Source organism: Phaseolus vulgaris, chromosome 9 (genome assembly GCF_051622355.1).
Source record: "Phaseolus vulgaris cultivar YP4 chromosome 9, ASM5162235v1, whole genome shotgun sequence".
Lineage (NCBI taxonomy): Eukaryota > Viridiplantae > Streptophyta > Magnoliopsida > Fabales > Fabaceae > Phaseolus > Phaseolus vulgaris.
This window is the reverse complement of record NC_143506.1, coordinates 24,719,683-24,791,479: the sequence shown is the minus strand read 5'-3', so window position 1 is coordinate 24,791,479 and position 71,797 is coordinate 24,719,683. Positions and strand designations below refer to the sequence as shown.

The window sequence follows — 71,797 nt, the reverse complement described above, 5'->3', positions numbered from 1 at the left end:
TATGTTTATTTTTAGAACAAATATCTGAGGTCTATTTATATTTGAGTCCCATTTTCCTTTTCCTTCCTTTATGACTTTATAATCTTTGTAAACATAATAAAACGTGTATGCATAAGTGTGTAGAGTAGTGCGTATGTGTGCTAAATAATAGAAAGAGAAATTTCTTTTATTATGAGTGTGTTTTCTTCTTTCCTTGTTTACCTGTAAATCTTCTCTTTTAGTCATGGAAATCATTATGGTATCAGATCAGGCTTGACCCGCTTTAACATGCGTCACTCTGATTTTTCTTCCCTCTTGTCTTCCTCTTCTTGTGTTTCTTGTTTTTCTTTGTTCATCCTCACCATGTCTACTGAGGATCCCTCACAAAATCTGACAAGCCCTTTCTATCTTCACCTTGGAAAGAATTCAAGAATGGTGTTGGTCACACCGCAACTTGATGGTAGCAATTATCACCCTTGGAGTCGAGCAATAAAAAGGGCTCTACTCTCAAAGAATAAATCCAAGTTCATCACTGGGTAGATTCCAGAACTCACACGTAAGAGTCAACAATATGAAGCATGGGAGCACTGTAACGTGATAGTTATAGTGATTTTTTGGATAACGCGAAGCTTAACAACGCAGATAGCGCAAAACACAATTTACATCGACTATGCAAAAGAATTATGAGAAGACCTGCGGGAAAGATTCTCCAAAAGCAACCACTTTCGCATCTCATATTTCCTTTAAGAAATGAATTCGATTAAGCAAGGAGAAAGAAGCATCTCAGACTATTATACTGATTCCAAGATTCTGTGGGAGGAGCTAGATTATCTACGACCTATACCCACTTGTGTTTGCAACGTGAAATGTGGATGCAAATTATCCAAAACCATTCTTGAGTACAGAGAATCAAAATGGGTAATGTGTTTTTTGAAAGGCCTTGGAGAAACCTATAATAATGTGAAAATCCAAATTCTTCTTATGGAACTTTTGCCTGACATAAACATAGTCTTCTCTCTCACTTTACAAAAAGAAAGGCAAGAAAGGCACCTCAACAAGACATCAACCATGGAGTCAAAGATCTTGATAAACAACACAAGTCAATCCAACCAACCCACAAGTCAATTCAACCATAGTACTACAATAGAAATGTTGGTGGATGGAAAGGAACTGGAAGAGGAAAAAGAAAGAATTTTGGGAAGCAATGGTCATACTACAAGATGAATGATACTGCAGATGAATGCTACTCCAAGCATGGACATCCTCCTTGGATAAAGCAGAGAATTAGCCATGCTACAAATGTTGTTGAAAACTTAGAAGATCAAATCAATGAAAGGAGTTCACCTCAAGATAAGTCCTTGAATAATCAAATTGTGAATGCTTTATCCACTGAACAGTTGCAGAAAATAGTTGATATCCTTCAAATGAATAATGACAAAGGAAAACCAATAATGATATGACCGATCAATCGCTTAAGAAAGGTAAAACTCATAAAAAATCTTGGATTTTTTATAGTAGGGCAACTGATCACGTTGCTTGTAATATTTTCATGTTTTTAAGTCATTATGAAATAGAACCTATGAGACTGAGGCTTCCAAATAATGCTCAAATCATTACTAGACATGCAGAAACTATGATCTTAATTGAAGGATTAATCATACATAGAGTTTTATACATTTATGAGTTTTCTTTAAATATTCTGTCAGTCTAGAAACTTGCCCCTTCTCTAAACGATAAATTTGTTTTTCTCGTGATGATAATAAAGTGATAAAGTAGAATATGCAGATAAGCAATGAGGGACATAAAAATGTATATTTTTTGGAGAGCTCTGGTCTGTAGGATGCAACGTTAGTGTTGACATTGGTAGATCCAAGGCCTAGTAAATATCCCTTGACAAGTGTCCTTTACATGTTCAACATTAGTATGATGTGTGTTACTTTCTATCACTTTGTCTCTCACTCTCTTTGTTGTCATTTTGTTTGTCACATTATCATCACTTAATGTTGTTCATCCGAATTTAACATAGTGCATCTTTTAACAAAAAAAATTTCGTGTAGCTCCAAAAACTCAAAAGAGTTTTCCAAATTTGAATCGCTACATTAAAAACCTCTTTTCTTTTGTAGAAACTTTAGAGAGAAAAAAGAAAAAGTGAGTTTGGCCCTTTAAGATTTTATTCTATTAACTCTACTTCCTCCCTGATTATACTTCTATTTAGAGAAAGTTTAAAGAAAATAAAATAATAGAGAAATAAAATTTTCAATAAAATAGAGATTGAAAGTTTATAATTTATATAATTATTTTTGTTCTTTATACTTTTGAAATTTATCTTTACTAAATTTTAGATTTTTCATCAATATTAATATAGTTTATTTTTAATATGAATCAAAAGTTAGTATTAAATTAATTACTACTTATTTATTTATTTTAATATTTATTTAAATTAAGGTTCACGGTGCCAACTCTAATATTATTTATTTTTAATATTTATATTTATTATAGTCGATGTTGCTAACCACTAATTTAATATAGTTTAAATATCTATTTAAGCTATTACCAATAAAAGTATTAATCTAATTTACTTTTTATGTTTATATTTATTTATGTTAAATTTGACTTAAATAATATTAAAAAATTATTTAAATTTATTTAAGTTAATACTAAATATTTATTTTAATTTATTTAGTTTTAGTATTTGTATTTTTTAAATTAGTATAAATTAATCCACGCCAGTTTTATTTATTTTTATTTCTTATTTAAATTAAAATTGAGATTTACAAATTTATTTATACTTACTTTACTAATTTAAGAATCCAAAATAAATAAATTAAATCGATTTATATTTTTTTAATTGAATGAACTTAAATCAAACCATTAAAATCGATCGTTGTGATTTACAAATTTAATTAAACTAAACCAAACAAATTATATATGAATTACGTTATTAGTGGTCGTATATAAATTTTCATGGCGCAAATATATTATTTTATTTATCATTTTTATTATAATTTGTTATGATTTAGTTAATGTAATTAAAAAACAATAGAATAGATTTTTTTTATATAATACAAAAAGTATGAAATACAACAATACGTGCATAGGCTTTTATGCTCCTATGACTTGATTTAGTCGAGTAATTTTGTATGAAAAAAGAAGTTATAGAGTCAATTGATTACAATTTTAGAAAATATCAAAATAAGTTCAAATAAACTTTTATTATTAGTTGTATATTAATTTGCATAAACTTTATCTCAATTATTAGAAGAAATACTATAATTGTGCCAAAATTATTGGTGAAATAATTAATTAAGTGTCAGAAAATGTTGGATCATAAGATGATAACTTTTTATTGTACTTTATTTGATTTAAATGAAGGGAGGGGAGATTTTAATAAAGTGGTAGAGGAAGAAAAGAGAGGGTCACTTCTTCAGAGTATAAAACACTGTCAGAGAAAATAAAAGTCAAGTACCCTCTTAAAACTTAATGGAGATAGGAATAAAAATAAATTTCTGAATAATTAGTAAATTTTATTTTTTACAGTAATTTAATCAATATTATTAAAAAATCATAAAATGTTTTCTTTTTTAATTTCGTTTATCATTTTCTCTCTCTTTATAGATATATATATATATATATTGAAAATAACCAATAAACAAAAATCTATTGAAAATATACATACATATATATATATATAGTATATTTAAAAATTAAATTCAAACATATTTTAAATATACATTTATCTCTTAACCCAATAAAATTATTATTATTCTTATCATATCATCAACACATTTTTTTTTATCATTACTATAGTCAATAATATATACTATTAATTAGTATTACGTAATACTATGTTCAATAATAGTATTAACTAGTATTACCATGTTCAATAATAGTATTAATTAGTATTACTGCCTACAACCACCTAATATATCATATCAATTATCATGCTGATCAGGATTGAAATAAGGTAAAGGTGAGTGAAAGTTAAATTATATTAGTCTCAGTTTTTTAATTAAAATTTTTATACATTCTCTTTCTATCTTTATTTCCATTTCTTTTCATAATTTATATCTTATGATCATCTTTATACGAATACTTTTTTAAATATTATTAAATATATTTTTTCAAAAATAATCACAACAAAAAGAAACATAATATTATTAAGTATTTAAAATTTAAAAATAAAATTATTGATTTTTTCAAAATTTTAAGAAAAAATTATGAATACGTAAATATTAAAATATATCAAATAAAAATTTGTAACACCTCATAAATAATTCTAACTATAACAATACAAGTTCTAGATATTTCTATACAAGCTTAGAGTTTTTAAAATCATTCCTAATATATAGTTAGAGCTTATAAAAATACAAATATTTACCATATAAGTTTCAAAACAACACTGTAAAGCTCTTTAGACTCTTGTGTGTATATTTACATCACTTCACTTCATGTATAAGAGATATATATATACTAGAGTAGGGAGACTTTCTCTCTCCAAATTACAATCTAATTAGGTAGGGATCCACTAATAATGAGATTCTAACATTATTAAATTAATTGTATATAATTTGGTACAATATCATACAATATTGCATACAAAAAGAACCCATCAAACAAATAATTTATAAACATTTCTTTACATGTTGTCATATAAAATTTCAATATCAATTTCATACATTCATATAAACCACACATGTATCTATTTCCAATCACAATCATTGAATTTCATTTCAATCTCACTTCGTCTTCCGAAAAACTCATTAAGTATGTCCCTACCAGAGACTAACATTTGATCCAAAGATCACTGGCGAATCTAATAGAAAGGATCAAGATAAGTTCAAACATTCAATACCGAGTGTTTACCGCGGGACCCGATGTGTATGAACTCCCTCTCAACTTCTCACCACATGATATCTTAAGTCTATATGACTTAGATAGTTAAATGATCTACGTTAAACATAGGCTTTTCATACTTAATGCCATCCAACAATAATTCATATATTATCCAAATGTATGACATCAATTTCATACAATTTTCATCATACATATCATTCAAAACGTGATCCAGAACATTCAAAGGTCTATTTAACATAAAAAAAACACTTAAATACTAAACCATCAAAATCTAATATTTTTAAGTTTAAATAATATATAAACAAACAACATTCCTGCAAGAAAAAATTAATAATGAGACAACGTCCCCTCCACATCCAGATCTTCTAGCTTAGGGTGCTATTAAAAATTAAATTTAGCTCCCTTTACCTTAATTACTTACTTTCCAAATAACTTCTAGAATTTTTCCCCTCAATGTAGATAAACTTCAAGATTTAAGGGCCTAATGCAAGTTATACAAACAGAACAAAAAATTCAGTATATAGTAGAATAAGTTGAGAGGATTATTCTTTTTAACTGACCTCCATCAAGATTGATGACTAAATCCTAAGAAAAAACATAGAATAAAAGATCTTTACAGCAAAAATGAACTTACTTTCTTTAAAAATCTGATTGGATATAAATATTCTTTAACTTCTCAACTATAACGTGGTGCAATCAGATTTTAAAATAAATGAAGATTGAAAGAGAAAATTAAAAGAGAATAAAAAAAATAGATGAAGAGAGAAAGAAATTGGGAGAAGAACCATGGAGGTGAGTGGTTTTTTTTTTTTTTACGCTGTTATAAAATTAATGTCAAGTATTTATTGAAAGTGGAAAACAATTACTCCTAATAAAATTTGATAACAATTCAATATTTATTATTTTTTAAAATGTTGATGTGAGACATATTTTTATGGGAAAAAAATACAAAAATAAAAAAGGAGCATGAATAATAAACAATATTTTCTAAAAATGTATAATTAAAATGTGTTAAGAGAGAAAATACTTTAAAATCTAAATAAAGAACTTAATAATTATCAAACGAGTCAAATAATTATTAAAAGCAAAAATCAAAATAATGAAAATAAATTTTTAAGTTACGTATTATACAAAAATGTTTTACTAATTTAAAATGAGTACTAATGAAATATATTTATATCCATTTCATTCTCATATCCATATCTAAATTAAAAAAAAAATTATTACCCAGATGTAAGAACTTCTTATTAAGATTGGGATAATATTTATACCCAAATTAAAAAATAATAATTATTACCGAAATGTAAGAACTTCTTATCATTGGGATTATATGAATAAAACATAATTTATTTATCATCTCTAATAATTAGTTCTTCTGTTCCTATTTACATGCTTTTAATGTATTTTTAGTCTAGGAAAACATTTAATTGTTTAGTTTCAATACAATTTTAAATGTATTACTATTATAATTTTCTTAATTTATTTGAGTGTACTTATTCTATCTACATATTATCCTAACTAATTTTTGTCTTTCCAAATTAATTAAAAAATGATATCATCTTGAAATTTAAAGAAGACAAATAAGAAGAAAACTTAATTTTGTTGAAAAAACTATAAGAGATAAAGTATTATTAATTATTGCCATCATATAATTGCAATAATAGTTGTTATTCTTATCATTGCTCATTATTAAATAGTTAACTTCATTATGTCACTTTCCTTATTTTCTCAACTAACACTATTGTCATATAACACAACATCATCAACACTAGAGTCTTAGTCATATACAAATCGTTGAGTCTACGCAATAAATAACTTCATCTGCATAAATCACGAGTTAAAAGGTTGACCCACATATTCTGTAAATACAAAAAATATTAATAAAATTGAAATTCTAAAATTTAACCCAATTTAATGAATGCAAAATAATCATGAGAAATAATTACAAAGCAAACAGAAGACTAATTTTCGGGGTATTCTTCTGGTCAAATAAATCTTATTAAAAGGGTACAGATTTATAAATTTAAAGATAAATGGTATTATTATTTTTATATAACTAACCAAAGGAACATTAATTAACCACATGTGACCACTACTAAAAATTTATATTGTACACACTATAGTTATATACACCACAATTATATGTGCCCTGTTGACTAGGCAATTTTGTCTCTATAATCACTGCAAGTTCTAACTACTTTTAACTCATTATTACAAAAGGCCTTCATAATTTCATATCCAATCTTGTCACATCTATAAAATAATTATTTTTCATTTAACACTTTTAGTGATAAGTAGAAGTGTAAATATAAATCGTGTCAAATTGATATAGTGGTCCAACCCTCTTATTTTTACTATAGTTTTATTTATTAAATTTAATTTAATGATGTCCTTTATATGTTGACAGGTCAACAAAATTGTTTAGAAGAATTATATAAGAAAGATTATCGACAACTTTAGAAGGTATTTTTCATGGGAGTACGGAAAAATTTATTAGTGTTTTTTCAGCGTTTTTTTGAAGTTCAGACTGTTTTGGTTGTTGAGTTTTATGAAGTTATATATGCTATGGAGGAAGCTCAAAAAATGGGACTTACTAATGTCTGACTTGAATATGATTCTGATTTGGTTTGTGTTGCGTTTACTGCTAGGACTAATGTTTCGTGTATGCTTCATAATCGATGAAATATTTGTCTTAATTTCTGTGGGACAATCAGGTTTAGGGTTACTCATATTTTTCGTGAAGAGAATGTGTGTGCTGATAAGTTAGCTAATTTAGGATTTATTCATAGAGAATCTTTTTATTGGTATAATAGATTTTCAGCTAGTCTCTTCTTAGAATTCTTTATGAATAGGTATAGTCTACCTATGTATTGTTTTTGTTAACATATGAATTTTGGTCTAGTTCTCCCATATTTTTTTTTGTTAATAATATTTTTTTTCATGTGATGGCAGATGAATGTTGTTACTTGAGGTGTCAGCCTAACTGATATGTCAAGTTGTATAATGATGCCTAACATAAAAACTTTAAAAATAAAAAATACAAGGTGAAAAACTTGTTTCTTTAATTTAGTCCATGCGAACATATATATTTAGCTTCCTAAAAAATTGTCCATTTCAAAAAAGAAATTACACCACTTGGAAACTCTACAACATTGTGTTTTTTTTTTCACCATATTATGAGCTCCCAGTAGTAATTGCATTGCAGCAGCAGCATGATGAATATCATCATCATAATACACTTTAAGTTACAGCAACTACTCTCCCTTACGGAAACTTGATATGTCCCCATCAGCAAAGTTGTTTTAATCTCATGTGCCATTGTACTCATATTTTACACTTACCCTACCAAAGCTATTTGGTTTTACAATTTTTGCAGTAAGAAGAAAAGTAATGGACAGGCTCATGTGATGCAGTGGACCACTATAAATGTAGAAACAACTCATATATTAAATTGCATTAACTTTGGTGGTGCGCCCTACAACGAAAAGTAATAAAATAAAACAAAAAATGGTGGTGGTAACAGAAGGAACCTCGTAGTCACACAGAATGGAGTGGCAGATGAAACAGGTCTCCATCGAATTAGCACCATTTTCAACCTGCACACTCCCTAGTCCCTAGAACCAAAATAAGTACTACTACAATATGGTAAGAAAAATTATGACAAGACATTGACACAATTCGTTTTCTAGATCTGACTAATACTACCATGCTACTATGCTTTAAATTGGTGAAAACAAGTTGAAGCAGATGCTCATTAATTCCTCTTCTAAATCCAATTTATTGCTATCTCTTAGCTTAGCATCCAAAAGTTGACTTATTTATGTCTTTCAAAGTTTCTTTTCTTGTTCTTTTCACCAATGACCTTAATATTTGTTTCTATGTTATTCTATTCATGATATGTTTGGTTTTCTGGTAGAGAGATTTTCAACTCACTTTCTGAGAAATAAATCTTTGTTGCTTTTGCTTTGAACATGTTCTTTTTTGGTATGTAGTTATACACTATAATCTTACTTGATGAGCATTTTTATTCAGGGTAAGTTAGATTATACTTTTATCTTCCAAAAAACCTTATTTAGTTCTTTATCTTTTAAATTTGGACAAAAATTTTCTCTTTAATAAGGATAGTTTTTTTTTACATCATTTTAAACTATCCGGTGACTGATAAAACTTGTTACATTATGTTCACTTGTATGAAAACAACAAAAAATAAAATAAGAAATGATCTCAAACATAGTAAAGATGGCATGAAAATGTGTCTAACAAATAATTTTGATATTCAGTTATTCATTTAACACCACTTTATATACTTAACTATTTTTGGTTTAAACATCAACTGTGTTTTAAATTAAGTTCATCAGAATGTTGGAAGTACTAAACTGATCAAATTTAAAAATTAGAATATTGAAATGAAATCTTTGAAGTAAATGATTAAGATGAATCTTAAAAAAAAAAGAAAAGAAGAAAGAGTATAATTTAGGATATCGAATACTAAGATATAGTCTAAAATGATACTTATAAACAGTGAAAAGATGTAAGGAGAAAGTATATGAAAGACAGAGAGTGTAATTAAACAATAAACATTCTTGCAGTGAAAGTTTGTAAAGTGTGGGTAAGAAAAAAAAAAAAGGCTTATATTGGTATTCCCTACTGTTGGGGTTGAAAATTTCTGAAGTTTTGTTCATGCAAAAGTAGTTGAGCTTTTCACACCAAAGAGACATCAAAACTATTGTGAGGTTTTGTTTTAACTTTATCAGTGTAAATTCTACCATTTCACGCAAACCACTTTGGCTACTAGTTTTCATACCAGATTTTATCCATCAACATGACAGTTAAGAATGCATGGTCAAAAAGCACATCGAACTTCTACCTCATTCCTTTAGTAATCTCCGCCAAATCTTCCTATAACTAGTTATCTACCCTTCTGACATTTTTCTTCAACATCCTTCAGGGGCTAATGGATTTCTTGAAACGTAAGGGTGTGGTTTACAGGCCCGTGAAGGATGTGGACTTAGGCTCCTACAGCACTGAATTCTACCTGCAAGCGAATGTCAAAGGTTCATCATGCACTGTCTTTTCTTTCTTTCTTTCTTTTTTTCTTTCTCTCCTAGCATCATGGTATCTTGATTTGTTGTTCTCCTAGTATGGTTTTCCATTGAGTTCTTGTGAGAATTATAGCATTGACTACTCTCTAGTATGATGTATCACTGTATCAGGTTCAGAAAGGGTCTGCATGTGCTGTGTTTTAAGTTTTAACAATGACATTTGATTTGATATTTGATTCAGAAAGTTAGCTTGTAAGAGTCTTGATAATGATGGATGATATCCATGCACAACCACAAAATACTACTAATGATCTTTACCATCACAGCTCCCCGCATGACTGGACTTTTGGTCAAGATTTTCACTTATCTATTGGAGTTTCCAATACTTGGAACCTTGCTACTGTTCATATTGAAGGGAAACAATCTTATTCACCGGGTATGCTCCATGACCATTTTGTATTCTTCCATTTCAAGAACTTCTTTTCCAGTAAGCATTAAATTCTAAAGAACATCTCTAACCAAGTGCTTTTTATTTTATTTCATTTCCACAGCTTATCACAAATGCCGAGTTCCAAGAACCGCCTCTCTTTGTTCCCTTGCATGATTTTGAAGGTTTGAGAGATTATGGACATGAGCATATTTGATTGCAAAACTTTGGCCTTAGGTTGCCTTAAGAGAAAGTGGTCACCGTTTCTGTTTACTCTTGCAGACATAAAAGAAAGAAAAGTCAAATGCTTAGACTCTTCTTTGCAACCTCCTGAGAAAGTTCATCTTGCACTAGATTGTTTGCCTGTATCTTCACAGGAAACACTTGATGGAACAAATTCTTCATTCTGCCGCTGGACAATAATGGATTATGCCAAAGCTTACCGTTCAGGGGACATAACACCAAGCTTGGTATTTTCATCGTTTGATATTCTTAAGTTTTATTATCTTTTCCTGTCTTTACATTTTTTCAAATTCTGCTTTTAGTTTCTAATTTAAATTTAAATTTTGACAGGTTAAAGTTCTTGAATTTTTCTGCTTTGTCTCTTTCAGTTTTTTACCATCAAGAAACAGTGTTAATTGATGAATAACGTCATTAGGTTGTCAAAGTCATTGTTACTTTTATCCATTAAGGCTGTTACTTGATAACAAGCTCTAAAAGCGATGGCTGTTACTTGATAACAAGCTCTAAAAGCGATGAAGAGAAAAAAAATCAGAAACTTTGACAGCTCAAAATTTAGATGAATGACTAAAAGCATAAACTTGAAAAAGCTTAAGAACTAGAAAGGTAGTATTCTTGTACATTTAATAATCTGCATCTACAAGGACATTCAATATATAGTATTTCTGTTATGCTTACAACCACAAGTCCTTCTCGTTTCTAGTTCGCTCTGACTTCAGAATTTTGATGTACTAATATATTCATTAACTCTCTTTCTTCTTTCATTTTTTGCAGGTTGCTGAACGATTTATTGCAGCTATTGATGAATCCACAAAACCCTCATTCCAAATGGGATTCTTTATTCACTATAGTGTTGATGATATTCTTAGACAAGCAGCTGAATCAACTCATCGATATCGAAGAGGTACTTCACAACAAGTCAAATGTTAATTCAATTCAACATTTAAGTGATCCCTTCCGATGGGATTGTTGCTATTGAAACTCATAATTATGGCTATATGTGATTTCTGCATCCAAAGATAAGATGTATCCTACTTACATTTCCCCCACTCCACTTTCTACTAACATGTGTGGCCATTTGCCAACCGTACAAGTCTAATGAATTATATTCTAAGAGTTCTGAAAACACATTTTCTAACACACTCCTAGCACAATTTTTATTAGTAGTTATTATTAGGAACTACGAAATAAGGAGTAGATCTCATTATATAAGAAGTAGGACCAACACAATTTTGTGTTTTTCACTAATTTTCAATCAACAATAAAGAGTGTGTTAAAAGAATACAGTGTTAGCATTTATATTCATATTCTAATATTTGAAGCTAGAAAACAATAATTTTAACTATTGAAGTAGCCCAGAAATTGCATTGTCATATTTGCAGACTATTAGTACTAATAACTGAGGCACTAATTGCCCTTTCTTCTTTAGGCTTTATCCTCATTTGTGTTTCACATATTATGTGTACTCAACAATGTTCAGATACTTACTTAATGTAATACTATGTGTGCAGGGGAACCAATCTCAGTGTTAGACGGAGTTCCTGTTGCTATCAAGGATGAGATAGACTGTTTGCCCTATCCAACAACAGGTAGTGTAACGTGTTATTGTTTTCCCTAAGGTGTCTTCTATTCAAATGATTATCTGTTGATTTCATGATTCACTTAAGCCTCTAAAAATGTTGTTCTAAAGGAGGTACAACGTGGCTTCACAAAGAAAGGCCGTGTAACGATGATGCTTGCTGCGTTAAGCGTCTACGGTTATGTGGCGCCATACTTGTGGGGAAAACCAATATGCATGAACTTGGTTCTGGAACCAGTGGGATAAATCCACATTATGGGTAAGAGCACCTTGTGTTATACTTCACATTATGTGACATCTTGGGAGGAATTGTCTTGTGAATTAAGTATGAATGAAGGAATGTTCGTGGAACTAGTTGGTTATAAGAGCATGTTTGCTTATTTTCTTTGTAGGCCTGCTAGAAACCCATATGATACCAATAAGATTGCAGGAGGTTCTTCTAGTGGATCTGCTTCTCTGGTGTCTGCTGGACTGTGTCCTGTTGCCCTTGGTGTTGATGGGGGAGGTATTTGCTTTATATCTCTACATGAAAGACCAGAGAAATCAGCATTCATTATTATTGCTTAGTAGGATTCATATATATGAATTTGCTTGTTAAATCTGGCTCAGTAGTGCACGAATATTAAGAGTAGATATAATTGAAAACGTTGATGAACTACTTATGATGTTTGCTCATTCATCGCTTCAGGATCTGTAAGGATGCCAGCAGCTCTTTGCGGTGTTGTTGGTCTAAAACCAACTTTTGCACGTATACCACATGATGGGTAGGTATCTTTGTTTTATCATCATGTTTCAATACTTGAAGGATTGTAATGTAATGACTTAGGAGAATGATCTTCTGCTACATTCAGAGTTCTTCCCCTGAATTGGACAGTTGGAATGGTAGGAATACTAGCAGGCACAGTTGAGGATGCATTGATTGTGTTAGTACTCCTTTCTATGATAAATTTTCTTCAAGGAGGTTTTAACATTTGTTTTACAACATCTACTGTTTCATTGTTTATAGTTATGCAGCTATCAGTGGTGAAATTCCATCTGATCAGATCTTCAGTGTATTGGTAAGATCGTATTTTTCAAATTAATGATTTTTTACTCTGGATTAGTCTTTCCATGTTTCTAATATCACATATAATTCTGATTAGATTTGAACTTTCAAGTTCTAGAGACCGAGTCTAAATTTTATCATGTTCTAATATCTTGAATTTCTTATGTCATTATGTAATCTTCAGACCAACATAAATCTTCCACGGCTGAGTTTAACAAAATCCATATCTGACATCAAATTAGCAAAATACGGCAAGGTTAGAGACCTGTTGCCAGCTACAAATATATGCACTATGATTATCAATTTTTTTGAAATAGGTTAACATCATGTTGTTTAACCACTACTTCCATCAATTAGTGGTTTGATGATTGCAGCAATGATGTCAGAATATGCTGCTCCAAAACTTTGTACCAGCTTCAGGATCATTACAATTGGAAGGTACTGAAAATTATAAAAATGCTAATGGTGACCACTGATATATTATCATGGTTTCTACTTTGCCCACATAATTAAAATCATATCTTATTTGATGTGAATTTGGAAGAAGCCATCTTTTTAAGGCAGAAAATTCTCAAAGCACTTCATCACAGTCATCACTTCCTAACCTGCTAACTTTCTGTCTCAAACATACAAGATCATAGATGTGACCATACCAGAGATAGAAGCAATGCGCCTGGCACACTATACGACAATCGGAACTGAGTCTTCTACTGCACTTGATTCTTTTAAAGAAAAGTATGTCATCTTATAAACTTTTTCCTTTCCTCCGTATTGTCCTCTAGCTTGAGGAGTGTTGCTGACACCACCAAATTACTACCAAAGGAATTTTGCAGAATTAGGATGGGATGTAAGAGTAGCACAAAGCATCTATGGTTCTTTCAGCGGCATGGAGTATCTTAAAGCTCAGAAAATGAGGTAAGATACAACAATTTCGGCCAATAAATCATGCTAATTAATAAAATTACTGTTTTTTGAACACACAATTTAACTAATAGTAGATAGTGTTTTGCTTAAGAAAAAAGTCCATAGAACTGAATTTGGTCACATTAGGAATTTCTACCTACAGCAGCTTTTTTCTTTGAATGAAAGCTTGTTAAAAATATGATCAGGAATCGCCAGCTGCAATTTCACAAGAAAATATTTGCCGAGGCAGATGTCATTGTCTCACCAACAACTGGGTTTGTCCTGTTTCCTCAAACATCAAAGAATGGTGGTTTCTTTTTGTTTTGCACTTTGGTAACACATTTATGATGTTTATCTGTAACAGTGTTACTGCATATCCAATTCAAGATGATGCTATTCAGACCGGTGAACTTGACTACGTGAATGGAGGTACAGCATAAATGAAATTCATCTGATTAAGAATGACATTAAGCACAGCATGTTATTTTGAAGTTATTGGTAGCACTCTACATATGAAGCACCAAAAATTGATTTTTTTTTGCCACAATTTTCAGCTGCACTTGTTCGTTATTCCATAGCAGGAAACTTTCTGGGACTTCCTGCTGTCACTGTTCCGGTAGGATTATACCCACTTTTACTTAGTTTCTTCATATTAAACTAAAATTACTAATACATAAATTATAAATAATATTTCTAAAAAAATGATTTTTTTATTAATTAGTTCATAAAGAAGTTAAATTGTAATCAAACTTCACAGTATTTTTACCTATTTTTGATCTGCTATAATTGTGTGTTTGCCATTTCACAGGTTGGATTCGATAGATTAGGTTTACCTATTGGGCTCCAGTTTATTGGAAGGCCTTGGTCTGAAGCCACACTCATCCATTTGGCATTTGCAGTGCAGGTAAAATTCCTTTTTCTCTAAACAATTTTTTTTAATTATAAAAATACTATTTACAGTATTTTTTATATATTTTTTTAAATAAGAAACAAAATAAAAATAATGTAGTATATATTTTTACAGGTAAAGTTGGTTTTTTTATTGAATAATCAATACTAAGTGATGTAATCAAATAGGAATATATTATTTTGTGTATGTGAGAGACTGAAGACTATGAAAGTTTGCAATATAATAATGAGTGAGTTTGCAAAGTTGATAAGTATTGGTTTGGTTGGCATTGAAAATATGGTGTTCTGTGTTGAATCAGGTTATGTGCATCTCAGAGTACAGAAAGCCAAAGGTTTACTTTGACTTGCTGAGAAAGAAGATTGATAGTGATGCCATGTAGTTTGAAGCTCAATAAATAGTTTGGTTTGTCTCACCAATTTTCTTTTTCTTTCTTTTGGTGAATTTCATGTACTATTATTATTATAATTTTTAGTCCTTTGCTGCTTCTTGTACTATCCTTTGAATTAGATTATTAGATATTAGTTTTTACCTTTTAGTTTTACTTCCCATATAATGGACATAATCCTATAACTCAACCCATGACAAAGTGGACTTTGTAATTAATATGGGTAAACAAAATCCTACCATGTCAAAGTTTGAAAATAAATAGTATCAAACTATTAAAAAAAATAACTTCTCTGTTGATTTTTAAAAAAAATCAACTGCAAACATCAATAACAACAAAATCATGATAGATGTCTTTTAAAAGGTTAACTTACATCTGTAAAAAAAAAAAAATACTCTTTTCAACATTGGTCGAGAAGACTTCAATAGTAGTCTATAACAACACCATAAATCACACAAAAATTTCTCTTAACATCAAATGAAAAGTTACCATCTTAACAATGTTTCAATCTTAATCAAGTTGATGACATTTTAACCAAAATCAAATTAAAGGAAAACTATGAAAAACAAAACATGAATTTGAGAATATAAATAATTTTAAATTCTTACTTTTTAGAGAGATATTGAAATTCTCTAACTTTAAACAATTCAATTTCTCTAATGAAATTCTAGAATTTCAATTTCTTTTAAAATTATCTATTTAAACACACTATTTATGTTTATCTTTTTAATCTGTGTGGGAGCATAGGTTAGAGGTGATGGGTCTCAATAATAAGGAGTTGAAGAGTTTAGTAGAGAAAATAAAGAAAATATTTTGTTTCATGATGTATATATTTAAAAATATTTATAAAATGAATAATATTTTGTAATACAATATTATGAGTATTATGAGTATGTAAATTATAAGTACACACTAAATTTCATGATATAATTTTGGGCAAGGAAATTAGGATGTTATAATTAACATTAATTAATTGAAATTCCTTTGAGTCTAACTACAATCATTTAGATTTAGATTGACATTGATCAAAGTTATTTTTACATGGTGATTTCTTGCTTACTTTTTTATTTATCAATGTCAGCTCACAAAAGTTTTCCTAATTAACCTGGGTAAAAAAAATCTAATTAATGTTGTGTGAAAGTTTTGGAGTTAACACTAAAAAGATAAATCATAGCAAATTATTAAAAAAAAATAACTTCTCTATTGTAAAAAAATCTTTGCAAACATTGAAAAAAAAATCATGATAGATGTTTGTTGAAAAAATTAATTTAGATCCGAAAAAAAATAGTCTTTTCAACATTGGTCAAGAAAAGTCCAACTAATATCTAGTAAGAAAAATAGTGATCTACAACAACATAAATCACAAAAGAACTCCTCTTAACATTAATAAAAAAATTTAGTCGACATCAACTGAAAAATTATCATCGTGATAATATTTTAGTTTTTGTCAACTAGACGAGACTCCAACCAAAATTGAGCTAAGAAAAAACCAAAAAAAAAACACAATTTGAATTTAAGAATATAAAGAATTTCAAAATCTTATGTTTTAGAAAATTTGAAATTCTCTAATTTTAAGCAATCAAAATTCTCTAATAAAATTCTAAAATTTTCATTTCTTTTAAAATTCTCTGTCCAAACACAGTATAAGATTTTGACGTGAGAATTGTAACATCAAGTTTATCTTAAATTCATAATTCCAAATGAAATAACTAAACTAGTTTAAGTGGATTTTTAGTATTTTGTTTGTTGAAATATTAATCGAATTAACTAAAACCTCTCATGTCAAACATTATTATGAAATTAGACATTCCAGCTAGATACATCAGGTATCAACATTTCTCTGTCACCACATGAAAAAGATATTATTAAAAAAAAAATACAAGCAAATAGGAAGGATTACACAAAAACTCATATTTAAATAACCTAAGAAAAACGATACTTAGGTAATCTATACTTATTAATAAAAAATTCTAATAAAAGACAAGATAGAAGTCTATTATACCAACTAGCGGAAACACAGGTGCTAAAGCGCATGTGCATCCGCATTTTTGTTATTATTACTATATTGTATATTATTATGTGTATTCATATCTTTTATCAAATATCACTAAGTAAAAATAAGATAGAAACATTTTCTCTCATCATTTATGAGTTTCAACCTACTATTTTAATAATTAAGTTGCAGTAAAAACTATATTAAACAAATTTAAATTTATAACAAAATAAACATAACCAATTTTGATTTGTTATTACTAAGATAAAACTAAAAAAAAATATAATAATGAAAAGAAAAAAGAAGAAGAATAAACCTTAAGAAAATATTTATTTTCTAATTCCTTTCCTCCTCTCCACAAGAATGTTGTATTCAAGACTCATTCATCCTCTCAGCACATCAACAATGATGTCAAGATTCGTGAATCACTAATTTTAATTTGTGGTTACTAACATAAAACTAAAAAAGAGAAGTCGATGTCCACATCAACAATAATGTCGTTTGCACCTTAAAGGAATTAAGGTCATCATTCTTGTGAATCACTAATTTTGATTTGTTGTTACTAACATAAAACTAAAAAATAGAAATATAATAATGAAAAGAAAAAAAAGAAGAAGAATAAGATGAGAAACTTCATAACAAACTTTAAGAAAATATTTGTTTTCTAACCCCTTTTCAGATCGCATTCGTCATCCCGTCAATGTCACATCAACAATGGTGTCAAGATAACTCTTTGTACCTGTGCAATCTGAATGCTCTATAGTAAAAAAAATGATAAAAATTAGTGACATTAACCATTAAACAACCAAGAAAAAAAAAACTCACTTACATACTTGCTCTTCTTATTACTCTTATCTTAAAGAATGTTTTTATCTAATGGAAGTGATATGAACAGAAAAGATAAAGTGAGTAGGAGGGAGAAGAGAAAAACGATAATTAGAATTCCAAATATAAATTCAAATTGAAAAAAAACTGTGAGTGAAAATTGAAGAAATAAATATATTTCAAAAAACAATCCTGATAACTGTTTTAATATTTACAAAATTACAAAATAACTAAAAATAAAATTAACTTTTATATATATATATATATATATATATATATATATATATATATATATAAAACAGTTATGGGTCTATAGATATATATCAAAAACAGTTATGGGGAAATCTCCATTATATATATAGGTATAGATAAAATTATTCTTTATAAATAAATTTTAAATTAACAAGTTTGTTAGCATCATCTTCACGAAAAAGGTGAGAAATCTAAAACTTTCACAATAATCAAGACAAATATTTCGTCTATTACGAGATAATTATATATTTTTTAATTGATTGGAATTAATAGGTGCCTTAATCAATATAGGTTTTGATTTTAAATTGTTTTTTAGTTTTTGATACTTCTAATTGCTCCTACTTTTATGCTTTTCTTCCTCTTCATATGTTAATCTTCTTCTTATCATCTTATACTGGGTTATAGGCGTATTTTAATTTGTTGATATCCATTTATTTAATGCTTTTACTATTATATTTAATGCTTTTACTATTATATTCATCCTTTTATATGTGACAAAGTATAAAATGTATCCGTTATCTTCATAATTATCGGTTAACAGGCATACCAGGTATACCTTCCACCGTTCTTGCCCAAATATTTTTTATAAAAATAAAAATATGATATTATAAAAAAATTCAATATTAAAAAAAATATACATTTTATTATAACTTATAATTTCATAAATTTTAAAATAGAATATCAAATAAAATAATAATATTTAGTAATTTAAAATAAAATAAATATGTGCACATTCACATTTGTACAGTAAGTAATTTAAAAAATATATATTATTCATATCCATGTTAATCAATACCATTATTCTTGGTTAACATAGTTTTGAAGGAGTTTACTTATCATCTCTAATGATATTCTAATAAATTAAAATTAAGAGATATATAAAGTAATAACTGTAGAAAAATAAGCATAAAATAAAGTAAATATTTATTTATTAAAACGATAAATAGTTTAATTTTATTAATATAAATTAAAAATTATATAAAATAAGCAATAATTTGAGATGAAAATTTGAAGAAAAAAAATATAGTATTTGGCATTACCTCCACTCTTGAATTCAGATAACAGATTTGTATTTATTTAACCAATACTTTTGAATTTAAGTCTTGGATAGCTAATTACATGAAAGATCAACTTTTGGTTCAAAAGAGTATTAGCGCATTATGACATGGATGAACACAACCCACTCTGTAATTCTAATATTTATGCGTGAGCCATTTTAATTCTGCAAAAGGGTACTATTTATATGTAAACAAGTAAGATTGAAATTTATACACGTTGAATCATTATTGACCACATTTACAAATTCTTTTTTTTTTCTTCACCTTATTTTTCAGTGATCTCTTGTTCTGCTTACACTTTTGCTTCTTGGGTTGAACCTACCAAAACTATTACGGATTTTTTCATGGGTAATAGATGATGAGTTTAGTGAAACTGGTTCAGAATCTCTTTTGATCAAACTCAAATTACTATGTAAGTTCTTCAACTGCTCATCACCATTGTGGGGACCTGGTCTAACTTCACATGTTAACTCCATAGGGCTCTCTGAATCCAGTAGAAAGTCTTCCAATGTTGCTAGGGACTTCAACTGCAGTCCAAGAGATTCAATGGTTTTTCTGCATTCAGCAAATTTAGTAGCAGCCAATGCTAGTTCCTTCTCCTGCATTTAAAGATGCTAAGCTCTTTATATGAAAAGACTTGTGTACAACATTGTTTATGCAACATATTTAGACAACAACCATCACTTGTATTTAGCTACTTAGTAATCAAATGCAGTTCCAACTGATCTTCTGTAATTTGAGTCTGCATCACATGTTAATATTTCAACTAAATCTTTGTTTTGAGCATCATGCACTTGACAATATTCATCATAGAAAAAGAAAGATTATTAGCCAGTGTGTGTTTAAACAATATAGAATACATCGAAGAAGGCTTAAATTGTGGAGTTCGCATTGTGTGTTACCAAACTGACCTGCTTTAGCTCACTATTAACACCTTCTCCGGGAAGAATCTCAGTTTTTTGCTGGAGTTGAGCTTCATGCTTCATTCTCAAAAGCTCATCCTCCAACTTCCCACATTTGGCCAAATTCTTTGCCGACAAAGCTCGCTCTTTCTCAATCTCTTCCTCTAACGAACAAATTTTTGAGACCAATTCTTCTGCTTCAGTGTATGCAACACTGAGTTTTGATTCAGCTATCTCTTTCTTTTCTTGAGTTGCTTTTAGTTTTTCATATGCTTCTTCATTTGATTTGTTTGCAAGAGCTAACTTAGTTTGAAGCTCTACTACCTCTAACTCCACTTCCTTTATCCTGCTCAATGATGCTTCAAGCTGCTTTTGGTACTCGGTTATATCCATCTCCAGATCAAGTTTCTCTGCCTCCATTTTCTCTAGTTTCCTTTCCAATGCAGCATTCTTTTGAACCATACCTTCCACAAAAGCATTCATTGTGCCATGGCCAACACTGAGTTGGTCAGATGCAGTATTTACAACGGGAAAGCTACTTACACTTTCAGTATCTGGCAATGCAGCAAGCCTCTCCATTTCAAGGAAATCATCCATCAGATTGATCTCAGTTGAAAAGACCGTGTGATTTTCTCCGGCAGTGTTTTCATTCAGATCCCAGCCTCCCAATTTCGGCATATCACTTTCAAGTACTTGTTGCCTTTCTCCAATATCTGACATGCTATCAGTAAATGACTCTACATAAACTGAAGAAGCAGCTAAAGATCTGTGATCATTAGCAGAGAATGGTTTGCGAGTCACAGCTTTCAGTCTCCTGCACTCGGCTTCTAGCTTAGCCACCATTTTTATAGTTTCCAAATGTTGCTTGCTTGCTGTTTCAGCAGCCTGAGTGCTCAAATCCCTTTCTATGGTCCTGAACTCTAGTTCCTCAAGTCGAGATTGTAGCTCTATTTTAAGACTTGAATTCTCTCTCTCCATATCTTCAAGCCTCCGGTGAAGATCAGAGTGAACTAATGCAGCAGCAGGATCAACAGCTTCCCACTCATGATCAGGTGTTTTGGATTCCAAGCCACAAGAGTTATTTGATACAGCTTCATGAATCTTTTGCTCTTGTTCGTCTTTAGATTGTCGAAGCTCCCACATACACTCCTTGAGTGCCCCATTAAGATAACTAACTTGGTCTTGAAGAACTGAGTTTTTCTGTTTTGCATCGTCAAGTTGTTGTTTTAAAATCAATCCTTCATTTTCAGCATTCTCCCAGCCTAATCCCAAAAGCCATGTAATTAGTTAATATTTTAGCCCGAAAAAAGAACAGAAAACAAATTTCTTTAAAAAATTTAGATTAAACTTCCCAATAATCCCCCTAGAGCAGAAGTTTATGATATAGACACGGCTTCCCAATAATTCCCCTAGAGCAGAAGTTTAGGATATAGCCATGGCTTCCCTAGGCAGGCGAAATGAATCATTGACAAGCAGGTGAAGCACATTTTAGAATTACCCCTGAATCATGTTTGGATAGCTTTAGATATTCATTTTCATAAACCATAACTAAGATCAACACTTGAACAAACAGGAAGTCGATTGCAAATGCTCAAAGCCTCAATTGATTTGTCATTTAGATAAACTTTGTCAAATCAAGGGGAAGTTATTCATACGCAAGATGGTCGAAAAACAGATACCTGAGACAGCTTCTTCAGCAACCTTAGCATGCTGCTTTACCAAGTCTTCTTTGGCACTAGAGTTTAATAGAGCAGCAGATAACTGTTGTGTTAGAGTCTTCACATCAGTAACTTCTTCATCATTTGTTGCACCCTCCTCGCACATGACTTCTGGAGGTGTAGTATGTGTGGTATATACCTATACATCATGGTACAGAAACACCATTCATCAAATTTCCCTCAATTTATAAATATTTGAACAATCAGAATCTCAAACTAAAATGAGGGCAGAATGAATGGTCTATGTAAGCTTTAGAAACTTATATTCATGTCAAGTCTACAAAACAAACAGTTTCTGCTTGCCTGGAAACTTCAAATCATCTCAGGCAACTGACTAGTGGGTAGAAAAAATGAAAATGACGAAAACAAATATAACTAAACCATGATAGCATGCAAGAAAAGAAGCTAACAATATAAAGAACTAAAAGGGGGTGCTGCTACCTGATCATCATAGAATCTTTCTGAATGAGATGACATTGAGCCAGAACTCTCAGTTTCACCTGGACTTTTCAAAGATGACTTCCTGCGCCATAGCCAACTCCTCCGGTCCATCCACAATTTAGGCAAAGCAACACCTCCTTATGCCTTCACACAACAACATGAGCACCAGTGCCCCCAACAAACCCTTTAGCCTGAACAGAACTGGATCTGAGGCTATCAGTGGAATGAATAAGAGGAAGCAGGGAAATGTGGCAACTTCAAGCAAAACCCACAATTAAAAAAGAAGAATGTGAGAGCCAGGTGTTCAACCTTAAGAAGTAACTTGCAAAGAAAACAGAAAGTAGTTATGAGAGAGAGCTTTGCTTAGAATTCACTTTCCACTCCCATCTACCTAGATTTTAACATTAAGGGATCAGTGGTCAAATGTAGAAATATGGAAATAAAAAATAAAATAAAAAAATACTTTTTTGAAGTCTATCCTTTGGCCATCTACTATGATATTCCTTTATACACAAAACTCAGAGTGTGAGGGTTACGCACCTACCATGACTCCCCAATTTCACGCCATGAGAATGGACTGTCGATCTAGCAAGTGGTGAATCCTAAGATTGAAGAAGACAGAGAAATGAATAGAAGGAAGAAAAGAGGGAAATGTGAGAGAAAGTTAAGATAAATGATGGAAGATATTATTGAAGGAAGTTTGTGTTGTGATGTGGAAAGAGATATTGGGAAAAGGAGATGGACCATGTGGTGACAGAGAAATAGGATAAGAGTGTGGAAGTGTGAAAGGGGTCTGAAAAAGTCCACTGATTTAGCTTGATTTTATCATCTGTAGATCATATATGTGCAGGTAAGGTAACTTTGTCGGGATTGTATTCAAACAAACTCTGCCTTATTCCCGCTTATTGCTCCTGCGATTCACTACAGCCGTTAAAATTGTTTTGCCTTTCCTCTGTTTTTGTCTTGTTCTTGGTGTTATTATTTCTGCCACTTTTTGTGCTTCTGCTATTACGTTGTCTGTTCCTGCCTCTGTCCTTTCTTGAACGCAAATTGCGGGTACTACCCTGTCACTACTGACCCCTGTTTTGCTTCCTCTTCGCACGCACTACACAAAGCTACAAGTAATTCTAAGGGCAAATAACTCAGATGCTTGAAGTTTCTGTTCGCTTTAAAAGTGTTGTACAATGTCATGATGATTCAATATTAGTTGATTTTATTTTTAAATTATAAAAGCTTTCATGTAACTTGATATCTCAGTTCCTCTAACACTTTAAATAACAACAATCATATGTCATTACATGAAAAAAAATATTATTAAAAAAAAAATACAAAAATATGGGGGATTGGACCAAAACTCATATGTTAACAAAAACGATACATATTATACTTATATTACCGAACGGTCGACAAGGCCGAATGAACCTAAGAACAGACAATAAACTCGTAATTAACTGTAATTAAACCAGTTTAATTATAAACTATGATTAAGGCACAATTGAGTTTTCGCTTAAATCCAAAAGCAGACCCATGTAGGGGTGGCAAAGTGGGACGGGCCAGCCCTCTGAAAAAAACGCGGGGCGAGTGACTTATTTCAACCCGTTAGCCCGCCTCGCATAACCCGCACGGGCCAAGTTCGGGGCGGGACGGTTGGCCTGCATTACTCGTATAACTTTAAAATGTATAAATTTTTTTTTGCACCCCCATATTTTCTTCATGTAGCCTCATATTTCAGATTTCGAAATTTTTAATTACATCTTATTACGCATGTCTCATGAAAATAATATTATCAAACCATTTACCTAATGCATCTAAATAAAAATTCAAAAAAAAATATTTAAAAAATATTTCTTATGCGTACTAACCTGTAGGCCCGCGAGCCAACTCTTATGCAGGACGAGCTAGAAAAATCAGTCCGCAAATTCTATGCGGGGCGGGCCAACCCGGTTCACTTTTGCGGGCCAAGTGCGGGGCGGGCCAGCCCGCATTGTCACCCTTAAGCCCATGACAACTGAGGCTCATCCCAAAGTTATAAATACCAGAGGAGACCCAGTGTCAAAGGTAATTTTTTACTCTTAACTCACCTACATATTGTTCTCGGACTAACTTGAGCATTGAAGCACCTTCGCAGGTTCCTCACCTCGCTCATCTCGGAGAAAGGAAGTACAAACTAGAGATGATTAAGCTTAGAAGCCGTGAGGACGAGAAGACGAAGACAAAAGGAGTCACTCTAAGAGGAACTCGACCTTGTAAGAACATTTTTGGCACCCACCATGGGGCGGGAAAGAAACCCTTTAGAGTGTCCACATGGTAACAACTAGAAACGTGACGGGAAACGACAGAAATACGTAAGTAGGAGAAACTAGCCAGCTAGATCCGATGGCATTGATTTTACAAATGAGGAAGGAGATGGAACTTTTAAAGAAGAAAAATGAAGAAGAGGTTCAAGGGATGAAGGGGGAGAATGAAGAGGAGCTAGCGGCATTAAGAAGAGAAAATGCTCGAATGAAACAAAAGCTTAATGGAGAACCAACAGTCCAAGAGACTATAGAAGGAGAATGTCCTTTGACCAGAAACACTCATCTAAGAATTGAGGAGGCCGGAAGCTCTCATCAAGAGAACACTCAGCCAATTTCAATGAGCACTTTGGGAACGGTCTCTTGTCGGAGTCCTTTTGTGGAGTCCATTATGGAAGTACCCTTGCCAAGCACCTGGAAGAATCCAACACTTGACAAGTATGACAGAACTACCGACCCAGACGAGCATGTGGATGCATATATAATGCAAGTCAGTTTATACACTGCCGAGGATGCACTTTTATGCCGAGTATTTCCCACCTCCCTTAAAGGAGCTGCTTTAAGTTGGTTTACTCGATTACCGACATACTCCATTGATTGTTTTGACACCTTGGTCAAGAAGTTTGGAGCGTAGTTTGCTACAAGTAATCCACACCATCTCACGTTCATTGCTTTGGTTAACATTCGGCAAGAGAAGACAAAGTCGTTACGAACCTTTGTGGAAAGGTTTGGCAAGGTGGTGTTAAATATACGCAACCTAAGTCCTTAGGTAACCATGTATCACATGGTAACTGCCCTCAAGCCTGGTCCGTTCTCGAACAGTTTATGTAAGAAACCGGTCATGAACCTATATGAGTTACGTTAGAGAGCTGCCAAATTTATGCAGTTAAAAGAATTGAGAGAATTTTGTGCCAAGACTCAAGCACCAGAAGATGTCGAAAGGAGGACTGATAAGAACAGACCTATGTCATCCGGAAGGCTGAGAGATTTCCCTAAGCCATTGTGGTTTACTCGCTACACCCCTCTGACCACCGACAAGTCAAGGATCTTGGAGGAAGCTCTTAGTGCCGACCCCTTGACAACGCTGAAAAGGACAAACACACCATCGAATGCAGATCAAACTAAGCATTGTCATTATCATCGAAATTTTGGTCACACAACGTAGGATTGATGGGCTTTAAAAGATAAGATTGAGGAACTGGTGTAGGTTGGCCACCTCCGTCGCTATGTTCAAGGTAATAAAAAAGATATAAAGTTGAGAACCGACGAAAAGAGAACACGAGACTTTACTGATGATAACTTTAAAATTATTGACCCGAGGCATGATAATACGATTGTAGTGACTATCGAAGTGGCCAATTTTGTAATCATGAAGATGTTGATCGATCAAGGAAGCTCTGTAGACATCCTTTACTGGAAGACTTTTAAGAGAATGGGTTTACCCCTAGATGTTGTGGTGAATTTCAATGAGCAAAAAATCGGATTCTCGGGGGAAAGAGTAGACACTCGAGGATACATTGATCTTGACACAAAATTTGGCGAAGGTAATGAATGTTGTAAAAGTATAAGAATCAAATACCTGTTGGTGGATGCGAAATCCTCGTATAACGTCCGGTTAGAAAGGCCATCCCTCAACAAGTTGGGAGCAATACTGTCAACTCAACTTGCTATGAAATTCCCTTCTAACAGTAAAAGTCAAAGTAAGAATGTTGTGACCCTTCACTCAAACCAAAGAATTGCTAGAGAATGTTTTGCCGTCAGCCTGAGAATTCCCGCTCTGGCACCAAGTCGAAGGCCGAAAGTTCATCAAGTCACAATTATGAATGATTTAGATCCTAGGCCTAATGATGAGCCTCATGTAGAACCAAAGGAAGAGACTATCTTATGGCAACTAGGCAAACCGGGCTAAAATACCTATATGGGTTCAACTCTTAAGGAGGAGGAGAAGGAGATGATCACCACAATTTTGATCAAGAATTCTGATATGTTCGCCTGGACGACATGCCGAGAATAGATCCTAGAATTATCTCTCACAAGCTCTCGGTTTGTGAGGAGGCAAAGCTATTAGCTCAAAAAAAAGGAGGCTCGGAGGAGAAAGGAGGATGATTACAGAAAATGAGGTGCACAAACTCTTGGAGGCCAAATTTATCCGAGAGATACATTATACTACTTGGTTGGCAAATATAGTGTTGGTCCAGAAGAAGAATAGGAAGTGGTGGATATGTATGACTACATTGATCTTAACCGGGCTTGCCATAAAGATGCATACCTTTTGCCCAGTATTGACCGATGATGACTTTTTACGGCAAGTGCACAGCGTTTGTCAAAAGTAATAATTGTCCCTAAGGACGGATATCGATCCCACAAGGAACAGTGAATTATCGAGTACAATATTCGCTAAATATAACAACAGAACAATAAAAAGAGTTTGAAGTGATGATGTTGGCACTGATCAATAAGAAAACAAACAAAGAATTAGTTGCTTCAATTGGAAAAATAGAGATTAGGTTTCATCTCTTTCACTCTCATGTATTTTGATTACCGTGTTAATATTAAGTTTCTTTAATTGAAATTGATGCCCGTAGAAAATTCATTTATATCGATCTCTCGCATATAAAATTCTTAAGAATGTTTCTTAAATATCGATCTCTCGCATACTTATAAAAACAACTTAGAGCTCACACTCAGACGTTAATGGCAATTAACATTTCAAGTTTATCTCTAGCACTCAAATATACTAAGTGTTGATGTTTAGGTCTGAACCCTAAAAATACCTCTCGGTCAGATTTAAGATTCTCAATTTGTCACGGAAAGTTAAAAGTAAAACAACAATACCAATAATCAATCAAGAACCAAATATTAATATATAAAATATCACCTCAAATACATAAGAGTTTGAGCAGATTACTCTCAATCCCAAATGGTAGAATTAGTCATGCATATTTCTAGCACCTTCCATTCTCCCAATTGGATTACAATTCACTATATGGTGTTTTCCTCTCAATCTGGCACACTAGGGTTGAGCCTCTAGCCCTCTATTTATCCTAGTTTTCTAAGGTTAGGTTGTTTCTTGTGTCGCGCTAATGGGCTAAATGATAAAACATAAAAAAGGCCCAATTTTTCTTTGCATCTTTTTCTATTATGGGACCTTCCGGCTTTATCTTTTTAGCTCAAATTATTCTCCTTTATTCCAAATCTTCAATATTCCCTAGAAATCTGCAATTAACACCAAATTTGGGAATAAAATGCTCTTATTCAAATAAAGCTCATAAAAATGTAAAAAGGTATAAATTCATAAATTATGGATTATTTTATATGTACATTAGCAATAAATCCTCATAAGTACCTATATTTTTTAATATGAAATATTACTGAAATTATGCACTTATCAACCGATTAGTAGATGGAGCGGCCGGACACAAAGTGTTAAGCTTCCTTGATGCGTATTATGAGTACAATCAAATACCCATGTATGCAGCATACCGAGAGAAGACAACTTTCCAAACCGAGAATGCTAACTTTTGCTATGAAGTTATGCCTTTCGGATTAAAAGATGTAGGTGCAACTTATCAAAAGTTGATGGACCGGATGTTCCGAGAGCATATAGGGAGGACAATGGAGGTATATGTTGATGACACGTTTTTAAAATCTGATAGCACCAAGCAGCATACGATCGACTTAGCAGAGATCTTTGGCTAACTTAGGCAGTACGACATGCGCCTTAACCTTGAAAAGTGCGTGTTTGGTGTGGAAGGTGGTAAATTTTTAGGTTTCATGCTAACTAGCCGGGGCATTGAGGCAAACCCAGATAAATGTCAAGCCTTAGAAACCATGAGAAGCCCGCAAACCTGAAGGAAGTCCAATGACTGGCGGGAAGGTTGGTCTCGTTGTCTAGATTTATGCCAACGCTAACAGATAAGATAAGACCAATTCTTAAGCTCATGAAGAAGGCCGAAAAGTTTTCATGGAACGCAACATGTGAGGAAGCATTTAAAGCCGTAAAAAAAGCCTTATCTCAACTTCCCATGTTGAGCAAACCGACACCAGGAATGCCTTTACTGGTCAACCTTGTCGTGTCGTCGGAAGCCGTGAGTGCCACCCTTGTCCAAGGTAAAACTTATCTGAAACTAGTTTACTTTGTGAGTCGAGTACTGCAAGATGTCGAGACTAGATACCAAATGATTGAGAATGTGGCTCTAGCTCTTGTACATGCTTCCAAAAGGCTGCAACTTTATTTTCAAAGTCACGAAATCATTGTGCGAATTGACTGACCTATTAGTAAGGTGTTGAGGAAACTCGAATTGGTAGACCAAATGATCGGATGGTCAATAGAATTGTCTGAGTTTGGAATCAAGTATGAACCTATAGGGCCTATAAAGTCACATAGTCTAGCTAACTTTACTTCAGAACTGCAAGACAACTTAGAGCCGGAAGCAACATGAATTTTGTATGTAGATGGATCTTCCAGTAAACACAGAGCAGGAGTAGGAGTTGTCCTTGAAGGGTCGGGAAGCCTCTGCATAGAGCAGTTGTTACGTTTTGGCTTTAAAGCATCAAACAACCAAGCTGAGTATGAAGCGCTCATAGCTGGTTTGCTGTTAGCCAAAGATATGAGAGCCCTAAAAGTTGAGTGTAAGACAAACTCACAGTTGACGGTCGTCACATAAATGGGAAGTACCAAGTGAAGGACCTGTTGCTCCTAAAGTATTATCCCCGAGTGGTAGACATCATGGTAAGATTCAAAAGTACTATCGTATATCACATAAAATGAGAAGATAACTCTCGAGCGGACATGTTATCAAAACTGGCCAGTAATAAGCAGAAAGGCCAACATGACACTGTCATACGACAAACCTTGTTTGCTCCGTCGGTTGTAATTGAGGAATGCATGGCAACAGGCAGAGAGGATGTCAATTGGATTTCTGAGATTAAGAATGTGCTGGAAGACCGAGAAGATGGGAAGGAGTGCAACGATCTCGTTATGAGAAAAAAGGCCTCTCGTTTTGTATTAGTAGGTGATGATCTATACAAAAGGGGATATTATACTCCGCTGCTTAAATGTCTCAAAGGCTGAGGCCGAATACATCTTATAAGTTTGTTGAGTTCTATGACAGTCTCGGTGTCCGACACAAAACAAGCTCGATAGAACATCCACAAACTAACGGACAAGCTGAGTCCGCAAACAAGGTCATCTTAATAGAGCTGAAGAAGGGATTTGGTGGTACGAAGGGAAGGTGGATAGAAGAGCTCCCTGAAGTCCTCTAGGCCTATAGGTGCACTCTGCACTCAGCTACAGGGGAAACTCCTTATAATCTTACATATGGAACAGATGCCATGTTACTAGTTGAGGTCAGAGAGCTGACTATTCGATGAGAGCTTGATAATCTCAAACTCAATGAAGAATGCTTGAAAACTGAGTTAGATTTACTTCAAGAATGCACGACAAAACAAAACTATGAGAAGAAACATGTAAGAAAAGAGCAGCTAGAAGATACAACTCTAAAACCAAGCCACGCTCGTTCCAATAGGGTGATCTGGTATGGAGAATGAGAGGGGAAGCTCGCAAGCCGTCAGTAGAAGGAAAGTTCAACTCAAATTGGGAAGAACCATTCAAGGTAAAGGAAAACTTGCACAATGGGGCTTATCGTTTGCAGCGTCTTAGCTGATATGTAATGTCGATGTACTCTTTCCTACTATCGGTCTTTTTCCCAAAAAGGATTTTGGCTTAAGTAGGTTTTAACGAGGCATCATATTAATGAAAACAAACTTGTCAGCTATATGAAGTGAACTATTATCAGCAACATGTTAAAGAAAACCTCTCGATCAAGGTTGATTCATTCAAGAATCCTTGTCGAGGGCACGTTAAAGAAAACCTTTCGGTGAAGGTTGATTCACCTAAGTGAATCCTTGCCGAGAGCACGTTAAAGAAAACCTCTCGGCCAAGGTTGATTCACTCAAGTGAATTCCTGCCGAGAGCACGTTAAAGAAAACGTCTCGGCCAAGGTCGATTCACCTAAGTGAATCCTTGTCGAGAACACATTAAAGAAAACCTCTCGGCCAAGACCAATTCACCTAAGTGAATCACTGCCGAGAATACAATAAATAAAATTTTAGGCTAAGAAGAAGGAAATAAGAAGGTGCAATATACAATTTAATAAAAAGTCCATAAAATTCATAAAAGCCCGAATGGCCGTCAATTTACACAAAAAGGGGCACACGTTTACAAAGGAACAAGTACGTGTGCCCGATCAAAAGGAAGAGGAACAAGAGACCTAAAAATCTAAGTTTATCCTCTCGGCACCTGGAGTCCCTGACGGAGCCGACACGACTTCTCGGGACTCAGAATCTGATCAATTGGTAAGAGCTCTCCCTCATAGAAGTCCTTGTCGACATCGAACTTTCCCTCGTCCAAGGGAATGTTGTAGAAATAAGCCGCTTCATCGAGAGTCTTTTGAAAGCCGAGTTTGTGTTGTTCTATAACGTTGTTCCACCTTCTCCTCAGACTGGTAGTTCAAGAGGAACATATCCGAAAGGCTTTCCTTGAGCCCTCGAATCTCCTCATCCGCCTTCTCACCCACATCCCTTCCAGTCCTCTCGGTCTCAACACATAGACTCTTCCATTGGTTCACCTCGGCCTCGTGGTTTTTGTTCTTGGCCAGGAGATCATTGTTCCCTTCTAAGGTCAATTGAAGGTTGGCAGACGACTCCTCCAGTCGAGAATGAAAATTTTTCACCTCGGCTGCATTCTTGTCCCTCTTCATTAAGTCAAAAGCCATGCGCTTGCCGAGGACGAGAGTACGCGAGCAAAGCTCCATGAATGCGTCATGGACTTGCGAAGGCTAAGCCGACAAGAAAGAATATTGTTCACAAGGGTTGAGGGTCATGGTCACTCCCTCGGCAACCTGGAGGTCATGACTGGAGAAATCAAGACCGCTTGAACTCAACCCTTCAACACCCCGGCCTCGCTTCAGAGACTTGCCTGAAGATAAACGCTCTCCATGACGCCGAGAGGAACGACCACGATCCTTCCCATGGTCATCTGTTGTTCTCTTCTTTGGATTGACAGGAGGACAAACGTTATCCAGTGTCGGCACCACGATTATCGAAATGGTCGCTTTCGCAACAGGTGTGGAGCTTTTAGCACCTGCCTCTGCCGCTTGAGTCTTTTGTTGCCTCTTCAAGCGCAACTCCTTGAAATAGTTTTTGTTCCCCCTTACCGGCGTTAAACCTGTCATGATATCTGCAAATAACAAGGATTAAGTCAAACGTCAAAGTAAAAATGCACCGAGACGAGTAAAAATCACATACCGCCAGCATACGCAATTTTATCATAGGACAAGTAGGCACGGACGAGAGCATGGGTTGGGATCTTGTGGGGAAGCCCGTCCAAGACAGATAGTACCTCCACATCGTCCTCGATCATCAAGGTTCTCGACCACATATAGAAACATTGACACTTAAGTATACTTGGAAAAAACCTCACGAACTTTGTTATCTACCCACACATAATCGGCCTCTCGAGTTTCCTCCCCCGTGGTATGCACTCAAAGAGGATGACATTGTAGGTTTGGGGCTATCTCGACTTAGAGGACCAACAGCTCGAGAAGACTCCTTTTTGCTCTCGGTATCACTAGACACAGTATTTATGGCCATTGGCCTTTCCTTACTCGGACCCCTAGACACCGAAGAAAATAAAGTGGTGACGGAAAGGGAATGGAAAAACCAGTACACAGGCAATGGAAAAACTACTCTGCTCTTGGACTCTCGAAGCTAATTCACAGTTTACGCATGAAAAATGGAACCCACCACCACGTCTATTTATAGGTGAAGGAAAGGGCGAATATGAACCGTCATGCACGATCTCCACCATTGGATCAACTCGACATCAACGACTCAGATCACGCGAAATTATGCCCCCTGACATCACATCACATCCATGTGCCTCGAACGAAGTAATGAACTTCTCCACCCGACCTCTAGGATGCATAAACAAATCACATGGCGTAACGAGTCATAAAAACTCTCAACCAAAACTTACTTGCGACTTCTCAACTTGTTGGCCACTTTAAACCCTACAGTTCTTCTATAAATAGACTCTATGTTACATTTTTATAAATTCCACTTGAGTCCGGGGGCATATGACCTGGGATAGACGTACACCCAAAGACATAGCAAATTTTCTTTTATAGCCTTTACGTTACATTTTAATAATTTCACTTGAGCCAGGGGAGCAATAGTACTACCGGATGGCCGAGAGGCCGAATGGTCGACAAGGCCGAATGAACCAAAGAACAAATAATAAACCCATGATTAATTGTAATTAAACTAGTTTAATTATAAACTATGATTAAGGCACAATTGGGTCTTCGCCTGAATCCAAAAGCAGGCCCATGACAACTAAGGTCCATCCCAAAGTTATAAATACCATAGGAGACCCAATGTCAAAGGTAATTTTTCACTCTTAACTCACCTTGTTCTCGGACTAACTTGAGCTTCGCAGGTACCCCACCTTGCTCATCTCGAAGAAAGAAAGTACAAACCGAAGATCATTAAGCCCAAAAGCTATGAGGACGAGAAGACGAAGACAGAAGGAGTCACTCTAAGAGGAACCTGACCTTGTAAGAACAATACATATTCATAAATAATTCTAAGAACAAACTAGATTTAAGCCTATTATACTAATGAAATAATTCTCTATGAATAAATCCTAAATTAGTCAACTTATCAGCACACGTATTCCCTTCACGAAAAATACGAGTAACCCTAAACTTGATTTTCCCACAGTAATTAAGACAAGTTTCCATTGATTACAAAACATCCACAGAACATTAGTCCTAGCAGTAAACGCAACACAAACTAAGGCAAAATCACATTCAAGCTAGACATTAGTAAGTCTCATCTTTTGAGCTTCCTCCATAACAAGTATAAATCCACAAAACTCAGCAACCATAGCAGTCTGAACTTCAAGAAATGCAAAGAAAACACCAATAAATTCTCTCATATTTCCACGAAAAATACATTCACAAGTAGCAAGACTAGATACCCCTAGCAGCACCATCAATGTTAATTTTAACTCATCCTGGTAAAGGAAACTCCCATCTAACAGCAAGAGGACGAAGAATTTTAACACTACGAGTATTAATACCAAAAAATTTAATCACGTTGAAATCCAACATATCATTCTTCACTAGAGTTTTAAACAAATTTCTCACTAAACAAGTTAAATCTTTAATTACCGAAATAGCCATAGAAATCTCAATCTTATCCTAAAATCTAGCATAATTCCTCATACGTCATATAATCCAAACAGAACAAGTTATCACAACAAACTTAATCAATTTAACCAAATGACTACCATCACTCTTAATAAAAGAAAGAAGATGATACATAACATAATCAATTATATATTAAACAATTATATATTAAACGAAATCGATGTTACAAATTTGTAATTAATTATTATATTTATATTTATATTATAAATATATATAGTATTTTTTATTATAATATATGTAAAGTGTTATTTTATATGTGTATAAAAAAATAATTAAGGATAATTTTGACTTTTTAATAGTATTATGTAAAATTTTTTTAGCTTTTTTTTTCATATAGGGAGTTGATTTAATTTATCTCTCATAAATCAACGTTTTTCAATCGTTGTAATTGAATGAAATTAAACAAAAATATTTTTTCTTTCACTCATCCAAATTGAGCATAAGAAAATATGGGCAAAAAAAAATCACTATTTCAAATTCGTTAAAAGGAGGATAGAATAATAAGAAAATATGATAACATAAACATTCTCTTCAAAATAAGATATTATAAACATTAAAATAAATCAACCTTACATAAAATATTATATTTGCTCTTTCGGAAAACAATGAAGCTGTATGATAGAGATAATTAAAAAAAAAAAACTAGAATATGATTAAAGCTTTACTTAAACTTAGATAAAATTCTCATATGAGAAGTCTAGCTCTCATTAACCATTCTTCCACTTGAAAATTGGATACTTATTCATATATTCTTTTTCCATAATTTCTCAAAGATAATAATGAATTTTTTCATAGAACAAAAGGTTGAATTGTTTGTAATTTGAAAAACTTTTTGGAATGTCATAACATATAATACTCTTCTACTACTTATTTTCAACTTGTCTCATTAAGTTTTATGCCAAACACTGTCATTGCTTGTTACTTTTATACTTTATAAGGCTACAATAGTATCCAAAACACAAGGTAATATATAGCATGGAAGTATATAATACTCGAAGCATTTTTTATAGTTTTTCATTAATTATTAAAATGATTTCCGTGTATTTTCCTTCATAGTCATGATGTTTCCTTAGAGTCTGATAAATGCAGGTGGCCTAAATACAAATATAGGATATATTTTAATATGATCTTATAAATTGAACTAATTCTTTAATTAATATAACAAAATTATATTTTAAACTTAAAATCTAACACAATTTTATAAGTTACATTTAAGTCTTATCAGGTTATAGTTGAGATAGTCCCCACATATATCACGATTAATGTGAATTAGGAATAATTACCATTAAAGTGATTTTTCTAATATATATAATCCATATCTATGAATAGTTTATTATTGAAAAAAAAAAGTGGTAAAATTTTACGGAATAAGACCTTAAATACGTAATTATTTTAAGAAATGGAAGTTTTCGTAGTGAATTGTTGTTGAAGATGTAAATAATACGTAGTAGTGAATTGTTGTTGAAGATGTAGATAATATGTAGAGTATGCATAAGTATCATGTCATGTATATATTTTCTATATAAATTGTATTCTCTATCATAATATATACAGATATTTTTTTTTCTCCCCTTTCTTTGTTTTTTTTTTTCTATCTCTATGATAACCTTTACATGATATCATGAGTTAGAGTTTTTTTTTTATCATGTCTTTGTCTTTATATATGTTCTCTTATCCAAAAATAGCTATCTCCATTCATTACTTCACTATTTTGATTTTCTTTCAAGTTTAACGATGAAAACCTTCTTTCGTGAAAACATCAAATTCTCACCAAAATTAATGGATTAATGTTATCCAAGTTTCTTGATGGTTCTCAGGTTCTTCCATGGTACCTTCCTTCCACTGATGATTCCCAATCCAGTGATGAGAAAAACGCACACGAAAGAAACACACACAATCACGAATCAACTGCAGAAAAATAAACGATACAAGATTTAACATGGTTCGGTCGCTAACTGCAACCTACATCCACACGGGCAACTATTAGGTTTTTATTCTATCATGTTGCACACCAATTACAAGTACAATGATCTCTTTAAATAGAGATTATAAAAGTGACACAGTGATTAAGCCCACTCACTAAACATGTGTCTAGTCAGCCCAACCCAATTGGACCTAGCTTCATACCCAACAATCTCTCACTTGAAGCCGCGGAACAATGTTCACTTGCGCTTCAACTGTGTACAATGATTAGGCACACTCACTAAACATGGTGTCTAGTCAACCCAACCCTATTGGTCTTGACTTCATACCCAACAATCTCCCACTTGAAGTCACGGAACAATGTTCATCTGCGCTTCAACGGTGTACATGTACTTATGTAATCTGTCGATGGAACTCAATGTTCCACCTCTAGTTGCCACCAGCCTTCTTAATCATTTTGAAGACTTCGTTAAAACTCCCCTGAGTTTCAACATGTTAGTCACTGACCCGTTCTCTGTTCCTACCGGCTCCCACTTACAGGAACTGTCGGATCCTAGAACAACCTGAGAACAAACACTCTTCATATTCAACAAGAAATTTTCTAGAGAAGTTTCAACCACTGGAATACTGGTTCTCCTAACCCACTGTCGTCTAGGAACCTCAGCTGAAGCACAACCCGTGCTCCCACTGCCACAAGTACCTCTGACTGGTCTACCTGAACCTTTCCATGCTCGCTCGTTCATTCTGAATCTAACCTGTGGCTCTAGGTTTCCCTCTTGTAAAGACAACCATCTTCTGCCCACAAGATTCTGTGAACCAGACTTTGTTTATCTTCTGAACTGGGATGGTTACTCCCTCAAACGGTAATCTGACTCTATACAATGAACCTCTCTTTCTTTCGCGAGCCATGACAAGATTTCCCTTAACGACCTTCCACTGCTGATAACTTCACTTCATGTCCCTCTTTGTCCAATTGCCTAACAAAAATCAAACTTTTCGTCAAACTTGGAACAACATTAACATCCTTCAAAGTCCAAAAACCAACTGGTGTCCACTATGTTACCCATGCCCGTAACATCAAGAGTTTTGTTGTCCGCTAGTCTTACCTTTCCAAAGTCTCCAATAACTAGATTTTGCAATGCTTCAGAATCCATGACCCATGAATCCACATTGTTATCCGCGCAACAGACTAAAAGGTCCTCTTCTGCAGAGTCTTCTGCAATGTTGACTTGTTTATCATTTGGGCATTGATTCCTGAAATGCCCCACCTCCTTCTAGTTCCAACATGTTACACTTGAGAAATCCGAGTCTTTGACTGACTCCTTCTTTTGTTCTTGCTCCCACTATCTCTGATATTTTTCTTACCTTTGATGACATATAGTGATTCACTAGATAATTCCTCATAACTCCTTCTTCGGACATCCTCACCAAGAATGAGATCATGAATCTTCTCAAAAGTGAATTCATCTGATCCCGCTGAACTGGTAACTGCTGTAACCGTTCCGGACCAACTGGCAGGCAAAGACAGTAGCAATAGTAAATCTTGAACTTCATCATTGAACTTAATGACCACTGACGTAAGTCTGGCTAAGATCATATTGATGTGCTCAGTAACTGAACTCACAAATCCTCAATTTGCATTTTCCACCAACTGAAATTTGTATCATCGAATTTTCAATTCGGAACTTCCCGTTTTCTGCCATCTCAAACGACTAGTCAATATACTCGGTACAACTAATTTCAGATCTTGACAATCCTTTTTTTTTAAATCAAGACCACAAAAATTGCACCACCTAAAATCAGTCACCAACAGACCTGGATGCAGTCCCCAATGCACTGGCGCTCCACCGCACTAGACTGCAGCTGCCAGGACGCACACCGCCGCTGTTCGCGCTCTGCACCACCGTTGTTGCACTGCACTTCGTGCCGTTTCAAACCCGCACACCTGTAGAACGCACATGCAACCCTAACTTTGGGATGTCGTTGCCGCCCCTACGAAACCCTAACTTTGGGATACCTCTACGAAACCCTAACTTTGGGACACTATTGCCGCTTCTGCGAAACCCTAACTTTGGGACGCTACTGCAGCCCATGCGAAACCCTAGCTTTGGGACGTTGTTGCCGCCTATGCGAAACCCTAACTTTGGGACGCTACTGCAACCACAATTTTTATGTCTCGTCGATTAATTCTGCTGATCGCATCTCTAGTGTGTAAACGAACCAAAGCTCATGATACCACTTGATGGGAAAAACGCACGCGGAAGCAACACACAATCACGAATTAACTGCAGAAAAATAAACGACACAAGATTTAACGTGGTTCGGTCACCAACTGCAACCTACATCCACACGGGCAACTATTAGGTTTTCATTCTATCCTGTTGCACACCAATTACAAGTACAATGATATCTTTAAATATAGATTATAAAAGGGACACAATGATTAAGCTCACTCACTAAACATGTGTCTAGTCAGTCCAACCCAATTGGTCCTGACTTCATACCCAACACCCAGATTGCATCTGTTATAAGCAACAAGATAGTCTTATTGTCGCATGGATGCTAGCCTCGATGATCACATCTCTTCTAACGAAAATTATGTATTTAAACACTACTAAGGAGATCTGGACAAGATTAAACATCTACTTTTCGTCGCACACCATAGCTCAAATAAAAAAGCTATGTATTCTTCTTAAGAATCCAAAGAAAGATCGCATGGTCACTACCTATTTATTAGACATCAAGAAAATGGTCAATTCTTTGGCTGCAATTGGGGCTCTTGTCTGTACTGAAGAACATATAGAGGTGATTCTTAGTGGTCTTTCTGACGATTATGATCCCTTTGCCACCTCTATTTTGTCAAGAACGGATCCTTACACAGTTAAGGAAATTGAAGCTCTCTTTCTTACTCAAGAAGAATGATTTAATAAACATCGTATGGTCAATCCTCTCCCTATTCTAACTAACCTAGCTACCACTCACTAGATGTCTTCATAGGTTCAACGTGATAAACCAAAGTATAAGTCTAATACCAATCACGATGGACGTAGTTTTTCAAGACACCAAACTTCGCTCGCTTTCCGTGTTTGTGTCGAGTTTTAGCGAACTAATTTTCTTGTAGTGACTAATCTAAATATTAATATTGATATATATTATTATTTATAAAAAAAATAGATTCTTCTTCCTCAATAAATTATTTACAAATAATACAAAAGAGTACAAAATGTTTCTTCACTTCATATATTCATAGCACAAAAAAAATAAGTAAAATAAACTAATTTAAATTAAAATATCTATCACATGATATATAACATATATATCACTGCTAACAACAACATTTACATCATTTATTATTTACAATATTTACATCATTTATAATTTAAATGATATATAACAACATACCTATATATCAACATGTACATTATCAGATACAACAAATACATATATACCAACATGTCCATTAACACACATAACTAATGGATTAATTACATGTATATATTATTATACACCATATATATTGCACAACACAATTTGTGAATTACATAATTGCATTGTCAATAAGATAAAGATTTCCCTTAACAACACTCATGATTAATAACTTGAGTTGAAATATTATCCTTAGTCACATCTCAATGTACAATATAACTGCCACAAGATACCTTCCAAAAGACTCACATTTGTATCAAGTATGCTCCATCATAGATTAACATTTATCTTAGCCCAGGATATTTTATACACAAACTTATCCACTATATTTAGCTTTTTACCATTTGATATTTTAATTTATGTGACCAAACCATCATTTGAGTTATGATATTTTCATTTAGTTAATGAAGTAACACGCTTAGTAACACCAACCATGTCATTATATCATTCCAAAGTATCTCACACCCCTATAAAGCACTACATCCCACAAGAACCATACAAATGCAATTACCTTTAATAGGAATAGATTCATTTACCTAAAACTTTTAATAGGAATAGATTCATTTACCTAAAACTTTTAATAGGAATAGATTCATTTACCTAAAACTTCACTGTGATGGGTAGACAAGAATCTTCATGCAAACTCCTTAAGAATTTAATCTAAAAACACTACATGATCTAAATATTTTTTAAACTTAAAAAAATGGAAAATATAAGTTGGGTGGAATGGAATTTTAAACGAAATAAAAAATAATTATTTATCCTATAAAAATTTAAAATATAAATATTAAAATACTATTAATTTTCAATAATAGAGTTAATCATCCTTAACAAAAATTTAAACCTCCATTGATGTTATTCCATATTGAGTTGTCATCAACATGGGATGAAAATAATTATTATTGTAATTTAAGAAGTGTATAGTTTCCATTCATATGTGATGAAAGTATTAATCCTATAATTAAAAACTGAATAGATTTTAATATGGTGTACGATATGTATCAATATTTGGAAATGAATGCATGTAATTAATATTTGATGCTGCAATGTATAAATTATATGTTCCTTGTCCCTTCCTCGAAGGCAAAAGAAGTTTTTGTCTGAAATGCCTCCATGGAATTTCGAAGAGCGTATTATAGTTTATATTTTGTGTTTAAAAGAGTGATATTTAAGAGGTTGCAATGGTGATTAAAATTGTATAATATAGGAGATTAAAATGATTGGCTTATAAAAAGGAGAAAAGAATAAGAAGGTGTGAGTGGTGGGAAAAAAGAAAAGAAAGAAAATAAAAATTATCTTAAACTGGAGATGAGGGAAGAGAGAGGGCCCACAGAACCCTAACCTCTGTGATGTGATAAAGATTGAAAAAGGTTCATAAAAACACAAAAATAAGCGCCAAATCTGATTCATACGAACACCACACCACCACACACCATACACCATGACAACCCCTAACCATTCCTCCAGGAAGACCAAACGCCCTACTAACATTCACAGAAAGTCCATGTCCCTCCCCGCTCGTAACGGAATCTCCACTCCGGATGACGACGGAGAAAGGACCGTTAAGAAGCTTCGCTTGTCCAAAGCCCTCACCATCCCCGACGGAACCACCGTCTCCGAAGCCTGCAGACGCATGGCCACTCGCCGCATCGACGCCGTTTTGCTCACCGATTCCAATGCTCTGCTTTCCGGAATTCTAACTGACAAGGTCACCGTGCAATTTCACGCCGGTTTTTTTTTTTCCATTAAATGTCGTTTGCCGTTGTTCACGGTTCTGCGTGTCGTTTTCAGGACGTCGCTATGAGAGTCGTCGCCGAGGGGATGAAACCGGAGGAGACCGCGGTGTCCAAGGTCATGACGCGGAATCCCGTCTTCGTGACGTCGGATACCCTCGCCATTGAAGCGCTTCAGAAGATGATCCAGGGTTAGCTTCGTAAATCTTCTCTTGCAATCTCGAATTTCTAGTTAAATAATTGATGCATTTTTTTCACAGATTTTCGAATTGCATTCTGCGCTTTTTTTTTTCTTCGCAGAGGATGATCGTTGTCGGAAGTTATGTTAGTTAAGGGATATTAGTTGTTTTTTTCTACGTTACATAATTGCAGCTTGTGGAGCCCTGTGGTTATAAACATGTCTGGTCCATTTAAGTTAATTGAATTTGGAGGAAGCACTTTCAGAGCTAGATATGGAAAAAGTACATCACATGACGTATGTTAGTGTTGGGTCATAACTTTATTGCCTTTTACTACTGCCTCCAATTTTTTTTATGAGAACAATTAAGTAATTCTGGAAGATTAAGAAAATTATTAATTTAATTTATAGTATTAACCATTTCTTAAATTCATTGTTAAGGCAACATTTAGTTATGACAGGTACTGTTATCTTATTAGATTTAGAGTAATCTGTATAATAATAATTTCATTAAATCTTAATGCTTATTGCAGAAGTGAAGCGGAGAACAGTGTTAACAGAGTATCATAAATATTGCATTTAAGTTTTCTTTTTTCTTTTTTTTTGTATTATTCGCAACGTTAATGAAACACTTGTGATTAATGTATTTCTTCATTTACTCATTGAGTTAAACGTCAGGTTGATTTTGTGAAAAAATAATTAATTTAAAAGATAGTGTTAAGATATTTTAAGATTGATTCTCAGCAAAAGTACCCAACACTGCTTTTACTAATTGTTTCATTTTTTGTTTGTTTGTCCTTAAGTGATTCCTCAATATTTCTTTGGCGCTGAATGGCTTCAACTTTGTTGTCTTTCAATCCTGGTCACCTTGTGTTGTCCTTTGTAGAGTTTTTGTCGCTCTGTTTTTGTTTTATTTTATTTTTGCCCTTTACGTTTTCTTCTTCTTTAACTAGTTGATTATGCTAGAATCAGGCAAGTAATTTTAATAGATTCTCTCTGTGTATATGTATATTGTTTAATGGACTCATAATCTGGCTAGAAAGTATTTGATTAAGTGAGAAATATAATTTGACTTTTTTACTAATAGGTAAATTCAGACACCTCCCAGTTGTGGAAAATGGTGAAGTCATTGCCATGCTGGATATCACCAAATGTCTTTACGATGCCATATCTAGGGTGGAAAGAGCTACTGAACAGGGGAGTGCTATTGCTGCAGCAGTTGAGGGAGTGGAACTCCGACAGCCTAGTCATCTACCTGGTTGGTTAACAGTTTTACTTTTACATACATTCTTATTTATGATGCTAATTTTCCATGTATTATCTTCATGTTTTAATGATGCTAATTTTTTGTTTCAATTGTCAATGTTTTTTTCAGTTACAAATACTTTTATTGAAACATTGAGGGAGCGCGTGTTCAAACCTTCCCTGACAACTATAGTTGGTGAAAATACAAAGTAATTTCACATAACATTTTCTTGTTCTTTTACATGTTTCCAAGTGACTCTTTTATAATCAGATATGATAGTTTTACAACATTCTGTAGCTTTATGTGTTTCTAGGGTTGCTATTGCATCAGTATCAGATCCTGTCTATGTAGCAGCAAAAAGGATGCGGGAGTTGCAAGTAAATTCAGCTGTGATTGTAATGGAAAATAAGATTCAGGGGATACTTACGTAAAATCTTTTTCCTGAGGCTTTAGTCTCTTCTCTTAGAACATAATAGCAAATGACATTCATACCTGCATGCTTTTTATAAAAGCAAATGTCCTTGATTGATATTTATGAAATGGACATCGGAAATTTTTATTTTATGCACAATATATTGTCCTGTGAATCTGTTCTGCAGTTCGAAAGACATCCTTATGCGGGTCATGGCTCAAAATCTTTCTCCTGATGTGACTCTTGTGGAAAAGGTTGTTATGATTTTATTTTCTGAAGTAACTATACTGGAAAGTGGTTTATTCTGAGATGTGGTGTCATTTGCCTGCTATATTTGCTAGGTATCCTGAACTAATTTGATTTTCTTCTTTATTCTTCACTTTATTACTTATTTTTTGTTAGGTCATGACTCCAAACCCAGAATATGCATCTTCGGAGACCACAATTCTTGAGGCACTGACTATGATGCATAATGGGAAGTACTTACATCTTCCTGTGGTGGACAAAGGTTAGCTTTGCCTTCTTAATTGCCTACGTACTTCCTTACGTAATTGTGCTAAGTATTATTTATTTTGCACTTGCAGATGGAACTGTTATTGCTTGTTTGGATGTGTTGCAGATAACTCATGCTGCGATTTCGCTGGTAAATTTCATGTTTGAGTCTCATAAAATACATGATAAACGAAGTTTTTTTAATGGATATTGTAAAGACAAATATTCAGGTTATCCAGTGTGTCGTGTGACTCTGTTTCAGGTGATAACTGATGGTGCATGATAATGATTTTTATAACAATTGGGCCATTATTAATATTACACAAAAAATTACGTACAATTATTATGAATTAAGAATAAGAAGTATGTACATTACTAACATTTGGTACTATTAAACGGATGATAGTGCCCTGTTTCTAAGTTGTGTACTTTGTAGGTTGAAAGTAGTCCTGGAGCTTCTAATGATGCGGCAAACACTGTTATGCAAAAATTTTGGGACTCAGCTTTTGCTCTAGAGCCGCCTGAAGATTTTGACAGCCATAGGTACCTTGGTGATATCTGTTCTGTTTTCAATATATGTTGTTTTGTTCTGTAAATAAGCATATATGTCTGATTGCAGTGAAGCCTCTGGACTGATGACTTTGGACGGGGCAGATACCACAAAGTCTACATATCACTCTGTAGGTTTTGGAAATCCATTTGCTTTTAAATTTGAGGATCTCAATGGCCATGTGCATCGATTCTACTGTAAGTGACATCTTGGGGAAAGCTTTGCATGAACTTAAATTTACTGATCTGCATAAGCCTGGATTTATTATTTTTAGAAGTTGTAAGTATTTGCTGTTGTCTTTTTTATAGGTGCTGAACATCTAGACGAGCTTCAATCTGCTGTCATGCAAATAATTGGTGATTTTAATGAAGGAGAACGCCCTAAAATTCTGGTATGTTTTTATTCTAAATTAGTTTAGTCTGCCTTTTGGTCGTACTAAATGTATATATTATGATATGATGTCGGGTTTTGCTTCTCTTCTAGTATAAGGACGATGAAGATGATGAAATTATTCTCGAGACTGATAACGATCTTGTGGCTGCTGTCAGCTATGCTAGGTCTGCAGGACTGAAGGTGAAGTTGTCTTCTTTTTTTAGTCTTTTCATGTGACAATGTGGCCTTTCCATGGATCTGTTCTAATGTCTTTGATGCATGCTTACACTAAGCATCTTTTTATTTCAGGCTTTAAAATTGGATTTGCAGTTTGCCAATTCGACCAAACCAACAGAGGTATCATCTGGTACAGCCAGTATACAGAAATCCAGTACATTGTCTCTCCGTTCTGGTATTTTTGCGGGTGTTGTTATTCTTACGAGCATTAGCGTATTGGTGTACTTAAAGCGCTCTAAACAGTAATATATTTACTAGCTTGAAAGCAAACTGCTATAATCTTATTCTAATGATTTCCAGAGTATACTCGTTGACAAAGGAAATTATGGACACGGATTAGGTGTATATGATGTGGAGGTTTCTAATCACCTCTTATCTTTTTCTGTTTGGGTCATTGATGTATTATTTATAACTTACGGTGTAGTCGTAATTCTAAGTGTTACATTCTTCTCTATTAAGCTACTTGTAATTCTTTATACATCAACTTTTCATCACCCATCCCTCTAACCCTAAAAAAACTAGCTTTGCTTCCAGCAATTGTGATTCTCTTATCAGCTTTAGATCACCCTCAAGGTCAAGCCAATTGAACCAGGAAACGGTTTATGTTTTTGAACTGGAAACAATGTTCAGATCATATATATGTTTTGCTAGAATATAGAACATCTAACCTAGCTAGTGAACTGGATAAAAATCACTTTAACTGTTTTCTTAGTAGTGCTTGATTTGACACTAACTAGAGCTTCAAAAGCACCTGCAACTTTCTGTATTGTTAAAAATAAAAATTAATAAAAGTAAAATAATAGAAGTGAGCCATTTTATGGTCTGTTAATAGTTTGAGTGTGGTTAAATTGATAATGATTAAATAATGTTATTTCAACTTTGAAGCATATAACTCTTGAAATATAATTTTTTAAATTAACATGAAATTACAGTAAACGTAAACAGAATAATAATTTCTATTAGCAACGAATAGAAACTAAATAAATATAATCATAATTAGCTATTATCACATTTTTTGGTTAAAACTACATGAATTAATAGTTTTTTTTTTATCTCAAGTAAACCGATTCCACCAGATTTTGACCAGTTTTCGTAGTTTTAGACTCTGATTCTCTGCATGACCTATTTTGGGATTCATATATATAAAAGAGATGTATCACGAAGGCATCCAACATTTTGAAAGATTGGCCACGGTTGTTTCAGAAGTAGTGAAGAGCGAACTTGAGAGTCTTATTATCGATGAAAATGAAAGAAGGTTATTTTCCCTTCAGATCAATGCTCAGTTGTGTTACACTTTCTCCAGCTTACTTTCCATTGTAGCAGGTTTCGAGTTGGTTGACATTTATCCCCTAACCCTTTGTGTGACACGTGTAGTAATGAAGACTAAACTATGTTGCGTCTTCAACGTCATTGTGCTGATTCAAATCAAGTATGGCAACAACTGGAGTTGGACAGAGATCAGGATTTCTACTGAGCAGAACTGGAGTTGTCAACAAATATAAAAACTTCAGATGGCATTATCATACGGTGGCTTGCTGGATCATTTGGAAGACAAGAAATGCAATGATTTTTACTGATACAAACTGGAACTAAAATGACAGGGCAACTTGGAGACATTGTCCTTCTACACTTCGTTCATGCGTGCTGATGCTATATGGGAGTAGATATTAGAAGCTAATTGTTCTTTTATATATATACATATATATATATATATATACACACATATATTATAGGAGGTACTTGTATGAACAACTATACAATTTTTATAAGAATTCATTTTTCTCTGATTATAATCTGCTCAACTTTGAAAACCAACATAAACAAGTGCATTTGGAGTTCTTATCATGTTAGTTAAGTAAATCAAGGGAAAGTCCCTTTTTCTGTTGCACAGCACAAGCATATCCAAATCATACCCTGTTTTCCGGCAGCTTCCTTGCTTTCTGTCCCTATGTCCTTACCCGATTGATGAGAAAAAAACGTAATAAATATAGAAAAATCAAATGTCACCAAGTCCTAATAAGAATTTTATTATCGAATTCAACTTTCAAAAAGAAAAATCAGATTTTAAATACATTTATTGTTCAATAATACAAACTGAGTCCTTTACGAGGTTAATAGTGATAACATTTTGAAAATATAACGAATTATTCAAAAAGAAAATCGTTTCAGGACATGTAATTCGGTAGGAATAATTTAGAAAATCACTTTAATAATAAAGCATAAAAGAATAAAAAAATCTTTTTTACTCCATAAAATTAAATAGTTGAGCATTAAGTACAAGATTAATGTGTATTACAAATGAAGCCACTAGCAATCGAAATATAGAATAGTTTGTCAAGAATAGCCTTCATTGACTAACGTACACTATAGACAACAGCAAACTTACCCTTGCTGCCAAATCATGGATAAAAGGTTAAAGAGAGACTGCTTTTCAAATCTAATCAAGAACGAACTAGATAAGAATCAAACAACATAGCTATATGAACGACCACAGAAACATTAGCAATTTCTACAAATACTTTCGTGCAAGAGCTCGGACTTTAGTATCAAAATGTGATGACGTGATCCGGGAGCCAGGCAAGTACAGGGGATTGAGGAGAGTCTGCAATTTCCCAAAAATACAATAAAGTTACTTCATCTCTTATCACTTCAACAATCCATAATCCATGAAATGAAGTTTACAAACAGATTTAACATATGAATTTGCACTTATTTTCACAATCAAATTAAGAGGGCAATTAACAATTTCAACTTCTTTTACTGATAGGAGTGTTCCCAATCTTATCCTTTTGCGCAGAACAAAAAGTAGTAGTTGAAACTCTGAAACTCTAACTACCGTAAAGTAACCTTTGGGGACTTATTTTGTATTCTGCATATTGATACATGAAGAATATTGTTCTCCAACAATTAGTAAGGATGGAATATTGTAAGGCTTCTATAAAACTTTAAAATTTCAGTTTTTCTGTCATTCTAGATGTTATGTACCAAGTTAGGTAATTTAGCATTCCTATTATAATGAAACATTGAACTGGTAATTAGGAGAAAATATTGGAGATCCTATAGCGACTAAATATAAAGTCAATTCATACTATATGGATGGATGCAAATCTCATCTTACAAGCTTTCATACTATATGGATGGATGCAAATCTCATCTTACAAGCTAGTTTTGTAAGGTTTAGTTAAGCTTAAAATTAACTTCTTAAGATGGTAGCAAAATCATTTAGAACCTATCCTACCAAAAGTTTGTTGGGCCTATTGTGTCACTCGCTAACGAACCACTATTGGATCACCCATAAATATATAGTCACATACACAACTTGACTGGTTTTGACCTAAGATGTATTAGAAATTTCACATTGACTAGAGATAAAGTCAATTCATAGTATATGACCAAGTGCAAACTTCACCTTACAGACTAGCTTTGTAAGATTGAGTTAAGTCTAAAATTCACTTCTTAAGAGTAAAATGTAGAATGTGACTAATTCAATATTTTGATAAGACCAGGTTTTTTTTTTTCATTCTAACAGCTAAAGATACTTTGTATAGTATATGAACGAGTGCAAATCTCACATTACAAACTAGTTTTGTAAAGTTGAGTTAGGTTTAAAGTTCACTTCTTAAGAGGAAAATTTAGAATGTGACTAATTCAATATTTTGATAAGACCAGGTTTTTTCATTCCAACAGCTAAAGATACTTTGTATAGTTAGCGAAGCATCCTTCAAGGTACCGATAAACACTAACTTTCTCATAAATCCCATTTCAAGACAAGCATGTTGTAGAATAAGAAAAGGCCACATATGAGACTAACAAAGGCAGTGATAAATATGAAATATGTTATTAGGGTAATCAAGGAAAAAACATATCACCTTTATGTAAAGCTCGTGCACATCTTGGAAGAAACTTTTAATGCCGTCATCATTACGAGAGTCATGTAGCAACATCAATCTGGTATGTATGATAAGTCAAGGAAAATCTCACACAAATGGAGGAAGAATGTTTATAAGCTTTTAAGAATTCTCCACTCTTGGCTTTTTCATTTTGTTTCCCTTCAAATGACAGAAGGAGAACAAGGACAATGGCAAAACTATACAATTAAAGCAAACTAAACTGAATGGTCCTTAAAGGTGGGTACTCAGTACTTCGTTTATTTGGATAAAACAAGATTAAACAAAAAAAGGTGAGCAACACAAGAAGGGCACTACAACTTTTTTTTATCTCAACTGTAAATAAACCGCACATATAAAGGATATGACCAGCTGTAACATACACGGACACCACAAGTTCATTAAACCTGTCTACCGATTTCAAGTACCTGCGTAGAAATGTTTAAGGAACAAGATGTTGAGAAAAAGAACACGTAGAACAAGAAGCACAAAAGAGGATCATGATGTAAAAAGTTTCAAATTTGAACTAGAATTATGTATCAACCAAAAAATTAACTCACATAGCACTAGTAGTCCATGCAAGGTCCTGGACAATATCCAGAGCAGCGTGGAGGATAAATTGATGCAGCTGAGCAGCATCCTCTCTCTGTCACCAAAGCATGGAATTGAAAAATGATGTAAATTTGGTGAAGAAAAAGAATAAACTTCTTTCAAAGCCACATAAGACAAGCTGATGCACGAGATTCAGATAACTATTTAAATTAATCAGGTGAAAAATACAAAACATTAAGCAAACAATAATAGCGTAAGAAAATCACACAACTTAAAGTGATGCATGAGTGATCATGGGTCAATCCACCTAAATAGTCTGAACCAATATGCAGCAAGCAACATGTTAAACAATATAAATAAATTTCATACATCAACAAAAAGCTTGAAAATCAGAAAAGCTAAAATATAGAATAAATAAAGAAAACCACACTTTAGCAGCTACTCCAACTTCAGCTTCATATATAGGAATGTCATTTCTGCTAACGATGATGAAACAGGCCGTGGTTGCCATTATCAATACCCTGCACACACAAAATACAGAGAGGATATAAATATATTATTATTATGCTTATGCTCAATATAACCATAAAAAAAAAATCGAAATTGTAATGAAGCCAATTACAGAGAAGACAAATGAGGGGAATATGGGGACAACTAGTAATAGTCACGTGGCAGCTGACAGCATAGTAGTTAGAATTCGAATCAAAATATGGCTTTGCCGATTCAAATCGGAAGATGAATCGGGGTTTGAATCGTGACATGAATCGAATGAATCGTGAGATTCGCGATTCTGTTTCGTTATTTCCGATCAATCGATGAACGGCAGTGGAGAAGAGAAGAGAATAAATCGAAGAGAAGAACAATGGAGAACGCATAGAAGAAGAAAAGTGATGAACACAGAAAAAAAAGTTACCTCACTGGAGAAGAGGGAGTTCACCGGAGAAGAAGAGGGAGCTCACCGGAGAAGGAGGGTTTCTTTGGGAGAAGTAGGGTCACGAACGAGAAGAAGATCTTTGGGTGAAGAAGGGTCCGAGAAGAAGACAATTTTCTATGATAAACTTTTTAGTTATGAGAAGGAAGCACAATTTTAAGAAGGTAATGATATATTGAAATATTTTTATACATTACAATCTTTAATATTATTTTAACATTTGTTTTCAATATTATTATTTTAACATTTGTGTATATCATTTAATTACAAAATTATGATTTATTATATATATTTATATTTAAATTCATTCTTAGTATAAAACTCTCATCATTTCTCTTTTCTCTTTTAAGAAAAGCTGAACCACTTAATCTCAAGAGGTGGCTGAATCACTCTTAAATTTTTTTTATAGGATTATTTATTTTTAAAAAATCAATTTTATTTTTAAAACTATTTAAGTTTCTAATCATTTTATTTTATTTTAAAAAAAAACTGTATGGATCTTCTCGTTTCTTTATGGTGTCTTAATTTCTCATAGTGTCTTGTTTTTTTTTTTTGTCTTGTTCAATATTTCTGTTATTGTTTAGGTGTATTATGTCATCTCTTTAATGTACATGATCATACATGTTTTCAAGAAAACTTTCATCACAACTAATTTCACTCTATGTGTTAGTATCATGACGAGAGATGGAAGTCTATTTATAAAATATATAGAATGTGCAACAACATAAGGCAATTTTGATTGAAACATGAGAGATCTAGTGAAATTGAGAATGTGTTGGTGCTTTGTTTCAACAACGGAGTTTTGTTGGGGAATCTCCACACAAGTAGTTTGATGAACAATATCATATGTAACATAAAGATCTTTCCAACAAAATTCTTCGATATTATCGATTCTTATTATCTTTATGATTATCAAATTGATTTTAAATAAAAGTAATTAGTAAACTTCTCGTTTTTGTCTTGCTTTTCATAAAGTAAATCTAGGTGTACCTAGTGTAATCGTCTACAATAATGAGAAAACATTTGTGTCCATGTATAGAAGGGATGCTAAAAGTTTCCTGATGTCTGTGTGAATAAGATCAAAAGGACTTTTGCAAACACTCTTACACAAGGGAAAAGGCAATCTGTGTTGTTTAGCTAAATGACATGGTGTACAAACAATTGTTTTATCAAATTGTATATCAATATAGTTTTTACTCAAGCATTCTAGCACCTTTTTTAAAGGATGATCGAGCCTGCAATGCCAAACGTTTAGATCTTTAACATGTTTGAACAAACTTTCAGATTGTATGAACTGCATTCTTTCGTGCTGAATAGATGAATAAGATGTGTTATTCTAAAATACATATATTTTGTGATATTGTATCTTTGTAAGATATTTTTTTTTCATAATCATAAATTATCATACATTATAATTATCCATGTTTTATTATTTAACGTGAATGACTATTCTTTTGTTTTTATTTATTTTTAAAAAGTACATTGGTAAGAAGTGTCATTCTTTCCTGGTAATAATAATAATATTTCATTACTATTTTTGGAAAATAAATTTTATTTCATATAATTAATAATATTAACATTGATTTTATTTATCAGTTATTCAAAAATATTAAAGAATGAAGATTTTTTTGCACCTAAAAGTTGTATACATGGTAGTTAAAATCGAATGAATAGTAAGATTTTATTTATTATGTATCTTACTATTCATAATAAAATTTGAACGATTAAATTTTAAAAAAAAATTCACAATTCGAACCTCAATTCTACAATCATGGATGTATGGCATTCGACAAAGTCTTGCGATGTGGACTTTTGTAAAAAAGATAAAGAAATTACAGTAGGAATCACCTACAACAATTAGTGTCAATGCCTATGATGTGTTCTAGAAATTTACTTGAAGATTGTGACTTTAACTGTTAGTTTTCTTTTTATTCTCACTATTATCAGTGTTAGTAGAAGAATTTATTTTATAGTAAATATATTCTGTATTGTATATTCTTATAACATTTTGGAAAAACACAACTGTTTTATAAATCTTGGTTCCCCAAACCATTATACTGTGAAGTTGGAATGGAATAACCATTGAAGTGAACTATATAACTAGAAGAAGCACACACTGACACAGGTATAAACACTTAAACCAATACTCTTCTTCCTCTTTTACTCAAACCAATTTATGTCCATCTGTTTTAGTTTTGTAAGCCACTTTTGTGTGTCTTGAGAAATACATGGTGTCTTCATCTCACTATCTGCATGATCACTCCTCTTATCCTTACCAATGTTCTCATGTCTGCTCCTTTGTCTTACCTTCAGTGACAGAAGCCGAGAAACCTCCTGTAGTCCACCCCACTTTTCCAGTGCACGTGCAATATCATACCGCCCTGTGCCAAATTTCATTGCTACCAAGTCAATAATCATTGTCACTGTTCCACTGCCATTGCTTTTGGTAACACTCATCTTTGCATGTTTTATAGACTTCAAAGAAAGCTATAAAAGTTCAGAAAAAGAATATCTCAACCTACCTGCACGTTCAAATGACTTTCTACTGGGCATAAATGAAGGGTCTATTCCCCAGCTCCTTTGAAACCTACTTATCTGCATCAAGAAATGAAGTCTATTATGATCAAGATGTCAATAATGCCATTTATGTATCAATTTTCTCACACTGAAGATTTCATTTAAGGCATTTATGAAATCATCAGCATTTCTCCTGCAAGATAAACGACTGCTAAGTGGTACAAAGTGAAGAAGGAAAAGAAAGTATTTTAGATAGGGAAGAACTTTTGCAGCCTACCTCTTCCTGTAAATTTTCAAGATTGTCCCAATAACCCTTTGGTTTGCGGTGTTTGTAAGCCAAAGAAAGGTTCAATACGGTTGCAATCTTTCTGAATCCACCCATGCGAGTTATAGCCTTCTCAATATCCACTCTTCCATGCAAACGAAGTTGCTTCCTCATCGGCATGAATCCTTCCTGTCCATGTTCTGCAATGAATTGCAGGAGTTCAGATTTTAGGACTTCAATATTCCTCTGTAAGCCTGGCACTTTAGGTCTTTGCTGAGATGAACTTCGAGCATCGCAACTAGGAACTTCCTCGACTGAACCAGTGTTGTCATCATTTTGACAGCTTGATGAAACAATTTGTTGCCCTGAATTTGTATTCTGCTCACAAAATTCTGAAGATTTTGATGCATTCTTGTTCTCAATATAGTCTCTTATTGCAGACAAGTTTGATGGGAGATCTTCATAAATGACCTGAAATGACATTGTGCAAAAACATCACAACATTGCAGGGTACAAATGGAGAGTTAGGACAGATTTACCTTCAGAAGATTAAAAAAGAATGAAAAGACAGTTGGAATGTATCTCGCTTCCACTCATATTTAGCAGTGTTTCTAGTCAGCTGAGCTCCTTTGCAGTGTTTATCAAAAGGTTTTCTTAACGGATGTTGCAATTTCAATTTCGGAAAATAAGCTAAGAAAGTTTGAAAAAACGATCTGAAATTAAATAGATATTAAATAGATGAAGAAATTAACAGACAAACCTCCTCCATGATGGCTTCAGAAAGGAAAGTATCCTTGCGCATTTTTGACTCCACAGAGTACTTTAGCAGCGTGTGATGATTTCCTAGTTGCTCAAAAATCCATTTTCCCCGGAAGGAATCAAAGTCCCCTTCAACTTGTTCAAAACTGATTTCCTGTTCTAAATATTCACACAACTCCAACACAACACGAGCATGAAGCACCATATAAAGTAGGCCCTTACACCCTTCCTGCATGTTGATTAAACCAGTAAATCACATAATTTATAGATAAAAATGCAGTATAATGTCTCTTCTTATACTAGTGTTTGTGCTAAGGGATACAAGTTTGTTTAACCGACTGCAGATAATGATGGTAATACACTAGCTGTTATGAAACAATTCAGGATATAAACAGATATGATGTTCTCTTTTTAAGACTTTACTTCGTTAACACTGTCCCATACCTGAAGAACACGGACTTTATTGTTATCTCGTGATACAACCTTACTGATTGCTAGATTTGGAACTATCCTGCAACATATTATGTGGAATCAAGTTAGAAGAATGAAACAATAGAACTGGAAATCTCTTATTCAATGTTCCAATAAATCTAGCGTAACTCAGGAAGTAGCATACTCAGTAAGAGTCTCATAGGCAGTTAGAATATTCCAGACTTCGCGAACAGGAGCTTTAACTGTTATGCTTGCAACAACACAGCGATGAACACCTCCATTTTCCTTCAAATCAAAATCACTTTATTACTGATTATGACCAATTTCCGTACAAACAGGAAATTGTCTGAATTCAGGTCAACTAAAAATAATTAGTACATATAATTTACCAGAAGTCCATCAAATCTGCGGAGATGAACTTCATCCACCATTCGAGGTCTGTCAAGCCTGCAAACCTTTCCAAATACACCCCAGTTGCTTCTCACCTCACTGGAAGATGTGAGTACTGAACTGGAAGCAGAGGTGGCAATTTCTTTTTTGTTCTCTGCAGGAGACAACTTATCACTTTCACACAAAGCGCCATTTATCTTTTTAACACCTTCACACAAAGTACCATTTATCTTTTTAACAGATGATCCGTTAATTGCCACATAAGTTTTATGCAACTGGTTTTCTGACACTGGAAGTTTCTGATATTCCATAAAATTCTTTTCAGCTCTGTATGCCAAAGCTCGAAGGTTCACAGGAAGATCAGATCTGATAATCCTTTCCAAAAAAATAGCAGGGAAATTGAATCTTGGTATCACATTAACTTCATACGATAAAATAGCAGTTGATGACCTGCATAAACCCGAATTGGTGTAAACTATAAATGTAATATAGCAATGTGATTAATTTCAATAAGAACAGCCCGTATGTTATTAACAAATGAAGATACTTATCCCATAAAAACCCACAAGAATTGAGACACTACTATGAGTGATATAATTTAGGATGGCAATTGGAAAAGCTTTATTGTCTTGCAGGTAGAATTATTATTGCATATGGAAAGTTAGCCAAGTTATTTCATTCTCTTTCTAACATATAAGTATACATTGACACATTTTGCTTTGTACAAAAGAAGACGAAGACAACAACAATAGCCTTGTACCAATAGGTAAAATCAGCTATATGGATCATGTAATTTAATTGGAATTGATGAAAAACCAATTACTCAGATATTTGTCTTTAATAATTTCTTCTAAACTCCTGCTTGGCCTCCCTCCACCAACTTTCACTGGACTAAAACTTATGCAATCTATTGTTCCCACCTGTGCCTATCATTGAAAAGCTAATAAAATAGCCTTCCCATCTCCTTTGATATCTTTATCTATAAACAAAGTTTCCTTCTTGATTTATTTATTTACCCTATTTTTGGAAGTTTATTATCTTTCATTCACTGATCTTTGTCCCATGTTCTCGTAAAAACTCTCCTAAAATTTTGGATCGTGCCTCACACTCTCACTCACAGCTCTCCTTCTCTCATTTCCAGCCCTCGTGGTAATTTACCTAATTTTCAACGTTATTGCACCAGTTCTACCTTTTGCTTCTTACCTTTCCTTATACATTTTCATTTCACCATCAACATTTCTGATCTCAATCCAAAACCATTTTATTTACTTAAGAGTACTTGAGCAACCTTTCTAACCTTCTTAGACATCTCATACCAAATGTGATTAGCACTATCTTATAGTTCCCAATCACCTTCTTTCAGTAGCTTCACAAAAGTCAATTGTTTATTACCCTTAAGCTGCAACCACGTGATTTTTGGATTTGGAACTGGTTGGGTTTTGTGTTTACCTTCTTAAAATGGACATCAAGAACCAAGACCCTATGTTGTGCAGCAAGTCTCTTTTTTGGAGAGCCATACAAAAGAAGAGCACACTCAACATATTGTTGTGTTGTTATATATTCAAGATAATTATTGCCCCAACCAGGGTATCCAAAAAAGTGAACGCACAAAACAAGCCAATCAGATCTTGAAGCATTTTGTGCGGTGAATGAGGTCACTATATAAGGAGGAGAAAAAAAAGAGTAGGGGTGTGTGGGAAATTTGTAATCTGTCTTCCCTCTCTTGGCCCTCAGGGGAATACTTTCTCTTCTATCTGTTTTGCTTTGCTGAATCAGTGAATGCCTTCTTATCACTTGTAAGAAATACCGTATCTTACTACATCATAATATCACACAGAGACTGCTGTCATTCGTTCTTTTCTTGTGTGTGGGTTGTTTACAGTTGAAGCAGGTTTAACTAAAATGAAGTCTTTCATTAATCAAAATCAGAACTTCATCAACCTAAGTTTCATAGTTTAAGATTGATATGACATATTATGCTAAATATATAGACATGGTATCTTTAGATTGATGTAAAGCTGCTGTGCAAACAATGGCTTCATGAAATAGATTATATACCTTGTTCCAGATTTTACGGACCATTTGCCATCAAACTTCTTAAAGTCTCCATCAACCATGGAAAAGTGCAGTTCTCGATCCCATTCCTAAGAATTAAAAAAAACAAATATAGGAGTATTAATTTAACAAATTATTCACTTCTCTAACTTTCTCCTATTGACTGACTAATCTGTCAACTAAACTAGCACAGCCACTGCTAATAGAAACTAAACTATTCTTTACATATGATCTTGCATAAGGCTCATATAGCAAATTGTATGAGACACATGGGTTGGAGTATGAAAGATTAAGAGTATCTTTGATTATCTTCTCGCTTTCTGGTTTAAAAATTGTTTTCTAAAGCAATTCCACACTACCCAACAATCAATTTCTCATTCACAATCTACTTAAGTGCTTTAAAACCTAAAGAAACAAAAAAATTCTAGAATATGCTTTCTCCTCCTCTTCGGTTCTCATCATGTTCAGCTTCTCCTGCTCTCTATGTCTTGTACCATCATCTACAAGTTGTCTCAACAATCTCTTTCACAAGCCTTGAAAACTTAAAAAAAAAGTTTGGAAAGAGAAATAAAAAGCACCCTAAAGTTTCAATTGCATTCCAATCAAGTAAGGCTAGTGGTTAGCTACAGTGCCCACTTCATATAGTGTATGCATTAAAAAACACTCACTGAATTGACGACTTCCCGAAGATCCAAGACAACACGAGCTTCAATATGCCAATACATAGCCCTTTGGAATCCCCTTTGCTCTAACCATATCCTTCCTGGGTATGGACAAGGAATTTTCCCACTAACGAAAGAAAAGTGCCTTAGAAACTGCACCTTTAACTTAATCATCACCAATACAAAGTAAAAGCACTTTACTTTTCCTTTTTAACTTGAATGCGAATAGAAGCATTAGCATTTGCATTACCTCCATACAAGATTTGGGATGAAATCAGCGAGACGCTCATAATCAGTGAGAGCATTCCAAACGGATTCAGTGTCAGCATCGACTGTGATTTGGGCATTGACTCTGCGTTCCCTCCACGACACCACTTGGACCTCACAAAGCACCTCACGCTCACCCTCTTCCTCTTGCTGCTCAAAGCTTCCATCTTTGCCGTTGAAGTGGCACGTGAGCTTCTGGGTGGTCCTAGTTGACGAGGAGGAAAGTGCCGCAGCAATACCTCGAGAGTGTAGGGTGAGAGACAGAAACCCTATTGTGGTGTGTGTGGCTGGTTTGGAGAGAAAGCACAAAGGGTGAGTTCCAATGTTGGAGGTGGAAGCGATCATGACTCATGAGACTAAGGAAATGAATGTTCCATTGGGTGGTTTGAGTACACATGGACATGGAAGCTAAGCGATGTTGTTGGTGACAGTTGAAGGAGATACTTCTCGCGTCGTAGCCACCAGTTTTGTTTTTGTCGTTTAGTGGGTCTCGTGAGTTTGTGGCTCCGACAACACATGATGGTGCGGTTGTTTTCGTCATTTCATCAGATTCTTTTTATTTGGAAAACTACTAGGTGGGACCATGTTCCATAATTAAAATAAAAATGTAAGAATGTTTTTTAATAGCATTAGCTCCTTATAAATTTTATTATTTTAAAATATTTATATTAATATTATAAAAACTATATTAAACATCAAGTGAAATCTTATGGAAATATCTTGAATATTAATTATCTCCAAAATGTTGTCTTCTCATATCAAAAGTTTTCTTCATTTTTTCTTTTTCTTCGTGTACTTTAGTGTGTGTTTGGATTGGGAAGTGGATGCATGAGGATTTGAGGGAATGAATGTGTGAGAATGTGGGAAGAAAGTGTGAAGAAAGTGAGTTTGTTTGGATTGGGGTATGTTAGGGTGGATGTGTGAAAAATTTACAGGAGTTTGTGAGTGATGTAATTATTGTAAGATTTTTTTAAATTTTTTTTAAAAGTGTAAAATATAAGTTTACAAATTTACCCTTGTATTTATAAATTATTTTCTGTACAATTGAATAATTTATTTCGATAATATTAAATAATTACTTTTAAAAAAATACGAGTTATTTAATATTATTAAAACATGAAAAAAAATCATAAAAATAATATTATATAAGCGTATACAAATTTATTGTTATATTTATTTATACATTTTGAAAGTTTTTTATATTCATTGATTTTGATTTAGATTGTATGTAGATACATAACCATGTAGATATTTTAGAGAACATTTTATAATAAAAAAAAATATTATATATAGAGTGAATTGTATAATAAATTTATTTATAAAGAAGAAAAATATATATAATAAAGTATGAAATATCATAATATGATAATTATGATGGAAAAATAATAAAAATAAAAGATATTATTATATATATTATTACATTAATGACAAAGAAAAAAAATGTCAAAAAGGGAAAACACCACCATCTTAGGTGGCTTTCTCCTCAAATCTATGCATATGATAAGGATGAGAAAAATCACTGTTCATGGATATCCATTATCTCCCTTCCCTGCACATCCCTTAATCCAAACCATAAATATTCACTCACATTCTTCCTCTTAGACAGTACAATCTTGAAACAATCAGAGCTTACTGAAATTTATTTAAATAAAAATCAGTTAACAAATTATTCTTCAAACAAAAACATTGTTTATGTATCTTAAATCTCTGTCAGTAGTGGTTGTTGGACGTAAATATTATATTTGGTTTGAGGAAAAAAAACTAGAAGGAAAGAAATGAAAAAAAGGAAATAAGATAATTGTTATTTTTTTATTGTGTGAAAGAAAGAAAAATATTTATATAAAAATGACAATCTTTTAAATATGACAAATAAAAATGTTTGATTTTTTTCCCTTGTAAAAATATCTTTTGTTTTCCATTTCATCCAGAACTTGACAAATTATAAAAATTGTGGATCTCTTAATTTTTCTATATTTTCTTTACTCTTACAAAGCTATCAAATTATACAAATAATAGATTCTATTATTTATTTTTGTTGTTGTTTGTGATGGAACTTTGTTTTCAAGAATTGAAATACCTTAACTTAACTTTACATGAATCACTCTATAAGAGTTAAGATTATAATATAATTTGAGTTTTTATTTATTTATTTTAGTAATAGTATTTTTAACTTAAGAATGAAAAAAAAGCAGTGAAGAATCACGAACATTCCATTGATTATTTTGAAAGAACTTGAAACGAAAAATAAAAAAGCAAATTATGTTTGAAAAATATCATTTGGTGCAAAATTTTTACAGACATCCTTTTTGGGATAAAAGAAATGTTTCAACTTTTTCTACCATATACGGTCTGTTCGGGAAGTTATCGAAGTGATGAAGACATCGTATTCTTTAGACAAACCTTCTAAGATTGTTTCAATATAATCTTTAATAGTGATGTAGATCCAGCAGTGGCTAGAGAGTCAATTATTATTTTAAAATCTTTAAGAAATACTTAAATGGATTGATCTCATTTGAGAGTAAGTAAGAACGTATTTAATTTCTTGACGCGAGCAAGAGTGCATAATGAGTTTGAAGATTTGACCATATTTGGTGTGATGAAGAAAGACCAACCATGTTAGTGAGGAGAGACAAAGAAATGGAAGAAAATAACCAAGCAATGATTACTTGATCTTATTGATCAAAAGAACGAAAAGTAAGAAAAAACATGGAGTTAGATTCATTAGCGATAGAGAGGAATATCCTGAAAGAACAAAGGTAGAGTCCAAGAATTTGGTGATATTGAGACTACTTAAAGCAACAAATACCTGTTGTTTCTATATGCAATAATTTTCTTCATCTAATTCGAAGTGAATTGGACTAGTGAAAATGTGAGGATAGAAGGTCGAATCAGAAAAATTTTGGGTGGTGGTGGAACTTGAAGAAATAGTAGCTGAGGTTAAGGATCATTCCGCCATAATGACTCTGGATACGATGCGAAATTGAGTGAAAGAAAAAAGAAAAAAAATTATTGGAAAGTAAACATTATTAACGTAAAAGGATATAAATATATATATATATATATATATATATATATATATAAAAGTCATGCTCTTACTCCATAGGATAAAATATTTGATTGCATTTGGGAATATACAATTAAAACATCATCTTCACTTTAGTTTTAGCGAGTAGGAGAGCTTTAAGTAAAATATTGAATCTAATAAAAAATAGTCTTTAAAAGATACGAAAATCCACGTAGATGAATTTTAAAAAGAAACATAAGAAATAAAGTGTATGGATGGATACCTTCGAAAACAAAAACAATGTTAAAGTGAAAGGCTAAAAGAAAAGATAATTACAAATAGAAACTGAAAAAGATGTAAAATTTAACTTCTAAAGAAATTATTTTAAAAAATTTATAATTTTAACATATTCTGTTCAAGTTTTAAGTAGGCATCCTTGGTAATGGTGAAGCACTTCGATCATTTATAAGATTATATAATTTAAACTTTATTTTTTATATATAAACTTTTATAAAAAAAATATATATATTATAAAGTTGAAATATATGAGGTGCGTCCAATTACGTCCTGAAATCCGTTTAGGTAGTTTATTAATATCATACTTTACCGTCACAATTAAATGATATAAAACAATGATTAATTTAAGATTGGAGATTTTTTTTTATGTATTTTTAAATACTAAATGTTTCTGCTAGGGAGATGGGACCTAGAGAACTATTGAAGTTTTCTTCTCCTTCCCTCGGTCGGTCAGGTGACTGGGTGATGAGTTGGGATTCTTCCTGTCCTCTTGCTTCTCCTTCGGCACTCGGTCTCGGGTGAACACCGGATGGTGGGGTACCTGCGAAGGCACTCCGACGCTCAAATCAGTAAAGCGGGTGGTCAGCTTTCAGGTAGGTAAACAGTAATAAATGACATACCTTATTCCTTGGGATGCGTGCTATTTATATTATTCTAATGAGTCTACCTTGTTGGGTCTGTTTATTGAGATGGATACCGCTTAGGGTTGCATTACCTAATTCTTAATGATGGATTAACTTCGCTGACCTTGGTTTGAGCGTTAATGGTAATCAGGAATGGCCGTCGGCCAGATCCTCAGGTATGAGTCGGCCATCGGCCAGATTTCCATGGTCTCGGTTGTCTCGGCCAGGTCCACAAAGGTTTCGGCCAGGTAGGTCGTCGACCTCATCATCTCGGCCAAGTCTCTCAGGTCTCGGTCAGGTTGACTAGGTCTCGGACAGGGAGACCAGGGGTCAGCCTCACCCCGGTACACTAAAATTATTTATTTTGGATTTCTGAAATAAAATTTTATATTATAAATTCATTTCAAAATCTACAATTTACAGTGCAAAATTTGCATTTTGAAATATATAATAAGAAATACAAAATTTCTATTCTGAAATATATTATCTAAAATATAAAATTTATATTATAGAACTGTATAATCTGAAATACAAATTCTAAAATATAAAACTTGTATTCGGACCATCTTCTCGAATATAAGGAATACAAAAAAATCACAAGTTTTAACTTCTGTATAGAAAGTCTCTAAATTATACATTTTGAAATTAAATAAAAAATTCAGTAAAAAATATTAAAGAGTAATTTGGAAATTTCTAAAAGTATGGGAGTTCAGAAAGAAACACAATGAGATGCAGTGAGAAATCCCCATTTAAGACCCCCAACTCTCGGCCCGTAACTGGTAGCTTCCTTAGAGCAAACTTTCCTTTTCCTGTGTGAAAAAGCCCAATGTTTGGGTCCGTCAAGAAGTATTAAATTCGTATATTTTTTAAGATGTATTGTTCCAAGTGAATCACTAAATCTAAAATTAGTATGAAATGCAATAATTATGTGGTATTTACCCTGAATTTCGTTGATACAAAGTTTGATCTAGTGACTTAATCATAAAAGATTAAGTATTTGTATGCCAAACCAACAATAAACTATACTTAAACACTATGTTGGTTCGATTTTTAAATAGGGAGAAGTGACTTAATTTTTCTAGAAAGGATTCAGTATTTTAATCGATGAAAGTGTTTATAATTGGATAGTAACATTTGGTATTAAAGAAAGCTTTGATCTGAAAGCAGGAAGAAATCTTGCGGGTGGTGTGTGTTGTCAACAAAACTGAAAGAGGAAAGATGGAAGATCTTCCATGTCTTCGGGATCATCTACCTACCAATTTATCATCTCCTGTCAATTTTAAGTATTATGTTTTCGTTTTATTTTTTCATCACGTCAACCATTTTCTATTACATTTCACTCTCTTCTCTTTCTCCTTCTTCTGTCTTTCTTTACTTTCCTTGTACAAATATAATTATATATATAAGAATAAAACTTCCATGTACATTCTCAGGTGTTGGTATTATTACTCTAATAAAATTTGAATTTCATTAAAGATTCATGACATAACCATATTTAACTATTGAGGAAGATTATGGTGGGTGTGGTGTGAAAGTAGTAGTTGTGAAAGAATGAGAGGAATTGAAGGTGCATTGCATGAGTCATGGTATTGAACGTTAGACAAGAAGTGGAACTGATGGTACATAAGCAAAAAATGCAGATGAGATTGATAAGAAAGAATGCATACAAACGGGGCCCATCACTTCCTCAAAACTCTGCTGAGAAGACACACTTACTTATGTGCTTGCGACTCAAGTAATCTCATTGTCCCTTTCCGATGAACCTTTTCTCTCTCTCATCTTCCCTTTCTGTCTGTTTCACACTCTTTCTATATTATATGTATCCCTGCACCACCAAAATGCATACACAAATGCTTACACTTTGCTGTTATATATAGTTTCTCAATCAGATTTCATTTTATTCCCATACAAGCTCTTTCTTCAAATTATCATTAGTTATCATATAGGATTCATTTCAAAGCATATAAGCTTCTGATATATTCCTAATCATCGTTCATTACTGTAGCTCGAAATCTTGTGGTGGAGACAGATAAGAAACATACCCTCTAATAAATTATAATAATTTGCATGTGTTTTACAAAAAAGCTGCTATTATAAGTATTAGATTATCCTTAATATTACACATATTGATGTGTCGGTCAATCAAAGACTTAGAAAGTACACAACACTTATCTTGAACATTATATAAACCCAAATGTAAATAAGATATTTTAGTTGGCAAAAAGACTTGAAGCTCTAATCAACCCCTCGATCTTAAATGCTTAGAAAGATTCAAGTGTGACACATAATGGGTAAGAAATAAAATAAAAGTAAAGACTATTTGGTTGAAAGTAAACAAATAAATATATAATTTTGTTTGCTTGAAAAAGAAAATAAATCACTTTTTATTATAATTATCATAAAATAAAACCCTTGTATACTACTCATGTAATTTTTTAAAAGAATATTTACTACTTTTACAAGAAATAAAATTATATATATATATATAATAAATAAAAATTTCATATATTACTTAATCAATTAAATAAAATCATAATTGTTTACCCATAAATACAAGATACAAGATATACTTACATAAATGATTATGTTAGATAACATAAAATGATCCTTGTAAGTAAGCATAACTGGTTATGCTCTTGCACTTAATTATGTTTATGAAATAACTGGTTCAACACAAAAAAATCATTGAAAAAAGGGTTATTAATGTAGGGAAAATATTATTAACAATGTATTTTTCCACATTCTAGGGATTATTTTTTCATTTTATGTTTATAAAATTCATGTTCATTTCTACTCCATTCTCGTTTTCAAAATAGAGTGTCATAAGAGATTTGATAAAATCAATCTCTTTTATCCTTTATTCTTATACATTGCATTCCACACAAAATGTTAGAATGAACTATATAGTTTTTCTCTACCTTCTATCCTCTAGTGAATAAGAAAGTTTGGCTGTTAAGTTTCACATCCGTGAAAATTGTAGGACAAAAGTAATTCACCCCAATTACCTAAGACACAGTAACAAAGATGTTTTTATATATATTAGAGTCCTTTTACATTAGGAGTAAAGTCTAAAGAGTTGAAGTAAATTATATGAATATTTGAGGATGTTTTGAAGAAAAAGTGAGATTGTAAGAGCTGTAACTTGCATGGAGTAGAAATTAAAGTGGTGAGCTGGGAGGAAAACCCTAGTATAGTATAGTAGTATTAAGAATGGATGGAGAATGATAATAATATTTAATTTGAATAAAAGTTATTCGTTTTTGAATTGAAAAAATGAAAAATGAAATGAAAAATGGTAGCTATAGGTGGGTAGTGGTGATAGTAAATTGATGATGAAACTGTGAACAATAAAGTTTGGCAGTTGTTTCCCCTCTTTAAAGAGAGCAAGTTGGGCATGAAAGGTTCCCCGGGTACCTCTGTCTCTGTGCTCTTTCTTTCTCTCTGTTTCATTTCCCAATAAACGTCAGATAGTCGTCATTTACTTCTATCTCTCTCTCTTGTTTAGGTATCCATCTTCTTTCCCATTTCAATTTCAAAATCTGCATTACTATCACAGAAACGAGGAGGAGCTTTAGAAGCTGATTTTACTGATCCCATAGACCTTTCCCAAACATGGTTTCTGAACTTTCAACAACTTTAAAAGCCCCATAAATACGTTACACAAAAACACACACACGTACATATCCATATCCATACACTGCATACAACACAACAATAGAACAAGAGAAAGAAAGATCCATGGAGAAGCAATTGCAGCAGCACCACTAATTTCTCTTTTTCCATGTTTACTTTGCATCACCTTACACACATACATATATCTGCCTCCTCATCATAATGGAAACTTGTATCTGTTCTCTACAAAGAATCACGCACACAGAATCCATACCTAGCTTCTCTTGTCATCACTTCTTTTTCTCGTTAACTGTTCCAGCACATCTCTTCTCTCTTTCTCTCTTTTTCTCTATTTCTCTATATCTATTCTATTTCATCATCTTGCCCCCCACAACACAACTTCACCAACGCATGCCTTTATTACCAGTACCAGTACTACTCCTGCCTGCCATTTCACTACACAACAAATTCAATAAATTCAACACCTACGTTTCAAAACCTAGCCAAATACCATCAACTTCAAATCATTTTAATTATCATTTCTCAACCCTTCCACCTTCAACGTACGTGTCATTCCACATTTCCAGCAAACTTCTAATATATATACATATCGTTTCTTTTCACCAAATGGTATTGCTCATGTTCCTTTTTAATTTATTCGTAAAATGTAAATTCTTTATTACAGGTAATTAATTTAATTTATAGTGTTAATAAGTCAGATATAATATATAATAGAGTTTTAGAAAATAAAAAATAAATGGATGTTTCTTTCTTATTCGGGACCAAGAAAATGCACTGATTGTTCTTATCCAACTAAAAAGTTACCGGCGGAAATATGATTAAACGAAAATATATTTGAAATTGAATTTTAATAATGATGTAATTATAGAAGTGAGATTATGAAACTTGCCCTGTAGATTTTTACTGCAATGAATTTTACTGGGTAACTGTTGATTTACCTGTAGTACAATTTTGATTCAGATTCATGAAAATGATGCCCTTTTTTGCCCAGTAAATTGAGAGGTTCCCTTCCCTATAATTTTCACTCACCAGTCTGAAATGGGGTTAATTCAAAAAAAAAGCTGAAAGGACTTCAGAAGAGGGAGGGTGTTGTAGTTTGAAACCCTAGAAAGACCTAGAGACAGAGTACTGCAGATAAAGCAAGGAAGAAAAAATTTCACATCTGATAGGTTTTCACTGTACATGCTTTCACCTTTCTTGTCCAGAGAAATGAACATTCGAGCCCGGACTGATTAGCCAATTTATTCAAATAATAATATTAATAATAATAACAACAACAACAATAATATAATCCATTCAAAATTTCATGTTCACGCATCTGTCAAAAGCTATAATCTTAAATTAATATTGCAGAAAACTAGAGAGACTTGGACATGGCGTTGGTAACGCTGAAGTATGCATGTCTCTATCATCTTTCTCTCTCCCAGAGATCGAGAGAGAAGAGCCAGATTCAATGGGAGTAAAGATGTTCATTCCTTCACGACTGAGCTACATGTGCTTCGTATACACAGCTGAAAACTGGGTAACTTTTTTTTCTCATCCAAAGGAAAAATATCAAACGATTCAATCATGTCAAAAAGTTAAATAAACTAAAATAACAATAAAAAGTTACATATGACCTCATTTGAGTGTAGCACCCTTCAAGCTTGAAACTTGGAAGAAACCATCATGTGAGGTCACTCACTCACTCACTCACTCACTCACTGTGTAATAGAAACAAAGCTAGAAAGTAAAAGCCTAAATTTACCATAGCATATACATCTTCATACAAGAACCATGTAACCTTAAATCTGGGAAGTCTCTAATCTCGTAAGAATTAACAGTAAATTAAAGAGCCTTCTACGCAAAACCAGAAAGCAGCATATATATAGATATAGATATAATATACATGTATAGTTAGCAGATGTTGTAATGAAAGAATTGCAACAGAAAGGCTTACCAATCCCTTGAAGATAAGGATCTTGTTAAACAAGGGCAGATTAAGAAGCTGTGGCGAGTAGCAAATGTTGGCTGGGGGGAATGAAGCCTGGTCCGAGAATCATTTAGGGTATAGATTAATTTCCATTAATTTACCCTGAAAACTGAAACACTTGATATATATATCATTATATATACACATATACACCTCAATGACCTCGAGCCAGACAACATTCCTCTCAACCTAACCTTTGCAAGGCAACCTTAAACTCTTGTAACCAAACAAACATACACAGATGATGTATAGCATTACCACCTTGTGTTTGAAACCAAATCCAAGAACATATGAGTCCCGAAGAACACAAAAAGAAAAGTTTTGAGGGGAATGAAGCCTGGTCCGAAGCCTTATAGTTCTTGCCAGTGAGAACCTCCTATGTGAAAAGCCTCGAGCCAGCCAACATTCCCCTCAAACACTACTAACCCATCTCAACTCAACGTTTGCTGTTTGTCCCCCTCATTCTGAAAACCCTAACCTGGTTATAGCTTGTTATATATAGGAGCACCAAGTGAGAGAGAGAGAGGGAGAGAGAAAAGACTGACTCACACTACACTAATGGCGCTTTTTAGTTAGGCTTTCAGATGTTTTTTGTTCCCAAATTAGCTTGTGCAAAAGGGGTGTTAAATTAACTGTTATGGTCAAAGATAAAATTGTTAAAAAGAAAAAAAAGAGAATGTATTTAGGCAATGCATTATTGTTATTATATTATACGATTAGCAATTGAGTTGAGGAGACAAGAGCAGCAGCACCCCACAAAAGATCTGACTAAGACTGAGATTGAGGAGAGGCCCCTGCGTCCCTAGTATCTGTAATTACTATAGAATGATAATAAAAAAGTAAGAAAAATGCATAATGCAGAGTGTGGTGGAGTTAAAAAGCAGGAAAAATGTTTGATTTCCTATGCGAGTGACCTGGTGATGCCGGTGACCAACCGACCTAGTACCTGCTACCGGCCGTTGGCTCCCATTGAGTCAAAGAAACACAGAGAAGAAGACAAAACTGGTTAGCTTTAATGCGATTCTTTCATGATTACCTTATTATTTTTAGCCTTTTCCAATCCCTACTTTCAAACTCTCCTGTACGATCGCATACCCGCACGGCCACACACCACCACACAACTCCACAATACAATCTAACTCTCTCTCTTTTTCAGCTTCTCTTCCTTCACCTTCATTTTTCACTTCATTTTTCACCATCTCTCTCTTTCTTTCTTTCTTTCTCTTCCACAACCTTTTATTCAATCATTTTTTTCTACATCAATTCTACCCATGTATAATAATGTCTGTTCTTATATACCTATCCAACTTTGTTAATTCTAAGCTACCATCAATAATTATCATCTACTTCTAACTTCTAAGAACTATGCTGTCAAATCATGTCCTACTTCTTCCATTGTCTTCTTGGATAGTGCTTACACGAGTAATACAAACTATAATTATGTTACATTTCAAAGTAAAGAAATTATATTACCTGCTCCCAAAACCTTTATACTTACTGCAACTATAGTGGCCATCCAATGCAACCCATAATTCATCATACACTTATAACCGATATTTTGTTCACTACACTACAATGAATATAATAGATTGTTTTTTAATCAGTAAATAATAAAATAAAATTAAAGTCAATTATTTGAGAGATACTTTAATTCGTATAAAATAAATAAATAGAGTCTTTCTCTGACCCATTCCAATCAAAATCACACATGAGACCATTTTTATGTACTCTAACCTTACAGACCCCATAAAACTTATTGACTGAACATAACTTTGGTTGCAATTACATGTATAAAGTTCTTAGGATTATAACGAATTGACATGCTTTAATTATAAATGATTAACCAAATTGTTATAAATACTATTGTTTCCATCTCAAATCATTAGATCCATCATTTCATTTCAAATATAGTCTTCTTTGAAACTTGAAGTTTAGAATTTCAAAACAAATAATACACCGCATAAGATTTTAAGATTATTAACTTTATTGTTATTATCACAACATATAAAATGTGGTTTTAAGAATTGAAAGGGTGTAAAATGCTAATTTTGGAGTATTTCAATTAATGAAAATTGTTTAATTTGGGATGTACTTAGCATCCAAAACATTACTAATAACCCCAATAATAAGAAACTAGAATGCTAACATTTATAATACAGAAAAAAAGTAAGCGTGTTACAAACTAAAATTTATCTCTGCATTAGTTTTTCATATACCTGTAGTGTACTTCTTATTATGCAAATAACATAACACAAACATTATAATATTTAGAAAGATTTTGCAATGACACTTGCATTGGGTAACATAAAGTGACAATGTTTACATAATTTAAATGTAGTTATGACCTAAAATTCGTTAGGCCAAAGCCGGGTGAGAGAGGGAAAAAATGGTGAGGTCAAGGTTGGTCAAAAAATGCATTGGTCAAGGTCGGGCTAGAAAAGAACAACTTGTGATATTTAGTCCAAGTGGTAACTTATGTTAATGCTACATCATCATTTAACAATGATACTTATAATAAGGACTAAAAACGTTAACAGAAAAAAATGACCAAATTTTTATTTAAAAACTAAAAAAGAGATCCCAAAGACACAAAAAAACATATTTTCCCATAAAATAAATTATAATTATTGGTTCAAATACTCTATTTGCATGCCCAATCACAAAAATCTGATTTTTATAATAAAACTATTATTATTGAAAATATAAACATTTTTTTTATCATACTTTTAGTTTTTGATATACATATTCAACATTTCTTAACATTGTCTTTATCTCTTACATATTTTTATTCTAAATTTTACTTAAACTTAAAAGTGCATACATAATATATGGAAAATTTTGGTAGGAACATTAGAAACATAGAGGACTTTGCCTAGGTCAAAGGTGAAATGACGTAGAACCCAAGGTTGAGGAGACAACACATTTTAAAATATAATCAATTCATTTATTTGCATATTTATATTTTTAAATCCCGCCGTAAATAATTTGCAATACAAATTTTAAAAGTTTAATATTTTAAAGTCTCGATTTTTTTATATTTAAAAAACCATCTTTCTAATCATTCAGTTTAAATAGTCATTAAGTAAAAAAAATTATAATTATTATTAAGAACTCATTAATTATATCATATCGTAGCTTAATGTTTTCAAAGAAAGAATATTAACATAATATGAAACAAAATATAATTTATGTATTTATTTGCAAAAATGTACCATATGTTAAAAGGAGGAAAAAACAATAAATAATGCAAAAGGTGTTTGATATATAAGTTGGGTCTGAGCATCCGTAGTCCACGGTGTTTGAATGGCGTTTGATAAGTTCCAATGCATGCTGGCAACTTAATTACGCAGAAGACTTATTGTATCAACAAAACCAAACAAGTCACAAAAAAATCACCCATTCTTTTACGTACAAATCTTATTTATTATTCCAACTAACTTATTTAGGAACAAGGTCACCTCCACCTCTTCAAAATTGGTACCAACTACCTCCATTTTCAAATCATACTTTTTCTTTTCTTTTCTTAAATATAACTAAAATTTAATAACATTTTCTTATTTTCCTTTTTAATCTTTTTTTGTTAATTTTTTCTACTCTTCTTCAATATTTATTCTTGATATTATTTGATATCATAAAATAAGAATTTTTTATTTTCCTTCAATACTTCCATACTTCCCCTCAAAATAGGTCAAGTGCATTGGTTAATCCAAACGTGGATATTAAACAAAGAAATTGCATGTTGAATAGTATCTTATTATAAACATGTTGAAAAATCTGATTTTGTATTTGATGGTACATGAAGTAGTAACCCACTTCAAAATGCTTTGATTTGCTAATGAAATGCATAAATGACTAGAATTTAGTCAAGCTGAGCTTTCGAAGCTTGGACTTGGCTTGTATAAAAAATTATTTGTTTAAGTTTGGCTCATCTATTCAATTAAGTTTAATTAAAAGTTTGAGCTTGACTGTTAAAAAAATATTAAGTTTGAATTTGACTTGTGTAGTATTTCTTTTATGAAAATGATTTTAAACTATTTTTCAACTATTCATAATATAACTTTTTTTACTAATCTACTCATAAAAATATTCATATACTTTTTTAGAAAAATTATTCGTGTATTAAAAATGAAACATAATTTAAATTTCACACTTTTATTAAGTAACTACTTAAACTTCTTAATAATTGAACAATTTGAAGAGGAAAAACACTAAGAAATCATCATGAGTTGATCATTAGCTGAGAAGACAACTCTATCAATTCACTACCTTTTATAGAGAATATGTATACAAGTCTTTATCACTTGTATATTGTTTACTTTGCTAATTTTTAAGCAATGTGTGACTTTAACTCACACCCATAATAGAAAGATTTTCGACATAACATCCATAAATCTATGGTGTTTCTTTTTACTTTATCTCACACTATAAAAAATTTGTTAGTTACCTATTAATATTTATCTACAGATTTAGATTTATATATAAATTTTGATATACATACGAATATTAGGTATGTACTCATATTCATACATGAATTTTTCACATGTATTAGTTTTTCAATAACTAACACTATATTGAACTGGGGACAAGTGTTCCCAGGAAATATATGCATAAGCTTGGTGTGTTCGGGGGAGAAAGTTTAATTTGTACGTCATGTTAATTCCATTAGTATGTAAATAAAGACATTTATTACATGAATTCTACATATGTAATGGGATAAAATAATAATTACAAATTAAATTTGCAAAATGTGTTAATGAGTTTTGTAAATTTTGGAAAACATTCCGAACTAGAACTTTGAACCTGTAACCACCGAAAGCACTCATCACTGTAACCCTAATGTGAAAGAAGTCATTGTTGAGC

At 33.0% G+C, this 71,797-nt stretch overlaps 5 protein-coding genes and 1 long non-coding RNA gene across 27 annotated transcripts; 2 read left to right on the top strand and 4 right to left on the bottom strand.

The window, feature by feature from the left end:
* Nucleotides 1-9,482: 9,482 nt before the first annotated feature.
* Nucleotides 9,483-15,514, top strand: LOC137821868 (fatty acid amide hydrolase). 4 transcript variants are annotated; one of them, XM_068626656.1, is made up of 21 exons: nt 9,483-9,661; nt 9,782-9,887; nt 10,202-10,311; nt 10,427-10,487; nt 10,585-10,772; nt 11,317-11,446; nt 12,054-12,131; nt 12,233-12,380; nt 12,514-12,626; nt 12,810-12,885; nt 12,973-13,044; nt 13,128-13,179; nt 13,351-13,422; nt 13,524-13,604; nt 13,801-13,901; nt 13,989-14,081; nt 14,276-14,344; nt 14,434-14,498; nt 14,624-14,685; nt 14,878-14,973; nt 15,278-15,514. In XM_068626656.1, the coding sequence occupies exons 1-21, from the start codon at nt 9,656-9,658 to the stop codon at nt 15,356-15,358; spliced, it is 1,860 nt and encodes a 619-aa protein (XP_068482757.1). In that variant the 5' UTR covers nt 9,483-9,655; the 3' UTR covers nt 15,359-15,514. The 4 variants fall into 4 exon arrangements, 3 of the variants coding, with proteins under 3 accessions (XP_068482757.1, XP_068482759.1, XP_068482758.1); XM_068626658.1 differs by having other exon boundaries at nt 9,483-9,675; XM_068626657.2 differs by having other exon boundaries at nt 9,488-9,566.
* Nucleotides 15,515-19,648: 4,134 nt separating this feature from the next.
* LOC137820900 (filament-like plant protein 3) lies at nt 19,649-23,744 on the bottom strand. 18 transcript variants are annotated; one of them, XM_090295727.1, is made up of 7 exons: nt 23,298-23,435; nt 23,094-23,155; nt 22,863-22,944; nt 22,554-22,754; nt 22,074-22,251; nt 20,404-21,656; nt 19,649-20,091 (listed from the first exon to the last, which is right to left on the bottom strand). In XM_090295727.1, the coding sequence occupies exons 4-7, from the start codon at nt 22,662-22,664 to the stop codon at nt 19,765-19,767; spliced, it is 1,869 nt and encodes a 622-aa protein (XP_090151853.1). In that variant the 5' UTR covers nt 22,665-22,754; nt 22,863-22,944; nt 23,094-23,155; nt 23,298-23,435; the 3' UTR covers nt 19,649-19,764. The 18 variants fall into 18 exon arrangements, with proteins under 18 accessions (XP_090151853.1, XP_068481322.2, XP_090151855.1 ...); XM_068625221.2 differs by lacking the exon at nt 22,863-22,944 and having other exon boundaries at nt 23,298-23,744; XM_090295729.1 differs by lacking the exon at nt 22,863-22,944 and having other exon boundaries at nt 20,404-21,894; nt 22,554-22,808; nt 23,298-23,729.
* A 16,925-nt stretch (nt 23,745-40,669) lies between these two features.
* On the top strand, nt 40,670-45,169 carry LOC137820320 (CBS domain-containing protein CBSCBSPB3). Of its 2 annotated transcripts, XM_068624349.1 has the most exons (13): nt 40,670-41,179; nt 41,263-41,395; nt 42,470-42,640; nt 42,758-42,836; nt 42,942-43,055; nt 43,228-43,294; nt 43,443-43,548; nt 43,625-43,683; nt 43,969-44,075; nt 44,152-44,279; nt 44,391-44,473; nt 44,566-44,655; nt 44,764-45,169. In XM_068624349.1, the coding sequence occupies exons 1-13, from the start codon at nt 40,913-40,915 to the stop codon at nt 44,935-44,937; spliced, it is 1,578 nt and encodes a 525-aa protein (XP_068480450.1). In that variant the 5' UTR covers nt 40,670-40,912; the 3' UTR covers nt 44,938-45,169. The 2 variants fall into 2 exon arrangements, with proteins under 2 accessions (XP_068480450.1, XP_090150978.1); XM_090294852.1 differs by lacking the exons at nt 40,670-41,179; nt 41,263-41,395; nt 42,470-42,640 and having other exon boundaries at nt 42,926-43,055.
* Nucleotides 45,170-46,922: 1,753 nt separating this feature from the next.
* Nucleotides 46,923-50,235, bottom strand: LOC137820321 (SNARE-like superfamily protein). Its single transcript, XM_068624351.2, has 6 exons — nt 50,044-50,235; nt 49,561-49,651; nt 49,139-49,224; nt 48,946-49,006; nt 48,561-48,647; nt 46,923-47,293 (listed from the first exon to the last, which is right to left on the bottom strand). Exons 2-6 carry the CDS (start codon nt 49,639-49,641, stop codon nt 47,201-47,203), a joined length of 408 nt encoding a protein of 135 aa, XP_068480452.1. The 5' UTR covers nt 49,642-49,651; nt 50,044-50,235; the 3' UTR covers nt 46,923-47,200.
* A 1,954-nt stretch (nt 50,236-52,189) lies between these two features.
* On the bottom strand, nt 52,190-57,938 carry LOC137820620 (uncharacterized). The gene is made up of 10 exons (XM_090295213.1): nt 57,392-57,938; nt 57,148-57,268; nt 56,483-56,568; nt 54,424-54,874; nt 54,219-54,319; nt 54,047-54,113; nt 53,604-53,831; nt 52,856-53,314; nt 52,584-52,656; nt 52,190-52,442 (listed from the first exon to the last, which is right to left on the bottom strand). Exons 1-10 carry the CDS (start codon nt 57,751-57,753, stop codon nt 52,222-52,224), a joined length of 2,169 nt encoding a protein of 722 aa, XP_090151339.1. The 5' UTR covers nt 57,754-57,938; the 3' UTR covers nt 52,190-52,221.
* An 8,299-nt stretch (nt 57,939-66,237) lies between these two features.
* Nucleotides 66,238-67,584, bottom strand: LOC137822880 (uncharacterized). The gene is made up of 2 exons (XR_011083015.2): nt 66,905-67,584; nt 66,238-66,660 (listed from the first exon to the last, which is right to left on the bottom strand). It is a non-coding gene; the product is annotated as an uncharacterized LOC137822880 (long non-coding RNA).
* Between the last annotated feature and the right edge of the window lie 4,213 nt (nt 67,585-71,797).

Bases quoted from the DNA above. Each gene is read 5' to 3' on its own strand.
- LOC137821868 (XM_068626656.1), top strand. The intron at 10,312-10,426 runs GTATGCTCCATG...TCATTTCCACAG, and splicing joins GAAACAATCTTATTCACCGG to CTTATCACAAATGCCGAGTT. The intron at 13,605-13,800 runs GTACTGAAAATT...CAAACATACAAG, and splicing joins AGGATCATTACAATTGGAAG to ATCATAGATGTGACCATACC.
- LOC137820620 (XM_090295213.1), bottom strand. From the start codon at position 57,753: ATGATCGCTTCCACCTCCAACATTGGAACTCACCCTTTGTGCTTTCTC. The intron at 54,320-54,423 runs GTAAATTATATG...TTTGATTTGAAG, and splicing joins GCAGATTTGATGGACTTCTG to GAAAATGGAGGTGTTCATCG. The intron at 54,114-54,218 runs GTATGCTACTTC...AATATGTTGCAG, and splicing joins GCCTATGAGACTCTTACTGA to GATAGTTCCAAATCTAGCAA.
- LOC137820900 (XM_068625221.2), bottom strand. From the start codon at position 22,664: ATGGACCGGAGGAGTTGGCTATGGCGCAGGAAGTCATCTTTGAAAAGT. The intron at 21,657-22,073 runs GTATCTGTTTTT...TTTTGGGATTAG, and splicing joins TGCTGAAGAAGCTGTCTCAG to GCTGGGAGAATGCTGAAAAT. The intron at 20,092-20,403 runs GTCAGTTTGGTA...CTTTAAATGCAG, and splicing joins TTAATAGTGAGCTAAAGCAG to GAGAAGGAACTAGCATTGGC.
- LOC137820321 (XM_068624351.2), bottom strand. From the start codon at position 49,641: ATGGCAACCACGGCCTGTTTCATCATCGTTAGCAGAAATGACATTCCT. The intron at 49,007-49,138 runs GTGAGTTAATTT...ATTTCTACGCAG, and splicing joins GCATGGACTACTAGTGCTAT to GTACTTGAAATCGGTAGACA. The intron at 47,294-48,560 runs GTGATATGTTTT...GGGAAATTGCAG, and splicing joins TGCACGAGCTTTACATAAAG to ACTCTCCTCAATCCCCTGTA.
- LOC137820320 (XM_068624349.1), top strand. From the start codon at position 40,913: ATGACAACCCCTAACCATTCCTCCAGGAAGACCAAACGCCCTACTAAC. The intron at 43,295-43,442 runs GTTGTTATGATT...ATTTTTTGTTAG, and splicing joins ATGTGACTCTTGTGGAAAAG to GTCATGACTCCAAACCCAGA. The intron at 44,280-44,390 runs GTAAGTGACATC...TCTTTTTTATAG, and splicing joins CCATGTGCATCGATTCTACT to GTGCTGAACATCTAGACGAG.